We start from the raw sequence: 70,880 nt of genomic DNA on the forward strand, positions 1-70,880 counted from the left end.
GTTATTCAAACCCCCCCTTTCTACCGTTTTTCATACCTTCATCAGGTCCTTTCAGGCTTGTGTTCCCTCGTGTATTTGCTCTAGCAGCGAACAAGAGAGCTACGATCAGGGAGTGTGGGGTGGTTACAGGGTCTCAGTGGGTATGGAATTTAGCTTTTTTGAGGGAATTTTTTGGCTGGGAACGACAACAGTATGAAGAGTTACAGTGTGTCCTGAATCAGTTGGTTCCAAAACAGGGAGCCCGAGCAGAAGCAGACATCATGATATGGAAGCATGACAATATGGGGATGTTTACTGTTAAATCTCTATGCTCTGTAGTTGAGGCACGATGGTTCACAGAGGATGGTTGGTCAATTCCTAAAGTATTAAGGCCTATTTTACCTTCAAAAATTGCTTTATTTTTGTGGCAGGTCCAGAAGAACAGAATTGCTACCAAAGAGAATTTGCAGCGTCGTGGGGTAGTTTTGGAGGGGGGGTGGAGTGTGTTTTTTGCATGATTGCACCTGAGACGGTGCCACATCTTTTTATGCATTGTCCTAAGGTTTGGCCTTTATGGACAGCAGTGTTATTTAAGGAAGGAGTCTGGGGGGTGATGCCAGAATCGATTCCGGATCTGTTGGAAGCTTGGGTATCAATGCGGAGAACAACCTCAAGAGTTTTGTGGGATTTGATTCCCTATGCGCTTTGTTGGGTATTATGGTTGGCTAGAAATAATGTGATTTTTAATGACAAAGTTTTTGATGCAGACGAAGCATGGGAGTCTCATATATTTCTGTTGTTCACCTGGCTAAAAGCATGGTGGAAGGAGTGTCCATATGGGGCAGATCAATTTGCTAGAGGTTTTACAAAAATTAATATTCAAGGGAAGGTTGGGGTTCGTCAAGTGGTACCTTGGAAACCCCCTCACGATATGAATTTAAAGTTTAATGTTGATGGGTCTTTTCAATCTGGTAGTGCTGGAATTGGAGGAATTTTAAGGAATAGTGGGGGAAGTGTGATAGGTAAATTCTCAAGGAAAGTTGAGGTTCAGAGAGCGGATGAGGCTGAGGTGTTGGCCATTTTGTATGCTCTCCTGTTTTGTCAGCAATACATGATACTTTCAGTGGAAGTGGAGAGTGATTCTATTCTTGCAGTTGGTTGGGTGAGAGGGGAAAAGCAGCGACCTTGGAAGCTGACAAATGAGTTGAACATGATTGATTACTTGATGCCACTGGTCAAGTGCATTGGAGTGAATCATATATTACGGGAAGGGAATGCGGAGGCAGATGAGTTGGCCAAGCAGGGTTGCTTTTGTATGGAACCGGTTTGGCTATTCTCAGGGTGCTAGATACATTGGTGCGATTCACTGTTTTAGTTTTCTTTTTGCTGCAGGAAATCTAATAAAAGTTGATGAGCAAGTTGGTGCACTTGGTAGTTGTTGTAGATTCTTGGGTGCTGAAATTGATGTTGAGTTATAGATTGTCGGATGTGTCACAAATGGAATTTTTGTACTTGATGTCGCTGTTGACGTAACCAACGATGTTGCTGTTTTTGCTGATTTGCTGGCTGTTATCACTATTGCTGCTGGCTCTCTTTTACTGTTGCTGTTGAAATTCCTGGTGCTGTTGCTGTTGCTGTTGGCTGTTGCTGTTGCTGTTGGTGCTGGCTGGCGCTGTTGCTGTTGCTGTTGCCTGTTGCTGAAATGCGAAAAGAATACCATTGTTGGTGCTGCTGCTGTTGCTGAAGTCCGAAAATAATAAGCTTGATGGGGCGGTTTTGTTGTTGTTGCTGCTTTGCTGCTGGTTGCTGTTGCTGTCATTTCTGATGCTGTTATGTGTTGCTGTTGTTGTTGTTGGTTTTTCTGTTGTTGTTGTTGCTGAAATAAAACGCTGGTGTTTGCAGTTGCTGTTTTTACTGCCTTTCCTGGAGCTGCTGTTCCTGTACGAAAATACAACGTGTTTGATGTTTCGCAATTTGGATTTGCTGATCGGTTCCTTGGGCTGAGTTTCATTAATTTTTTAACATCTATTTTTTGGGTCAGTTGTAGAATGGCTATCTCAAGATTGTGGTACTCTTTTTCCTTGCTTGGTTTTTATCCCATTGGGTTTTTCCAAGTAAGGTTTTAATGAGGCTCTTTCTTGGGATTTTCTCTATGCCGTTTTGCGGGTTGGTGGTGGGTTCTTTTCAGCTCAGTTTGTATCCGATCTTTATGTCTTTGTGAACCTCAGACTGTATCTGTTTCTTGCCTTGAGTTGGTTTTTCACTCGGGCTATAATAATATTCATATCATCTTTCAAAAAAAAAAATATCTTGATTATCATACCCTAATTTTATCCGACTTTATTTTCTAGTTTATTTTACTTTCTTCTCTATATTATTAAAACTAAAAAACAAATAAAGCAAGAAAAAAAGAGAGGAAAGAAATGACCCAATTCTCTAACCCCAACCTAAGGCTATGTTTGGATTGATGGAACTAAATGGAGCGGAGCGGAATGGAATATAATGGAACGGAATGGAGTGGAGCGGAATGGAATAAAAATTTCATTCCATTGTTTAGATATTTTATGACGGAGCGGAACAAAGTTACCACTGCATTGTTTGGATAATGAACGGAGCGAAATGGGTTATAATTTTTATTATTTCTATATTACCCTTATTTTAAATGGCAATTTTCCACTCAATAATCCATCACAACACTTTTCCACTCAATACTTTTATACTTAAATAGCCAAAGATTCAACGGCAAGTGACATATTTGTGTAATTCATCAATCTCTCTAGCAAACCAGATTCATAATTCGTTTGTACAGGACTCCAAGATTTTTTTATGGTAAGCCAATGTAATATATAAATAAAAGAGAAGCTAGGGACCCCTCGACCCAAAATTACAATATATACAGTACCCAATCTAGTTCTGCAACAATTCTAATTCTGCAATAAAACTAACAGCAAGACTAAATGCAAAAAAACATAACATAGACAAGCCTTGAGACAGAACACGACAAGGTACAGTTCAAGAAGAGGCCGCACCAACACAAGATTAGAAACAGATCCTACTCGCACGAAAATTCAGATGAAGTTTAAGCAATAAATTGGATTGGAATGCCATTCATAAGTAGAGCAAAAAAACTCACCTTGCCAAGGGAAAAGATTGCAGCAGAAAGCAATTGTAGGGCATAGGGGAAAGCCAAGAGAAGGAGCAAACAACGATGGCAGCAACTGAGAACGGGTGAAAAAGTATTATCAAGGTAAAAGGCGGGAAGCTTTTGTCATCTGCCGCCATATTTTGTTATGTGATGGGAGAAAATTAGGGCACCAACTAGGAGAAGTTATGTATGGACTATGGAGGTTACCATGGGTAGAATGGTATTTTCATAATTTAATTAAGTGACCAATTTTCCTTTCCATTCCTTTCCATCCAATTTGGGGGGAGCAAATCTGATGGAATGTAATGGAGCATGATGGATGTTGGACCATTACTTACCACTCCCTTCCATCCTATTTTAAATAAACCAAACAATGGACCTATCCCTCCCTCCCCTCCCTTCCACTCCACTCCCTCCTCCTCCATCAATCCAAACATAGCCTAAGAGTGGAAAAGCCTAGGGGCTTCTAGAAAGTGCAAGGATGAGAGTGTAATTTCAGCAAGGGAGGGGCACAAGGGTAAATATGTGAGCCTGCAAGGAGCAAAGTGAGAAATTGGATTCTAAAAACCCTAATCCTATAAATGCCACCTTATGCCTCGGGATCCACACACACCAACACTTCTCACCAAAAACCTAACCCTAGCAGATCACTATGCATCTTGTCCCAAAGAACCCTAGTCGCCACCGCCCTTCACCCATGGTTGTGCCGCCACCATCACCTTCTTCTCCCTCATAGACTTGCGTGTCCTTCCCTTTATCGACCACACATCACCATTTCCTCCCTCTTCCTCCCATAGGCCGCATCACCATCATACCCTGTGACCGCGCCGCTGTTACAATCACATTCCTCTAACCGCGCCGCCATCACCACCACGACACCAAAGCTCGATATCCCTATTTTTGTCGCCGACATCTTCTCCTTGACCGCTGCCACTCATCCTCGATTTTTAGCATCAGTTTTAGCACCTGGGTATTGTGTCTTCGTCCTCCTTTTTGGATGGTGCTTTTTCACTCGTTTTTCCCCCTCTTCACCTATGGAGTTCTGATTCATAGTCTCTATGTTGATTTTGTTTTCCCTAAATTTATTTTACTGCCGCTTTCTTTCATTTGTTGGTATGTGTTGGTCATATGATGAATTATTTTTCCTGTGTTATTGAGTTTTGCTTCTTCGCTCCCTATTCTGATCTAATCAAGTTTCTTGCTATCACTTTATCATGTTCTGATGTGATGACCAAATGGTTGCTGATATGTTATGGTTAAAATGGAAGATATTCGTATTTAGATCTGAATGGGTTGGCATGTTTTGCATCTTCATGTTGTTAACATTTGGCTTTGATTCATGGACCTGTATTCTGGGTGTTGAGATTGCTATTCGTTCTTTTGACAATACATGATTTCTGCTTCGTATGTTGCTATTCTCTTGATAAAAAAACACATGGATGCTTATGTTATGTTGTGTTAAAAAGTGCGTGGTATAAAGTGGGAGATAATTTTTTTATCTTGTTGGAGATGAATATAGTTTAGATGACTATTTAATGTGTTTAACACAATGCATGATGATTTGTTCATGTTGTTGTCAACATTCCTAAAGATATGATTTGTGACTTTTTTTAACCTATGTATTGCGGTTTGAGACACTTATTTGTTATGCATTGTTATGCCCATGAACAAATGAAGAAACAAACGCTCCTCGCTTCATTGTAAATTATGTTGTACGCGCACCCATTTACCATTCATTCGACTCGATTATCACGCAGTTAACCGATAACACGATTAAAATTTGAACACATCACGCCGTAAGGACTCGAGTCTCTTGGTGGAGGCTTGTGTCCTCACCGGCGTGTTCTGACGTTTTCTTAATTAAAAGAAAAATAATCAAAACATGAACACGTTGTAGAGACTCGGCTCTCCGGATGGAGGTTTGTGGCTTTAAAGGTGTTTCATATTTTCATTTCTCCTAATCAACTAAAAGTTAATAAAAACTAAGTAAATGATAAGAAAATAAAGGTAAAAATACCATATAAATTCCTATCATCATTGTACTTGTTTCCTTGGTCAGCGTGCTTTGTAGAGTATCACGTGATTTCCTGGCACTTGATTTTATCCTCAAGAATGTTAGAGATATTTCCACTTGAAATATGACGCTCTATTCTCTGAACATTGCTTCCTTTGATCCGCCTTGAGATACACGATGAACGTAGACGTTGAGTGCAGTCTTCTCAGGCGATTCAGTAGCTTGGACTGCTCTTGCATAGTTTGTCCTTGGAGCTTTGATTCTTGTTGTGCAGATGAGCCTTCAAGCCTTGCTTGATCTTGCATGCTTAGTTCTGAAGCTTTTCCTTTGTGAAGATGATCTAGATGATTTGACTCTTCTTGCATCTTGATCTTCTTCAACTTGAGTGTGCTAGCAGATTTGATATCTCCTTGCTAGTGTTGTTGCATTATAGCTTTGATTATCCTTAGCTTATCCATGAAGTGCGTTGAAGCTTTGAACATTCTTTTTCTTTTTCTTCTGGTCAGACTATTCAGTAGACACGGTGTTCCTTTGCTTGTATAGCCTGTCTTGATGCTTTGATCTTGCTTGCACAGACGATGAAGCATGTATGACTTTCTTTCACTGTGTCGTCTGCCTTTTGTCCTTAATTGCACTTGACTAGGTTGACTCCTTTAGCTTTGTCTTGTCTTCCTTTGATGCTCTTTGTCTTCTCTCTTCTTTGCCTGATCATCTCTTTGTATAGTCTTGTACTTTGTGTAAGAGACGATAGGGAAAGAGGGCATAAGTGTGATTTCCTGAAATACAATTCACATGTTATATTTAATCACAACACTTACACTATTAAAAATTGTTATCATTCAAAACAAGATTAACCGATGTAGGCATTTGAACTTAACAATTCATTTTCTTAAACACCTAAAAGGTAGAGAGAGATGTTTTAGCGTCTCTCTACCCTTGTTCATCATCATCATCATGTTCATGCACCAAAATCATAGAAACTTCACCAAAACCTCCTAAAACATGTTTCATTGTGACTTATTCATGTTTCTTGGTTGTTTTTTGTGGATTTTGGGCACGGAATCATGAGGAGGAAGACGTTTTAAGAGGTCCTCCGCGGAAACCTAATTTCCAGCGAGCCCCCATCACCTACAAGCTCAAGAAGGTTGAAGCTACGACCACCACCATTCTCTTTCTTGTCACGAGTAGAAGCAGACCCTATTGCCCATTCACCTCCGATAATCATTGTCGTTGTTCACAACCGTCTTCACTAAAAAAATTGTGAACTCTTATCTAGTGAGTTTTAAGCTTTCCAAAGTCCTTTTTTTCACCCATGTCATTTGTCGAATGAATGCATGATTTTTGACAATCACACATTCTTTTAAGATCTTCCAAAGAAACTTGCATGCATGTTGATTTCAATGAGTTTTGAAGCTTTTCCACCAATTAAAATAAATTTATGTGTTATTTTAAACATTTATGAAAGACCTAATAGGAAGAGAGAAACCAAGAGAAGATAAAACTAAGTTCCACTGTTCTTAGCCTCTATTGTGAAGGTCACAATGATGAGCATGCATGTGATGTTTGTTGTTCCGATATGATGCTTGTGATGTTTTTGTTGCTTTGGATGTTGTTTCAGCTTGAGAGAGGGGAGAACATCAGCTCTCAACCCTTGGCAATGGGGTTTAGGGCTTAAGACAAAAAGCCTAACCAATGATGATCAAGTGATGAACATGTTGAACAAATTGAAATTTAGGGGTTAATAGTGATACCCGAATTTGATGGTGATTAGGAATATTGAAAAGAAATTTAAGAAAATTTATGTTGGTAGTTAAAATGAGATACTTGATAAAAGATCACATATTTTGAGTTCAACTATATTAGAAGGGTTCAAATCTTCTTTTGAGAAATCCCTTCTTCTACCTAAGCAGGGCCGGTTCCGACATTTTGGAGGCCCTAGGCAAATAATAAAAATGGACCCCTAATAATTTTAACGTTCGAAATTTCATTAGAACTATTATGTTGGTTCATTTGGCAACTGACCTCTTGCAACCCGCTAGGGGTTGCGTGTTCGAATCCAAGCAACGCGACCTTTTGCTTTAATTTTTGAATTCTTTCAATTCAAATTAATTAACAAATAACATGCCAAAAGGTGGGGTTCGAACTCAGTACATAAAAGTAACATACACACTTACTAACCACTAGACCAGCTCAAGTCATTAATAACATTTTATTTTAGGGGAAAGTTTAATGAGAATTTTTTTTTGGGCCCCTTCTTTTTGGAGGCCCTAGGCTGTGGGTCTGCTTGCACAGGCCCAGGGCCGGCCCTGTACCTAAGAGTGAGGTTCTGGTGACATTCCTAACATGTCACTAGCGCTGTGCCCGGTAATTTGAAGACAATTTCTCTCCTTTCTACCGCTTTTAACTTGTGCTCTCATTGTTATAAGATTTTTTTTTTTGAAACTATTGTTATAAGAATTTAAACTAAAACATGTATATACTATGGTAGTGTTTGACCCAGCTTCTTTTTAACTTTTAAGTTACTTTTAAGCTCAAGTTAGGCCAAACATAATTTTAAAAAAAATCTTAAATAATAAGTAACTTATTTTTTTACAAAGAAATACAAAACAGTAACTTTTAAGGAAAAAGTTAAATGAGGGAACTTTTTTCTAATAAGCTGTTGAGAGTGCTGTTACAAATTGAAGAGGGGGAGCGTGAGTTTTGGATATTCCAGCATTTTGGAACCGTGGGAATCGATAATTGATTGTTAGCTTTAAATTGATGATTATTTGTTTGTAAGATTTTTAGATTGGGGCGCTGCCGTAGGCGAAGCTTTATCGTAGAGCTGCTTCTTTCTTTTTATTTTTTCTTTGAAACATCCTACATGGTTCCTTTTTTTTTTACGGAACATCCTACATGGTCCTGATAAACAAAGTAGAAACCATTGACATGGATTTTTTTTTATGGATTTGTGACCTGTACAGTAATTTATTGGAGATTTTATATGGAACCCATATTTTTTACAAAATATTTTGGCCAAATATTTTATCTTGATGTGATTGTATTTTTTTTTTGTACAGGATTAAGTTGCATTTGAATTTTTATTTAACTTAGATTATATATATTTTTCAATTTATAAGTTTAAAATAAAATTAAAACTTTCAAAACTAGTTTTGCCAAACAATTTTTAACTTAAAAGTAGCTTTTAAGTTATAAAAAATGAAAATTGACAATCAGCTTCTGCACTTTTTTTTGAAGATCTTTTTTTGAGCTTAAACTTAAAAGTAATTTAAAAGCTGCAAAAAAAGTTGGCCAAACGCTACCTATATAATATTCTTTAAGATTTTCCCCCATTTTCAATGAACAATATAATAAGTAATAAGTAATCCATAATATATACATTCAGGGGTTTTTCTAGGTCCAGTCATCGCTTACGTGGCATCTAATGATTGGCTAAATTCAATAAAAATCCTACATGGCATTCATTCCTCCTTTCCTATTAATGTACACCATTCTTCTTAACCTACACTCCCCTCTATTAAAAAGCTTATATAAGACTCTAATTCATCATTCATTTCTCCATAATTTGAATCTCTCTCCATCATCTTATTTTCACAACTCTCAACATTTCTTGGTCTTCGGTCATTGATTCTCGGTATTCATCCTCATTTTTCATTTGATCGACCAGTTAGATCTGAACCTTTTTCGTTAAATATTAACAAGTTGAGCGTTTTTTCAATTGCAGGTGATGATTACCAGATCAAGGTTTGGGACTACAAGTTGTACATGGTGTTTATCAATTTCTTAAAAACCATATATAAGACTCTCCAATTTTTTCTTTCTCTCTCCATCATTTTATCACTGTCATCACAATTCTCTCTTCCTCTGTTTTTTTTTTTGCAGCTTCTCACTATTCTTCATGATTGAAAGGTATTTTTCTAATCATTATTTCCATACATGTTCTCCTTAATCTATTTTCATGTTGTTGTGTTTCATTTCTATTTTTTTTCTGACGATCGATCTCACTTACATTGTGTTACCTTCATTTTTTCTGACGTTTTCACATATTCGTATACATTTTTTCGTTTCCGGTTTATGTGTTTCCATTTTATTTATTTTCAGGTTTTGCAGTTTTCATAACAATGGATCTTGGAGATTTTTTTTTTAATTTCGTTTTTTTTTTTCAGTTCCTCATTCGATCTCTTTGATGTTCTTTTAATTTTGTTTTTTATGTATCTTCCTAGATCTTGATATCGTTTTGGAAGTTGTAATGTGCATAACTCACTAATGGAGGTTTATGTGACTTACAATTTTGCTGATCAATTTGCATTTGCTACCATTACTTTTACTCCACAGGGCAAAGTAAAACTGACGAGATATCACGACAGAAAGGAACAATGCACTCTAATGTTTGAAATTTCGGATTGTGATGTTTATGGCAATATGGGGCTTTTCGAAGCTATAATGTCCAGATCTCACCAATTTCGTTGTAAAAGTATAAATCACATATTTTAGTCTTAATTGCTTTTTAATTCTTGAGTTATTTATAGTAAAATAAAACACAAAATTATTGTTATTTAATCAATTTTAATTGTATTCAATTCATTTCCTTATTTGTAGAAAAATTAATGATGACATTGGTTAGTGATTGAAATATCAAATTTTTGATTTCGTCAAAACAATTAATAATTATTCAAATTTGAAAACATTAATATTAAATTAACTGTTAGTCAAAATTGAGCAATAACACTTCCATTATCAGTTTTCTTATTTAATTAGTCTTAATTTCTTTTTAATTCTTGACTTATTTATAGTAAAATAGAACACGACATTATTGCTATTTAATCAATTTTAAATGTATTCAACTCATTTCCTTATTTATAGCAAAATTAATAACGACATTGGTTAGTGATTCAAATTTTAAATTTTTGATTTCGCAAAACAATTGATAATTATTCAAATTTGAAAACATTGATATTGAATTAATTGTTTGTCAAAATTCAGCAATAACTCTTCCATTATCAGTTTCATTATTTAATTAGTCTTAATTGTTTTTTAATTCTTGACTTATTTATAGTAAAATATAATTAATTACATTTTAATGCATTGACTATTTATTTAAGTAAATTATTATTCTAAATTAATTGATTAATCACGTGAATTTTAATGACGTGAATCACGTTTTCTTTGTTTTAAAATAATTTCCATTTTTAAATGAAAAAAACGTTTTAAATAATTAATTACTTTTTAAATTCATTAGCTATCTATTTAAGTAAACTAATTTTTGAAATTATTTATTTATTTCCTTAAATTTCCTTATATAAACCACTTAATTATATTAATTTGTAGTCAACTCATAAAAGACATTAAATGCTATATTTGTTTTTTTTAAAAACCTCATTTAAAATAATTAATTACAATTTAATGCATTGACTATTTATTTTTGGAAATTATTATTCAAAATTAATTGATTAATTTCTTCTAATTCCTTATATAAAAAAATTAATGACGTGAATCCCGTATTTTTTTGTTTTAAATTAATTACCATTTTTAAAATAAAAAAATGTTTTTAATAATTAATTACTTATAAAATTTATTAGCTATCTATTTAAGAAAATCACTATTCGAAATTAATTATTTATTTCCTTCAATTTCCTTATATAAACCACTTAATTATATTAATTTTTTAATGCTAATTATTAAAATTCAATAGTAAGATGAAGAAACGATGCGCATTAATGTCAACACAGAATTATAATTTTAAATTTCTATTTCTAATTTATTAATAAACTTATTCTTCAAATAATTTGTAAGTACTTATTGCTTTCACGTATTTAATTATAAAAATAAATTAATTAGTCAATTTGTTACAGGTACGTGTATAGTTGAGTTTCAAAAACGAGGGCTACCTCATGCTCATATCTTGATATGGTTGTTAGAGAGTGCAAAATTGAGAACATGGAGCGACATTGACAAAATTATATCAGCAGAGTTATCGGACCCTACATTGTATCCTTCATTATCAAATGTTGTTTTCAAATTTTATGTTGCACGGACCATGCGGTTTAGCAAACAAGTCATCTCCATGTATGAAAGTTGGGTGTTGTGAGAAATTTTTCATAGGCTAGCCTTTCATCTACCTAATGAGTAGTCAATTACCTTTAGGGATTACGAAATAATAGATAGGGTTGTTGAACGAAGTGAGACTCTTGATACCATGTTTTTAGCATGGTTTGAAGCAAACAAAAAATATCCAGCTGGTCGAAATCTAACATACACAAAATTTCCTCAAATGTTCGTTTATGACCATGATGCAAGGTTATGGAAACTCAGGAAACAAGGTTTCGCAATTGGAAGGTTGACTTAAATCCCTCTTGGTTGCGGAGAAATTTTCTACCTGAGACTATTGCTCACTATTCAGAAAGGATGTACGAGTTTCAATGATGTGAAGACATTTCATGGGCAATTATTTGAAACATTCCGAGATGCATATTATGCTTTAGGATTGCTAACTGATGACAAGGAGTTCATAGATGCAATTAAGGAATCAAGCGAGCTAGGTTCTGGTCACCAATTAAGACGGTTATTCGCTACTTTGCTATTCATGTGCACAATGAGTAGACCAGACTTGGTTTGGAATGTTACATGGAGGTTACTTGCTGATGGAATCTTGCATGAAAGAAGAAGAAGACTTCAAATACCAGGTTTTTGAAAAATTATAATTTCATTTGCTTTAATTTTTTTTATAAAATTCAAATTTTAGTAAATGATAAAAACATTAATACACCTAATTAATGGTTTAAAAATTCATTAATTATTATTCAATTAATAATAAAAACATTAACTACAAAAAATCCGTTCCTTAAAAATAAATGAATTTTACACACCTATTTAATGTGTTTAAAATACATTAATGTTGACTTATAAAAAACATTAATATTAGTTAATGATCAAAACTTTAATTTCGAATATTCTGTTACGTTAAAAAAAACGGTTTTAAATATCATTTTTAATGATTTTAATTCAAAATTATAAATACACATTAACTCCTTTATTGATTACGTTTAAAAAAACCGCGTTTATAATTGATTGTCATTTAATGTTAGTAAATACATTAATATGTATATATATATATATATATATTCAACAAAATTACGTATACATTAAATTAATTTGATTTACAACATTCAAATTTTAGTCAATGATAAAAAACATTAATACACCTATTTAATGATCTTAAAAATAATTAATTATTAGTCAAATAATAATAAAAAACTAACAACAAATTTCCGTTCATTAAAAAGAAACGTATTTTCAACACCTATTTATTGTGTTTAAAATACATTAATGTAAGTCAACGATCAAAACTCTAATTTCGAATATTCTTTAACGCTTAAAAAAAAGGATTTTAATACTTAAATTTTAATGATTTTAATTCAAAATTATAAATACATATTAACCGCTATATTTTTCGTTTAAAAAACCGCGTTTATAGTTGATTGTCATTTAATGTTAGTAAAAACATTAATATATATATTAAATGATAAAAACAAAAACAAAAACAAAATAATCAATTTACTTTCAAAAAAAAGGGTAAAAACACTAATAGCTTGGTTTTTAAGAAACTGATCTTACTCAATTAATAAAAACATATTAATTTCCTTATTTATAAATATTACCATATTTAATACACGTTAGGGGACTATATTTTAAATACTTTGATTTTTATTCATTGATTTTTACACAATGCCATAAAGAATAAACACTATATCTCATTCATTAAAAAAAAATTTAAATATACCTAGGTATTAATTTTTTACTACATTACTTTTTACTTAACTAATATTTACACACAGCTACTAATTTTAAAATGGATTAATGATAAATTGTTTCATAGGTAATTAAAAATCAACTTTTACAATTTTTTCAGGACTAAATATTGAAGATGACCAGTTGCAAAATTTATGTTTGGCTCAGATAGAGAAAATACTTCAAAGAAATGACAAATCTCTAAAAGAACATAGTTGTCTGCCCTATCCAATTTTTGATGATGTGGCTACAACAAAGAAGAAATGACAAATAAACATACATCCTATCTAACAATGATGACAACAAAACAGAAGGGTGTATATGACAACATAATGCAATCGGTGTTGTCTGATAGTGTCAAAATTTTCTTTTTGTATGGATATGGAGGAACTGGTAAAACTTTTGTCTGGAATACATTATTTGCAGCCATCCGTTCAATGGGTATGATTGTTCTGAATGTTGCTTCAAGTGGAATTGCTTCTTTGTTGTATCCGGGTTGTAGAACAGCATATTCTAGATTTTGCATTCCATTGCAGACCGATGAAACAACTACTTGCAACATCAAACAAGGTAGCTTAAGGGCAAATTTACTGATCCGTGCCAAATTGATCATTTGGGATGAAGCTCCTATGTTAAATAAGATTTTTTTTGAGGCACTTGATAGGACTTTGCGCGATATCATGAGACAGGAAGATGAAAGCAACATGGACAAACCATTTGGCGCTAAGGTTGTAGTTCTTGATGGTGACTTCAGACAAATTCTTCCAGTCATTCCAAAAGGTGGAAAGCAAGACATTGTATCTGCTACAATAAATTCTTCTGATCTTTGGAAACACTGTAAAGTTTTAAAGCTCACTAGAAACACGAGATTAAGCACATCAGGTTCACCAGAGCTTGCAACAGAAATAAAATAATTTGCTGACTGGATTCTCAAAATCGGAGATGGTGATTTCGAATCAAATGAGCCTGGTGAATCAGATATTGAAATTCCTGAAGATCTTTTGATACAGGATAATGAAAATCCACTTCTTGACCTGGTTGATTTTGCATATCACAATTTGGTGCAGAACATGAAGACTGAATTTTTTTTGGAAGAACGATGCATATTCTGTCCTACATTGGAATGTGTTGAGAATGTTAATTATTTTATTCTTGATTTATTACCAGGTAATACAACGAAGTACTTAAGCTCAGATAACACTTGCAAATCTGACGAGGACACTAAACTACAGTCAGAGTGGTTTACTACAGAATTCTTAAATGATATTACATGCTCAGGAATACCAAATCACAAAATAACATTGAAGGAAGGTGCTCCGATAATGCTATTGAGAAATATAGATCAAGCAGTCGGTTTATGCAATGGGACGCGGCTAATAGTGGCTGATCTTGGAACAAATGTTATAAAGGCCAGTGTAATAATATGAACCAACATTGGAGAAGACATTTTCATTCCAAGAATTGACATGGTTCCATCTGACTCAGGTTCCCGTTTAAGTTTGAAAGACGTCAATTTCCGATCAGTCTATGCTTTGCAATGACTATAAATAAAAGTCAAGGTCACTCATTGTCCCACGTTAGCCTATATCTTTCTCGCCCGGTCTTCACGCATGGCCAACTGTACGTTGCTCTCTCCAGGGTAAGATAAAGAAAATGACTTAAATTATTAGTGTTGGATGAGGAAGAAAAAGTGACAAAAAACTACTAAGAACGTAGTTTACAAAAAAGTGTTTGACAATATATGAAATCTGTATTTTAGCTTTTTAAAAGTATGAATCAAATTTTTTAATTTCAGCAGCATAAGAAATTACAATTTGTTTTTATTCAATATTTTTTCACCATTTGTTCCGTGATATATTCAGTACGAAAATATATACAATTAATGTCATCACTCTATAAAGTCTTCAAATAGTATACGAAATAACCCTAACTGTGAGTCTTTAAATCAGAATACGAAATTAACCAAAAATAAATACTAATAAATTATTCATACAATTAAAGTAGAAATAATTTGAATTTTCAAAAAATGAAATCAATGCATAATGAAATTTTACGTATTCTAATTAAAACTGAGATTTTAATCTATGAATTGACATTACCATTAAAACAGATGTTATGGGTGAAGTAACGCACGTCGGAAATTACAACAGATTTGAGCGGAACTAAGTCCATACGCAGAGCAGAGACATTGAAATTGAATCTCAACGGTAAGTTTGCTCTTATCAATAACAAATTAATATTATTAATTTCTCTAAATTCCTACGAAAGAAAATTATGAACATTTATTTAATTTTTTCCCAGCAAAAAAATTAAATGTTTTTTATACGGCCAATTTGTCGACGAATTGGATGCACTTCTAAATTTAGAAGACAACAAACATGTTGTTATTATCATATTGTTGGGAGTAGTAACAATTCATCAAGGTACATTTAATTATTTTGAGCAACGAACAAACATAAACTTCTATATAATAAATCAACATGTTCAAACTTAAACTTACAATCGATTGCTAATTTTTTTTTCACGGGAATATAAGCTAACTGATGGGTTAAACTGCACTAAAGTAATGTTCAATCTTGACATTCCACAAGCAGTGTCATACAGAAAAAGGTATGTATGTACTGTGGATTTCATATTACTTTGAACAAATTTAGATGACAAATAACAACATAATTTTTGTTTCTTCGCAGATTATTTGAGTGTGACGCAGTTCATACTCAAGTAATGAACGTTGTGATTGAAAGATTAAACGTTACTGAAAAAGATGAGTTTCTAACGCTTTTTCCAAGCACAAGGATTAAATATTTGGTTAAGCAGATCAGTATGTTCTCATCACTTTTAATTTAATTTATTAGACATTGTTTTTTTATAAATAAAAAAAACAGACATTGATTTTCATTCAACTTTTTAATTAAATAAACAATTACCTATTATATTATTAAATTAGTATTAATGAATAAATTAGTAAATTAACACTAACTACAAAATTAATGCGTTTTTAATAAAAAATTCATGGGGTTATAGATTTTTAAACACTAACTACAAAATTAAATACTTATTAAACTAAATTAATAATCACATATTATAGGAAATTAATAACATATTAATAATAGGATAAAATATCAATTAATTAGACCATAAACTATTATACTCTTTCATTGAATTTAATTGCTTTAAATTCATAACGTCATAATAGGAAAAAAATATTTTGATACACGTTTTGAACATTTTTAAAAAAGATTAATTCATAGTCAACACTTAAAACAACAGCTACTATATTCAATTCTTAAAAAAAAAACGTTTTTATTGTTTTGTAAAAAAAATGCTAGAACACTTATTTAATGTTTTTTTAATTTTTTTTTGATAAATTGAAAAAAAAATCTTTGATATTATATATCGTATTTAAAAAGGAAATAAAAAAGTTCAGCAACTTAAAAGTCTTTTAACGAGTATATTAATTATCATTTAATAAATATAAAAACTCTTATATAAATGTATTTAATGCATCTTACATAGTGTGTTTTATATTCAGTTATAAAAACAGTAGACACTATAATCCCTCCTTTTATAAAAATAAAGTTTACACTATACCAATTTAATTACTTTTTCTATATATAAATTATTATCTAAAAAAATAACAACAAAATCAAGTACAATCATTTCTCATTTAAAAAATTAAACATGTTACTGAGTATGTACATTTAAAAGTATTACATTTACTTATGTTATTATCACTATTAATCTAACAATCAGTTGTAACTACAAATTTTTCTTTTTGCATTTTATTCATTTCTACAACGTACAATATTCATTATATATGCCGCGATTAATAAAATTGAGAGCACAAATGATTGGTATTGCAATGACTGTGAATGTCATTCAGCAACATACTCCGACGGAGCACAATATTATTGTGAAAAATGTAACAAGCATATCACTCCTACCATACGGTAATCTCCATATTGCATAAATAGATTAATTTGTATAATATTCAGTTTATTTAATTATTAATGTTTGCATCAGGTACAAACTGTTGCTTAATGTTGCTGATAATAGTGGATATGCAACGTTTACCGTTTCTGATCACGAAGGTTGTTATCTGATGAACATAAAAGGCAACGACATATTGGAAAAAATGTAAAAGGTAAACATAGTCATGTCAAAAAAGGTACATATTCATTGCTCACTTAACTCATAATATACTAATTTTTTTCATTTTTATTTAAATGCAATGTAGACCGACTGCATGGAACACCCCTCAAAAGAAATTGTAGATTTAGTGCATAAGGAATTTCTTTTCAAGGTTGAAGGGAAGGATAGATGCGGAAGGTGGTTTAAATCAGCATATTTAACGTCTTGAAAATTTACAAGGACCCACAAATAATTTCAAAATTCAAAACAAAGGTAAAATTTTAAACTCTTATTGCTAAATAATGATTATTTATATCTACATCATGATTTTTGATATTTCCGATTTAAATGTAAAATCTCTGACTGAGGTATTGGTCATCACTATTGTAAAATAGGTTTGTTTTAGACATTGGTCATCACTATTATAAAATAGGTTTGTTTTGCTGACAATCACTAAAAGTGGTAAACGAAACACACCTCAGTTGAAGACTCCAACACACATATTAAACGTCGTTCAGACGATGGTTCCATAATAGAAATTGTTGGAAGTAAAAATGCAGAAATGTTGAAAAAGATCAAGGTTTCAAAGAATTAATAGCATTTCCTTAAGATTGTTTACAAATAAATAGCCTTTGTGCTAAACTTTCACTTTTATGTGTTTACCCACGTTGACATTTTTTTTTGGTAAATTGACCTCGGTGGTTACTTTCAAACATTTTGACATTTTTTTTCGTATATTGACCATGTTACTAAAATATTCTATAAATCGTTTTATGTTTGTAAATCTTCATGCATAAGCCAATTTAAATGTGTTTTCGACTCTTAAACACATTACTTTGCAAAAAAAACACCTACAACACAAATGTGCAAAAAAAAAAAAAAACCACATACCTATATAGAATAAAAAAAAGATATTAATTGTCCAACAAAAATAAAAAAATCCAAAATTAAATTCCCCGTGCCTTCGGGCACGGGTTAAAAACTAGTAACTATCAAAATAGGAGAGGGAGAGGGAGAGGGAGAGGGAGAGGGGATGATGTGAGTCATTTCCCTGGGTCTAAATTTCTTCCTCTTGTGTCCAACCTGAAGAAGAGACTGGAGACTGAGAAAAGGGGTTTTGTTCCGAAGCGGCGAGCCTAATTACGGCCACTGCCTGAACTCTCAAATAATTTCCCCCCTTTCTCAATCCTTCACTTCCCAGTTTCTCCATCGAAACGCAACGCATCAGCATCATCACAATCCAAATCAATTCAGAAACCCCCATGGATTCGTACCAGCAACCTCACGGTTACATGCGTCCTCCACAACCACCTCCGCCTCCGCCGCCTGATCCCAACCACCACCACCATTTCCCCCAAATACCACCGCCACATCCCCCTCAAGCCCCGTGGTACTCCCCCCAATTTCAGTACCACCACCCATCCCAGACTCCTTCCCCTCCACCGCAGTGGGGGCCACCACCACCGCCGCCTCCTCCTCCGTCGAACCCTTATTCTTACCACCCCAACCAGTTTCCTCCTCCTCCTCCTCCTCCTCGTCCTCCTCACCCGCCTCATCCTCAGTTCCCACCTCACTCCCACATTCCGCAGCCTTATCCTCAGGTGAATTATCTTCCAACCCCTTTTGCTTCTTCTTTTCTTCATTCTCGTTTAACTAGGTTTTGTTTGTTTGGTTTTCACTTTTTTTCTTGACTGAATAATCTCACTCATTGGTTGAATTTCTTTCTAGGAATGGGGCAACAACCCTAGCTGGCCCCCTAACCAAGGCTATCCAGGTTTGTATTTTTCATATGCTTATGTGAAAGAAAAAATTTAGTCTTCTTATTTCATACCAAAGTTAGGGTTTTGGTGTTTATCAATAAGCTAAGGTTTTTAGTAGCTCTCGCGGTTAACTCACTATTCTTGATATTGCTGAAAATTGGGACATATGTGATTGCAATGTGCCTGCAAATACCTTCAAAAACTTGATGTTTACAACTATGTTATTAAGTTGAAGTCGGGGGATTGAACAGTTTTAGGTCTAGAGTGAAGTATTTTCAGAGCAAAAGAAACCTAATGATTGAAAATGCATCCATTATTGTGTGTTTGTTGTTACTTGACTTATGATGATCATATGGTGGCCAAGTACACTGTGCTGCCATTTTGAAATCTGATTGTCTTTGCGAGGGCTTTCATGTTTTTATTTATGATACTTGTGTGGAACTAGGAAGTCATGAGTAAACTAATATGCCACTTCTCAACTATAGTCTATGACATGTATTAATAATAACCGGTTCGGCATGCCAGGAGTGACAAAGTGCAACTTATTGTTTTATTTTTATTGCCTCTTTCATACATCTGCATACTTTTGAAGTTTTATCCCCCTCCCCAAATTTTCTATTTCATTTCTTAACGCAGTGAGTATTGTATTGTATTTTTTTTGACATAATGATGTGATGGCAGCCCATAAGAACGAGGAAGATTGGGCTGCTAAGGCCAGAGCATGGGCTGACTCTAAGGCCGCAGTCGAAAGTCAGCATCCACAATCACATTTTCCACCTGCTGGAAGATTGCCAGAGCAAGCCCATTATCATGATCCATATCAGCAATCTGTGGACTCACGTTATACTGATGTTCAAAACCAGTCCCATCCATCATCAAGCTATCAACAATTTTCCTTCATAGATGCATCTATGCAGCGGCCTTCAGGACATTCTCAGGAGGCTGCATCTGTCAGTTTGGAGATGTCTTATGCTTCAGATGGACATTCATTCGGTGCTAGAGATGGGACCAGCATTGGAGATCCAGCTGCTTCATTCGAACAAGGAAACTTTCCCACCAATCCATCAGTTCATCTGCAGGAGGTACCTTCTAGTTATAGTTCTGTTCCAGGTAAATATTTATTCAGTATATTGAAATTGCAAGTGAAGCTTCTGTGGAAATGGCTCTTAAGTCAATATTATATGATTTCCCTGTACTGTAGTATTCGTGATGTGAACTTGTTAAAGTTTTGTTCGAAGAGAGATTGTGGTAAATTGATTTGCATGAATTGTGATTTGATTCATGCGATTTGATATTAGTCCTCCCTCTATGGGTGCAGACTGCATATAGTTTCATTTTTTTCTTGGGAATCGTATGCTGAATTGCCAGAATTGTGCTGGAATAGTAGGAATCTCGTATATTGCATTTCCAACAATACAGATCTAGGAGGGACAGGGAACCAAACAGCCACATGAGATGATGAACGAGTTAGGGTTGGGTGGATGTGGCTCGAATCTCATTGGCAGAGAGGTCTGCAAAGATGGGTTCTGAAAAAGTGCTTAGTCATGCTGTCACAACTGCAAAGATAGGTAGACACAGCAACCAGCAATTGGGCTTGGGGGTGCATTAATGCTCCAGAGTGATGGTGGGACTCGTGGTAGGATGGCCTGTCACCGACTGTGAGGGAGGCTGGAGGCAGGGTGGTGGGAGGTGAAGCACTGCCTCAGATAGATCTGACTTGGGCAGCGTTTGAGGAGATAGAAACCAAAGGGATGGCTGAGAAAGTTTAGAGTTTCTGCTGCAATGTTCTAGTAATTGCTGTTCAGAGATTTTTTTTTTAACTGAAATTCCCCAATAATTATTGTACAACTAAAGGGAATAAAGAAATTATCCTATTTCTACACATATCTTTACAATTTATATACTTTTCAAAATTGATATTGAATCTTATGATTAATTGTTTGTTTTGATTTAGGATTCACAAAATAGGTCTTTCCAATTTGGGATTTGATACAGGGTTTGATAACCATGAGAGACATGCCTTTTTACCTCTTCACGTTATCCTTGGCATCGTTTTAAAATAGATGCGCTATCAGCCTTTGAAAATTGTCATCTTATAGACAACTAGTACGATTTCATGGTTTCTTTTGGTGGAAAAGAGTTATTATTACTTGGGAAACGGAGAGCATAACTTGCACTCCGAAGAAACTGCAAAGCTGAAGGAAAACAGAAATTAAAAACACTCGCAGAAGACCACAATTAACATAAGCAAAGAAGAAAACTAAAAAGGGAAATTCTCGTAGGAGAGTAAAAACACTCGCAGGAGACCACAACTAACTGGCCCAGAGTTCTCCTAGGAAATTCTCTCCACCAAAAAATCTGCAACAAAATGGTAAAATAAACTTGAAACAACACCCTTCACTTGACGGCATATGTAATTTTGGAACGTTTGGTATTGGAGCCTCTATCAAGTTTTCTAGAGTTTGATCGTTGTGGCTCCATTCTTTCTAATAAAAGGTTGAATTTTAGCTAAAGGTCTAGTTTCTTGTTTACAAATATTGGGCACCAGATGTGCAATTGCTTGATTCTTACCTTGTCAAGAAAATTATATTGTTCCCATCTCAAAGAATACTCATTTTTTGTACCTTTGACGAATATATGCATGCCCTTAGAGAGCATGATTCTTGGTCTTTGGGGGGCTACATTTTTAACTTAATGATTCCTGTCTTCTCTTATTTATTTTCTCATACTTAATCTGACTATTGACTTCCAGGTAGAGAGGCAGCTGATCAGATTCAACAATCATATACAGTATTGCCTTTGTCAAGTTCCTCATCTCAAGAACAAAGCCATGTGCAACCATCAATGCATGCACCACCCTTTGCACCACGGAGCCACTCAGTTGACTCAATCAATCTTGCTGATCAACCTTTGGAGTTTGCTCCTAAGTTTAGTCGTGACAGCGAGCTGCAAATGCAATCAACTTATAATCATCACGATTCCAGTGGTTCAATGAATAACTGGGGTGCTCCAGTGGCACCTGGTATTGGTTATCCATCAATAACTCCAATTCTTCCCTCTGGGCCACAGGTTACAATTTGACACCTTTAGTGTTTTCTAGTTAACTTGTATGTTTCTTTCACACCTGACACTTCGTTAATTTAGCAGCATGACCCTTCTGTCACCAATCCTGGTCATGTCCCATATGGAAGGTTTCCTGGACCTGGTCTCCCTCCAACAATTCCACCAAGTGCTGCACCCTTCACAGGAACTGCAATCCATCATTCTGCAGCTTTCTCTGCTGATGCATATGGCATTTCTGGTGTTCCTGAACGTCCTAAGAAGGTAAGTAAGTACATTAAGAAGGTTAGTGCTTGGATTGATATGTATCATCAAACCTCATTTTGATGTTATTTTTCAGGCTTCAGTACCTAACTGGCTTAGAGATGAAATAAAGAAAACAGTCATCGCTGCTCCTTCTGTAGATCATCCAAAAGAGGAGGCAACATTTGTAGATGATGGCATTGATAAGTCATATGTGAAGGGTGATGAGGCAGATAGTAAAAGCATTGATTCATCCAGATCAGCTGAGGACGAAGAGGATGAAGAGGTTCCATTCTTTACTATTAATGTTTCTTTCCCTAACATAGCTACTGTCTCTCACTCATTCTCTGTGTGTGTGTAATATTGTTATTGAATGTCCTATATCCACTTTAGATTTGAACTGACATATTTGATTTGTAGGATCATGGTGAAGCAGCTAGAACTGCAGCAATCAACCAAGAAATTAAGAAAGTTCTGACAGAAGTTCTTTTGAAAGTAAGTTTTCAACGTGTATTATTGACTATTTAACTCCTGTTTTTGGTCTATATGCTGTTGCAGAAAGGAAGTACTGTAGTTCTAATTACAGCTTCTTCTTAGGTTACTGATGAATTGTTTGATGAAATTGCGACTAGAGTTGTTAGTGAAGATGATCAGATTGCTGAAGGTAATTTGCCTGATGCCCCTTAATTCTCTCTCTCTTTATATATATATATATATATATATATATATATCATAACTTTGGAGGTTCTATTATTTATTTTCTGCAGTGGGTCATAATATTGCCACTTCAAGCCTCAAGGCATCAGCATCTCCACCCTCGGCTCTAGTTCCTAAGGCATCTGCAAAGGTTCTAGTCCCAGTCAAGGCAAAGGAAATAGAGAATGGCGGTGCCAATGAAAAATCTAATTCCAGCTTTCCTGGAGATGTTTTAGGTCTTGGAAATTATGGTTCTGATGCTGATGATGAAGATGATGAAATTAAGAATTCCAGTGTGCCAACTCCTGCAAAAGAGGCTGCCAATATGGTGAATAATCTGGTCAAACCCAGTTCATTACCATCCAGAAATAGCAATGGTGCTGCTATTGATCAAGTACATGATGATAAGGTGATTGAAAAATTTGATAATGCTTCCAAGGTGGTTTCTAAAGATAATAGGGATAATGAGCTTAATGCTATTGAAAGCAGTCACGCTAGATTAAATGGTTTTAGTTCTAAAGATACACCTGGGATGCCAAGATCTGAGTTGTCTGGAAAGAATGTCGGTGCAGAGAAAGCAGTAGATGATCATACAGGTAGGGAAAGCAGAAAAAAAATAGAAAAATATGATCGTCTTGACAGGAATTCTTCCGAGAAGGACTTTATTAAGGAGGAACAAGGTGGTAACACTAGGACAGATGAAAAAGGTAATGATAGTCGCAGAAGAAAAGATGAAAGGCATCAGAAAAAGGATCAAACGGATTACGGCAGCGAGGCAAAAGAAAAATTGAAGGAGCACAATATAAGGCATGGAGAGAAGGCAAAGGAGTCAGAGTCAAGGAAAAGGTCCTCCCATGTTGATACCAAAGATGATAGGAAGGAAACTGAAAAATCCAGTAGAGGTCGAAACACTGAAGATAATAGCAGGAGAAAGGATCATGCTAAGGATAAGGAGGAAAATAAATCAAGGCAGAAGGATGCAAGTAACCCGGACAGGCACAAAAGAAGACGTTCATCTTCAGTAAGCAGCAGAGGTAGAACCACCAAGGATCATTTATCTAATCGTGATGATGGTTCAAGCGGTGAAGGCTCAGATAGCTCAAAAAGGTTTAGACTAGATTCCTTATAACCTTGTCCCTCATGGCTGATTGTCATATACAGTGCCTCATTTCATTTTTGTACTGCAGGAAGCTGCATCATAGAAAACGTGACTTATCACCATCTCCAGTTAGGTCTAAAAGAAGGTATTATTTATTCAGAGATCCCTTACTTTGTTCAGGTTTGCAATATCGATGTTTGGGTATTTCTGAGCTTCTTGCAGATATTGATATGAGCCTGTTTGTGTTTACAGTGTATAGCAATATCGTTCTTCCTGGTTAGATATAAAATGCACTCACAATATCATAGTAATTCTCATTTGGTTGATGTTTCCCACATAGACTCATACTTCGATAATGTAGCAATCAATATTCTTTCCTGATTATTAATAGCATCTGTTGATTTAGAAAATAGCTTTTCATGGCTTAGTGTGCAAGAATTGAATCTTAATGCCATGGACAGAATTAGGATTCATAATCTATTAGTCATAGGCCTATTCTTTACTTTCTTTCTTTGCGTCTTTGTTAGCTTCTATGGCACTACCCTGCTTTTCTTCATTTTCCATTCATGATTTCAGCCTGGGTTTAATTGCTTCCCTTAATTTTGTTACGGACGCACTAGCTTGCTATCTCGAAGACCAGAAAATATATATTGATTTCTCAATTGCTTTTGGACTTCAATTTTGCCCTCGTCAACATCTTTTAGTTATTTAATCATCTCTTACTTGATTGGGTGATTGGGATTTTTAATTTGGATATCAATATGTTTGCTATTTTGTGATAGTTATTTAAATTTGTATGTAAGTAGGCCTCTTTGATACAATTGTGTATGATCAGTTAAACTTTGCTCTGCAAGCTTCCATTTATAAGATTACCGCTACTCATACAGAAGTTTCAATCTTGAAATTTGAAGATAGTATTAGGGGTGGGAATAGGCTGGGCCTAGGTAGGCTTTGCTTAAATAGGCCTAGCCTGTTTAAAAATCTTAAGGCCTGAGCCTGGCCTATGACCTATCAAAGGCTTTTTTTCGAGCCTGGCCTGGGCCTTCCGAAAGCCTGGCTTGGCCTGGTAGCCTGTTTAAAGGCCCGTTTCACAACAAGAGTTTTACTTTTGTTAACAAATTTATCTGTAAAGAAGCTATCAAACTTATAAGCTAACGGGTTAAATTATACTAAAATAATCTTTTCAACAATCAGACTTATAATATTATTAGCTAATAGGTAGTGATGAAACTAAACGAGATTATGTTGGTTTCTTAGAGTTGGAGAGTCAATTTAAAATCACACGTCATATTAAGATATTTAAATACGTCATATATTTATTTTTAAAAAGACTTATAACTTTGAATCGTTATATAAGTCAATTTGCTTAAATATATAAAAATCTCAATAAGTATATAATATCAAGATATTATTATAAATTTCTAATATATAGACATCATCAAGGGTAAAATATATTTATACTTATCATATTTACAATTTACCAAAAAAATACTAATCATATTTACTTAAATAGACTAGCCTGTAAGGCTTACAAGGCTTGTTGAATGGCCTGAGCCTGGCCTTTTTAACTAAATAGGCTTTTCAAAAAGCCTAAGCCTTGCCTATTTACCAATTTGGCCTGGCCTGGCCTGGCCTGGGCCTGTGGTAGGCTAGGCCATAGGCCCCTACGAACGGCCTGGCCTATTCCCACCTATAGATAGTATTACTGATCTCTTAATTTTCCTTTTGGTGTGTAATGGTAGTTTTGACTTATTGTGCCTTGTTTCTCTGAACACATATGGAGCCTATGGTTTTTGGCTGTTTGAGGATTAGGAAGCTGATACCATGCCACAATTTAATCATTTGGGTCTTTCTGTAGTTGAAGCTCTATTATCTTATTACCTGTTAAATGGAATGTTTTTCTTGTTGTACAAGTTGTTACGAAGTACTCCCCCTAATTATAAGACCCTTTAGTAGAGACATACTTAGAGTCCCTTTATATAAGACCCCTTACTAGATTTTAGAAATATTTATTATCCTTTTCCATGTATACCCCTTGTATATTTATACTTTTGTAGTTCCAATTTTTTGATTACCACTAATAATTAATGCTTTTCCACACTATTCAATACATTAATTAAGGGTAAATGTGGAAGATTGTATAATTTTTTAATTAACGTCATTACATGTTTTCTTAATAAGTGTAATTGGTTTAAGAGGGTCTTATAATTAGGGACGGAGGGAGTAATAATTTACATTTACATTCATCTATTAGTCTACTCTCTGCGTGTTATCTGTCATATCAATTTATCGATCTGCCATATGTTGGAAGACATTATAGGAAGGCAAGAAACTTACTATTTTGTGCACTAAGTTATTGCACGTGTAATTGTGTATCCTTGATTGTAAGGATTGCTGTACCCTGAGTCTAACCAGGATAGAGAATAATATCATTTGCAAATTTGTAGTTCTTACTAGGTTTTAACATCTGGTAAAATATTAACTGTATCTTCTTACCATATTCATTAGAAACAGATTAGATCTATGGTAATAGCCTGCTTCCAATGGAGTGTTGACACTATACCGGGTTGAGTTTTATTTTATAAACTTTGTATACTTTTAACTCACGAAGTCAGTACGGTGGTTTCATTTTTAGACAAGTTTCGCGGTCTCCTCATAGCAAGCGTTCTCAGCGCAGGCATTCTCCCTATTCTTCTCTTGATAAATCCAGGTTTGTGGCTATTAAGTTTTTAACGCTTATGATTTTTGTTTTTGAGACAAACTTCCATCATCATATAAGAATAAACTACTCAGGTGAATCTTTACTGCTTCACATTTACCTTACAATTGGTGCCTTGTTTATTTACTGTGTTTCCTTTATATGCAGGGGAAGAAGGTCAAGATCAAGATCACCACCTGTTTGGCGGCACAGATAAAAGACGAAGACAGCAATGGTTGTTGTTGCTTCTATGACCGGGTTCATACAAGAGAACCAAGATTTGATAACGTGGGGCGAAGCTTGTGAGATGTTCGGTCTTCGCAATGGACTCTCAATGAGGATTGATGGGAAACAGTGACTTCTATTTCCCAGTTTTGTAGGTTCAACATGGTGATATAGTTACTTTGCTGATATGCTGGTGTTCTTAAGAGACAAATGGTATAAAACCCGGGTAGAATTGGATATTGTTGTAATATGTTTTGATGTAAAAATTAACCATAACGAAAATCTGAAACTTTAATAGCTTTATCTTCATTAGATTCTGGCATGTGTTTAAATCCCATCAATATCATACTTCCTACTGACAAGTTCAATAGATGGGAATATCATCCAAATTTTGCTGAATCATGTTTCATTATATTTGATATACTGCCCCTTTTTCTTGTGGTTTCTTATCCCTTGTTTTATGCCTTTTTTCTTGTGGTTTGCTGTAAGAGTTCCTGATATCCCATATTCGTATTAGATTAGTCTTTGTCTTCTCTTGGTTAAGATATGTAACTCTTAGTGGCTTGAGTAACCAGATATTAGATCCCTTGTCTTTTTGTCCCGAGAAGACAGAAAAAAGGGGAGACATAAAAAAAGAACTAGTGACTTCTGATTTGTATGGACAGTTGCTGATGTTTTCTTCTTTTATTTATTTTTTCCTTTTATTCAAAGCACAGAATAGAGGAGGCATTTAAACAGTGATTTAGATGTACATATACATCACTAACTGGTGTAAAAGTGGTGTACTGTATTTCCAGTTTTTTTAGTTAAATAATTCAGATATTATATTTAACGCTTCATTATTTTTTCTTTCTCTTGGGGCACATAGTAAATGGGTATGGGTGCACGATTCATAGATACATTATATAATCTTGCTCCAAGATTTTGTGTACGTGGTGCGTGTTGCCGGGAATTCTGAGCTTTTGAGAGAACCTGGTAAGTGCTTACTATGTTTCAGCACCCAAGCAACACGCATATAGATGAGCTGAGTAACATTCCAGTCACCCATCCCAATTTTTTTTGTGAAGAAACACCGTCCACAAAATCAACCAGAGATAGCTTATATTTTACCGATTTTTTACAGGATTACGCATATGCAATTGGGAATGACCACATGCTATTCATGATTTTGTGATGCAGAAATTTAGCAACGGCATTGACCCTCGTTAACTTCGATTTCACTCTTTAAAGTTTTGTATTTTTTAATGTGTTTGCGCTAGTTGTATGTATGAGATGAAGTGCACGGATACATTCAAAGAGAAAAAAAATGAAAAAGAAATCATAAAAGAATAACATGGAGAAAATAATTAACAAGTTTCAATTACTTAATTTTTTTTTCGTGCATAATCTTTCTTAATGCATGCAACAAAACAGAGTCTGGGAGCCAGCTTTGACTTTTGACTAGTAGCATATTATCTCTTCCGACCGAATCCAACATCTAAAGGAGAGAGTAGTATAATTCTTTTCTATGTTCAATTCAAAGTTCTTGGAGGAAGCCAACTTGCTTGTGAAGTCAAACTTCACATGTAGTAGTGGCCTAGTGGGTTTGTTAATGGTGCATTTCTTGCTTCCTTTCAGTTAAAGCATCATAATTCTCTCTTTTAATAACTCATGAAGAGTTGACAAGACAAAGAGGTAACAAAATTTTCTCAGTAACACAAGCCATGAAGGTTTTTGCTCTCTTCATTGAATTGCATTCTTCATACTCCTTCCAATGCCTTGTGTTCATGTAACGTTAATCTTGCATTTTATTGGCAGGTACCTCATTTGGAGCTCTGGTCAATATGGCTATCTGGGTTTTTCTTGATTGTTCTCTCGCTCTTTGCCACTCAGAAATTACCTTCTTTCAAGAATCATAGCAGAACTTCCAACGTCAATAAGAATGCTATCTTGGACTCCAGAAGTCTCAGCATTACCATATTCACAGCTCCGAAACCTTTTACGGGCTCTACGGGGACCAAACAGACTCTTGCTGTTCGGTCATGGCTGGCTCTATCTCCATATGTTACAGTTGTTTTGTTCAGCCAACACCCATCAGTTGCCTCTTTCGCAAGTGCTTTCGATTCCCGGGTTTCGGTTGATACCGATATCGATTTCACGTAAGAAAACTACCTTAAATGTGCTAGAGAACTGTATTCATGAATTATTTTTAGTAGAGAATTTGCAAATCTTGTTGTATTCTAGTTGGGTGGTTGGTTCCTTCATGTGGTATATGCCTGAATACCCTAAACAAAGATCTCGGATTTGAGTCTTGTGAATGGAAAACATTCTGCTAGGAGGTTAGTCCAACCATGATGTGGTGAAAAAAAAAACTAATTGGTATTTTGCAAAAATAAAGGTTATAAGATTTTTTATTAGGCTGAATTGTATTGTTGCTCAAGTTCTATCCGTTACTGATAATGTTAGATTTATATTTGCTTTTTATTTTTTAATTGGGATTGATCAATTTAGATTTTGAATGTACAAAATATTACAAAATGAAAAAAAAAGTATAGATTGATCTTTACTAAATCTCATGTATGAAAGCTAAGTCATTGTTGCCATCAATGTACAAGGAAGGAAGGATTTAAACTACTGCCTTCTAATCTATGTTTTTGTTTTTTCAGCTTCCTTGGTAGTCCTTTTTTCCATTCCATGGTTGCAAAATCTCACACGTTCACATCAGAGATATCTGTTATCATTGATCCTGAAACAGTGATCCTTTCTGGATTTATCTCCACTCTAAGTCATGTGTATGAGCTTGATCGCGATTGGCTGCTTGTTGCTTCAGCTCAAAATGTTTCTCACTTCCCATTCCATTTGGATGAGTTTGGAAAACATTGGCAGACAAATACCGGAAAAAAACGGGTGAAGATCCATAAGGTATGAAAAATATTCCAAGGGTCTTAGAGAAAGTACACACTGCAATTTCTTTTTCTTTTCTAAAGCCCACACTGTACTTTTAGGATTTGGGTTTCTTGTAGTCAGGGATACCGTGCATTCATGCACTGAGCCATCTGATTAAGACCGGTTGATTTAACATATGAGTCAACCGATCGAAGGACTCAAATTGCGTGATTGCGTGGATGTAGGGATTCCCTGACTGCAGGACTCATTTCTATACTTTTCTGCTCAACAAAACTGAATTGTACTGCCACTGTTCTTCAGCTGCAGAAAATGCTACAAGAGAATTGGAATTGGAGTGGGAGTCATTGTTATACTTATACAAGGACACTCATGGCTTGGAACAGCAAGAATATACCTCTACATAATGGAGTTCTTCCACCATTCATCTATGGTAAAGGGATACACAACAGTTGGGTAATTCATGAGGCCATTTCATCTGAGTTCAGATTTGTGTTTGATGCTAGTTTGACCATCACAAGTTTCCATTTGAATTCCAAGGTTGATTCTGATCCTGCATTTGGAAATCGAAATTCTGCAACTTCAGATATTGAAAATAGAAATTGGGAATACATTGGTAATTCCTTAATAGGGGCACACTATGGTTCATTCTTATACAGGGAAGCTAATTACTCTAGCCAGTTCAAACTTTTGAGTTGTAATCACCAATACATTATGGTTGACACAAAGAAAAACACTGTTTATCCAATTGGATACCGAGGTACAATGAAACTGAAGGAAAAGATTTTTTCTCCATGGTTAAAGGAAAATGTAATGCATTGCATTGCTTATATGAAATCATTAACCAGAATGTTAGACTGCTTTCTCAAGGATGAGATGAAAGTTCCAGCATCTCTGGAGCTTCCATTCTCCTTAGAATCAATCCTTTCAATTACTGCAGACAGAAATAAAACAGTTGTACTTACAGTTGCTGGATATAGCTACAAGGATATGCTCATGAGTTGGGTTTGCAGATTACGAAAACTCTCAATTGGAAATTTTATTGTTTCTGCCCTTGATCAGGAAACTTATGATTTCTCCATCTTGCAGGTATGTGCGGTCTTTCTCTGCATAAGTAATATGCATGCAAGTACATTTGTTATTGCTGCCATTATCTAAATGTTCTTAAAGTTCATTTGAACTATTACATTGCAATGTAGTTATCATAATTTTAGTACGTGAATTCAACTTTCCTCTGCCTTCTCAAGTCTCACCCTTTTTGCCATGGCAGGGAATTCCAGTTTTCAAAGATCCAACAGCTCCAAGTGATATAAGTTTTGATGACTGCCACTTTGGAACAAAGTGCTTCCAAAGGGTGACAAAAGTAAAGTCAAGAATTGTTTTGAAGATACTCAAGCTAGGTTACAACGTACTTCTGAGTGATGTAGATATATATTGGTTCAAAAATCCTATTTCCTTGCTTCACTCTTTTGGCCCTGCAGTTCTTGCTGCACAGTCAGATGAATACAAAAAACAAGGTACTTATTCCAGCATCTCACATTTGAAATTCATATTTTTCTCCTCATTAGGATCACAAAGGGAAGACCGGTGTACAAAAGTTCTCTCCATGCACGGGGTTCAGGGAAGGGTCTGACCACTTTGTCTATTTCTTAGATTTCGAGTTAAGTTTAGCTAAACCCCAAAAGCTAGCAAGAATTGCTCTTTCTTCTATATGGACTTATTTGGTCATATCTATAGTCTATGTGAGACCTTAACACACCCATCATACCCCTAGAACTGGACATCTAAAGCTTGGAATTCGCATGAATGAACATCTACGGATGACCCATACACAGGTGGTCTCCAATAAACTGATCTATGATAAACTTTGATACCATATTAATTTTGGGTTAGACATACCAAAAACTAACTCGTGACCTTGGTCACAACTCACATGGTAACTTTTTACGGTAAAGGCTCCCTTCTCCATGGCAAAACTCATTAGGAGCATAAAATACATGTATACTATGAAATGAGTGAAGATGGTGAAAAATATAAAGTTTTACTATATCTGCGTGCTTCACCTGTGATGAAATCGTCATTCTATTTAATTTAGTTTGCATATGTACAGAAAGATTTGACATAATCTGAATATTCTTCTATTCTTTCTATCCCTTTTAAAAAAGATCATTTACTCATTTTCAACTCTTTTTTCATTGTCATTTGTGCAGGACCAATAAACCTACCTAGACGCTTGAACTCTGGCTTCTATTATGCTCATTCTGATAATCCAACAATTGCTGCTATAGAGAAAGTGGTGAGACATGCAGAAACTTCAGGATTATCTGAACAACCAAGCTTCTACGACACACTATGTGGTGAAGGAGGATCCAACCGCGTTGGCGATAATAGATGTGTGGAACCTGAAACAAACATGACAGTACATTTCTTAGATAGAGACCTTTTTCCAAATGGTGCTTACCAAGACCTGTGGCAAGAAAAGAATGTGAAAGAAGCATGTTTGAAGAAGGGATGTTACATTATCCATAACAACTGGATCAGTGGGAGGCTGAAGAAACTTGAACGCCAAGTCTTGTCTGGTTTGTGGGAGTATGATCCTAGCACAAGGATGTGTTTGCGGAGCTGGCACAGTATCAAGCCATGGAGATAACTTTGAGGAGATGATATGGATGCCTTCGGACTTGGGTTACCTGTTGTTAGAGATACTGTACATTGACGTATTCACGATATCTGGACCGTACGATTAAGATCGCTCAGCTCAAAATTTTCATGAAGATCGGACAGTAGACATGTCTTAAAATTTAAGCCGTCCGATCAACGATTAGACGGCCTAGATTCGGTGACTACGAGAATGTAGGATTCACGACTCCATGGAATCCATTTCATACCTTATCCATTCTAGGAAATTTTTTTGTCCTCACTTTCTTGAGACCAAACGAAAGCCATTCTTTTCCCTTTGTCTGCACATGTTCCAAGCCTCGGATTAATCACCACCTCAACGGTTGAAAATATTAAATTAGAGATAGCCGGCCATAGGATACTGAGAGAATATCTTTTGGCTGTGTTTAAATTGGGTTGCATGTCTCACGTTGATCCGCTACCCAACACTATCTTGTGAAAGACGATGGTGAAACACTTAAATTGCTCAATTTTGAGTTGCAGGCTATGCTGAAGAGAGTTGTTCACTCGTTAGGCTTGGCAGAGCAAACTGATAAAAAAGGCTCCAAATCCAGAAACAAAACACCCCCTGATTTCAGCACACAATCAAAGGATTTTGTTGTGAGGATAACTCATGCAGGTGGACAACAGGAGCTGTATAGACATGCAGTTCCTGCAGCTAAGTTGATGACAAAGTATCCAGGGATGTGCGTTGCGACGCCGCAGGTCTTCAAAGTTCCTCACCACTCTGTGCTATGGCGAGAGGATCTCTTGCTACCTGGTCACAAGTACATCCTGATCCCGTTTAAAGATGTCGAGAAGCTGAAACGTAAGCATCCAGAGCGTGGCAATGGCAAAGCACCAAATGGAGTGGTGGTGTCCAGAGAGACACTTGACGCACACTCCAGGTCTCCGAGTGGACACCACACACCCAAACAGAATGGCAAATTCAAAGTGCCTAATGGGGTAGCACTGGGTGGTGCTGAAATCACAGGGTCTCCCAGTGGACACAGTCACAAAGAAAATGGCAAAATGAAAGAGCCAAATGGAGCTGCAAGCCAGGAGATGTTGGAAAAAAGGACAGCTCTGACTCCAAGGGAAGATGTAGTGAACACAAAGATGGATGAATCTCTTGTGGAGGACTCTTTTAATTGTGCAAAGGACTTCTATGTGCCTAAGGAGAAGTCACCTAGACCTCCAAGACGAAAAGGAATAACATCAAAGAAGCCTTTTAGGCCACCACTTCCAAGGACAAGATATTATCGGGGTTTAGGATGGCAACCTAGCCTCCCAACTGTGAAGGAGATCTCTCCTTGATTTTGGTATTGCAACGCCTTTTCTGGTTTGACACTGGGCGTGTCAAAATCAATTCTGGATACAAGCTTCTGTGAATAGATTCGGGATGTCAGAGGTGATTTTAAAGAAAGAAGCTAATTCAAACATGCTATAATTCCTCTTCATGGAGGTCATATATAGCTGTTACATTTGATTAATAAAATCCAAACAATATCCTCCACCTTTTTCTTCTGTAATATTGTTTGCATATATGCATGAGGAGCTTTGGTATATATACATACATATATATCAGATACAAGAGAAAACTGATAAGTGTGCTGTTGGTACGGTAGTATTGATATAATTTTAACCGAGCTAATAACACATAATTTTTTGAGTTATTCTCATTACTTTTAAGAATCCAGAGTTCCACATATCTCCATCACATTCACAGCTCAACAATCCAGAATTCCATCTTTTTCATGTGTGTTTTATGATACAATGTTTTCCATATATGTGGATATGGGTGATGCTGAATAGATTATGTCCCTTTTGAATGAGTGTCTCCTTGATGTCGGTCATCTGCAGAGATGTGAATCCAAATACACTATGACAATATCTAAAGATAATTTTTCGTCTAATTGCCTTCTAATTCAGCTCTATTAAGCATCCTTTGCAATATTGTTCTTGCATATATCTGGTCTACATTAACAAAACTTATTGAATAAACAGGTTTATGACGCTTGAGTCTAACTCCTTCAAGTTTCAACCAATGGATTTAAAGCAGAGATAAATAAAAAAAGATCAAATGAATCTATTAATTACAGACATTGGGTTTTTTTCCCAATATTTTTGTTGAATTTTTTCAATCCTTAAACGTCTGAAGATTGCTATTATTTCTTTTTAAAATTAGCTTAGAGAAATGTAATAGGTCCGAAAAAGAAAAATGCTGAACCTGACAATTTGTTCACTCTCATTTCATAAATTTTGAAGTTCAGTTCTGACAGGAATAGGAACTCACAGTCACAGGCTTGACTTAGGATCCAAACAAGATTCATCCCATGCCAACTGAGTGAAGAGCCTTCTACCCAAGTTACCTGTGCTGCCGCCCACACCAATCCTCTTCTCCAATTTGTACCACAAAATATAATAATGTGAAAGAGTATTAGTAGCTTTGAATTAATCACATACATAAGCTGTTCTTCATATCTTGGAATGCACACTCATAAAACATAGGACAAAAGCTTAGTCAAAATCCAAGTGTAGAACACTGATAGCATGGCACCAACAGGAATAGTTATTGCCCATGAAGTCACAATCTCCCTCACAGTTTCTGATCTAACACTGTTAAGTCCCCTTGCAAATCCCACTCCCATTACTGCACCCACTAGAGTATGAGTTGCTGAGATGGGAAGCCCCAATTTGGAAGCAGACAGAACCACAGAGGCAGCAGCAAACTCAGCTGCAAAGCCTCTGGTTGGTGTAAGTTCTGTTATTTTCTTTCCAATTGTAGCTATCACTCTATAGCCCCACATCATCAGCCCTGCAACAATTCCGAATCCTCCCCAAGCAAGAACATCAGTTGGAATAACAATCTCGGCTGCTCCGGCAGCGCCTTGAAGAATAGCTAGTGCACCTGCCAATGGACCTATGGCGTTGGAGACATCATTTCCGCCATGAGCGAATGACATGAAACATGCTGAGAGTACCTGCATGTACCCAAATACTCCATACACTATTTCCAGCTGGGTACCCTTTGGACCTGCAATATCAGAGAGGAATCCTATATGTTGGTGTGAAGTCTCTTCTTTTGTTTCAGGTTGTGGAGTACTTGACTTGATGAGAAGATGTCCAAGCTGTTTTCTGATAGTTCTGTCAACTAGGAAAGCACCAACAGTTCCACAGGCTAAAGCCTGGGCCACAGACAAAGGAAGGCTCTTGCTGAGAGGTAAGGCAGAAAAAGAAATTCCAGTTACACCAAGAAATACAGCAATCGGTGCTGCCGCAGCTGCTGCTTGCCCCGGGTTAGGTGCACAATACACAAACTGGATGAGATAAAACATCAGTGGTTGTCTGAGCAAGAATTTAACATATTATCCTGCTAACTATTTCAAATTTAGCAAAGAGCAGATTCCATAGTCTTCAAGTAAAAACTGTTTTTAAAAAGTTCCCAACAAACAATGTCATTAATAATTAATGACTTCATATCCAAAGTCTTATATGCCAAGTTATTCCATAACCGTGATGACTTGGTTTCAAAATATGAGCAGGAAATTTGAGTTTAATTCCAATGCAATATAAGTCTAGAGTATTCTCACATCGCATCCCATGATGTATTGCCACGCCAAAATATTTGACGAGTTTGAGACAAGTCGTGTTATAAAACTCATTAAATGATGTGGAAACACAGGTATTTCAACTGAATTCTCCTAAGATTTCAATTCTGATGAACATACCAGTCTTTTCGAAATAGGAATTTTTTTTCTCAAGGAGCAAAGCAATGCCTGCGCCATATGAATATAAAGCAAAAATAGCATGGCACTTCGAGTTTAATATTCAATTTTTTTTCAAAACCAATCAAATATGTATCCTGGGCCATATGAATATCAAACAAAAATAGCACGGCACTTCAAGTTTGATATGCTAAAATTGTTTTCTTTTTCTAAACCATTCAATTATGTTCTTAAAGAGTAGTACGTAAAAGGGGTATTTAGTATTTACAACTTTATCTGATCTATTAGGAGCCATGTGGGTGGAAATTTACACCGAGAGCACAAACAAATTAAATTCAACTTTTTTACTAAAAAGCCTTTCCTTGCATTAGAATTACCTTTAAATCCAAATCAGCAACAGCCACTGTAAGCATGTTGGATTAAAGAGCTTACCCTTCGGATGCATTTGTAGACAAGAAATGACACAGCTGCTCCAATTAGTGGTGAGAAAACCCACGAAGAAATCACTCTGGCAAGCGAACCCCAGAAAACAGCTCCAGTACCTCCATAAACTAGACCAAACCCCACCATTGCTCCCACTATACAATGGGTAGTAGATACAGGCAAACCATAATATGACGCAATCTGCATAGTCAAAATAAGAAATAGCTAATAAATTTCATTGGATTGACTGAATACATAACAAAAACTCAGTTCTTTGTTTTTTCTCTTGAACAGATTTTAGAAGAAAATGACAATTTGTTCCTTAGTGACTCAGAAAACTAATGACCAAATTCCAGTTGTATAATACAAGTTGCTTCAAGGAAACAATGACACCAGTGGCTTCTAAGTTTGATATTTGAAGAAACATGACATACCTAGTCTTTGCTGAAACATATTTTAGTTTAATCAATGTTTCCATTTTCCTCAGTCATTCAAGAAGACAATGTCAGGATTCAAATCTCAAGGAAATTTAGTTTCAAAAAGTAATATTCATCAATTATAATGATGCTTGTACTATATCCTGTTGGATTTTAGTCTCCAATTACATCAAGAAAGGGAAATAATAATTCTACAAATGACACGTTTTCAGTGGCCAGAAAAGACAATCGCCAATTTCCTTGCCTTGAAATTTTAGCCAGGGAATCCTAAGTTCCCAACTTCTCCAAATTCCTACAGAGCAGAGTTTTCTAAATTCTATTTCTCTTGATAATCTAGTAGGAATATTCCAATCTCACAAACAATGCTAAGTTGAACTTTCTTGAAGTGTTAATTGAAATTGGATTTCCTAATATAGATTTTTAACTCTTGTGACCTCATTTGAAAACTATAGCAGAATAACTCAGTGTTCGGTTTCACGTTAGAGGGCTTCAGAATCAATTTTAATTGAGGAGAAATACTTTTAAATGATTATATAGATGTTTGACAATCGACTCAGATTCCTTTCAGTTTCAAGATCAATTCTACGGAGAAGCTAGATAAAGTAGCTTCAGCTGTGGACACAATCAATTCTAGGACTAATCAATTGTACTATTGTATAACTGGATAACACAACATTACCATATAGAATTCACTTTTCCCATAAACGTATCCAAACATATAAATCACTTTACTTAAAACTCACTTTTATTTCAGCTCCAAAATCAATTCTACCGAGAAGCTAACTGGAGTACTGGACACAATCAATTGTAGGATTTCATAACTGGATAACACAATCTTACCATACAGAAACCACTTTACGCATCTAAACATAAATCACTTCACTTTAAACCAGCTTTAATTAACTCACTTTTAACATAATCAATTTTAACAAAATCAATTTTTACAAAATCAATTCTGACATGCTGATACAAACACACAAAGAATAGTTGTCGTCAATTACCTGTAACCAAGTACCAGCAGCAGCAAGAGAAGAGAGCAACCCAGCAAACAACAGAGTATCCTTCCCCTGAAAAACAGAAGCCACAAGAATCCCCTTCTGCATTGTACTAGTCACATGAGTTCCCATCAAGAACGCCCCTGAAAACTCCAACACCGCCGCCGTCAACACCGCCTGCCGCAGCGTCAAAGCACCAGAACCCACCGAAGTTCCCATAGCATTCGCAACATCATTAGCACCAATGTTCCAAGCCATGTAGAATCCAAACAACAACGTCGCATAAGACAAACACTTGGTCTTCAATGGCAAACCATGGCCTAACGACCACATGAAGAAAGGTAAAGTGAGTGCAGCAATCGCCATGCAAATGGAGATTGCAGAAGCTGTTCGTGATGAAATGTTGAAGGCTTTCGCCATTCCTGGTAACTCATCGTCGTTTTGAGCTTTGAGCGTTGCGTTTTGATGGTGGCCGTTGAGGTGAATTATCTCTTCTTTCTGCTGTTCTTCGCCTTCTGCGAAGGATGATAGAGTGGCGAAAGGGTGTGAGAGTTTGCAGTTTCGAAACGTGAGAGAGGGTTTTGGAGGGAAAGGAATTGGCTTCACATGGAGACAGTTTCTGAGGAAGAAAGAAGTAGTAGTGTTTTTGGTTAGAGAATTTCGATGGAAAATAGGAGGGTTTGTGTGTTTGGTTAAAGAAAAGCGGCAAGAGAGATTCATGTTTTATAAAGAGAAAGAAATTGAGAGGAGGGAAAATTTTGTGTGTGTGATGTGTGATTTGGAATTTGAGTTATTCAGGAGGAGTTTTGGCCATGGGGATGAGGAGGAAGAAGGAAGATGAAGAAGAGTAGGAGTGGTGATAGTAGTAGTAGGTAGGGGTGGTAGAGAAAGAAAGGAGAGAATGTGGAAAAGAGGATTTAGATTTTGAAGTGTGCATTTTGATTTTTGTGAGTTGGGAAAGGAGAGGGTGAGGTGAGACTTGCTTTGGTTGAAAGGAATGAGTGGTGGTGATTGAAGCACTTGAGGTTCTGTTTTTCCTCAGTCCTCACCAACCATATATCTGTTAGGAACCAAAATGGTACAGAAATAAGAGATGAAATGGTGACACACCATTATCCAAAACCAAATGGAGTATGACATGTAGTGAGCATCCGAGTTACACGTGTAGATTCTTGTTTTATTTTTATTTTATTGTCGGTTTAGATTCTATGTTCTTTCACACTTTTTCGTAGGTTTTATTTGGGTTAAAATGTTCTTAAAATCGACAATTAAAAATTGATTATGGTTTTTTTTTATGTGAGAAATGAAGATCAAATTAACTTATAAAAATAAGGAATATGACGGTTAACCATTTTATTTTCATTTTGAGAATTTTTTTTAAAGATTTTCAAAAATAACTAGTTGCCAATAAAATATCATTTAAAAATACCTTATGTAATGTGGTTATTTCATTTTTTATTATAAAATATTTCTGTAATTTTTATTCATCAATACCAACGTTTACATAAAATATTTCTTGAGTTTTATTGTTGTGATTCTTTGGTAAAGTATCTCCAGAGTTATGATTAGGGATTGTGATGGTCAGAAGTTGGAGTTGCATTTTTTAAGAGAAAGAGGGAGTAGGGAGGCCAGCAGATCCAATATGGACTGCTTTGCGCACAACCTGTTCCATTGGGCTAGTTGAGAAATCTAAGGATAGACTCGAAGTTGGTTGGTTTTATACGAGTCTTATGGGGGAATGTTTAGAGAGTTTCAGAAGTACTTGAGATATCTCTTTGCAGACTGAAGCAATTAACACACAACCTCGAAATAACCTATTTCCTTCTTCGTTTCCACAACCATCTATCTATTCCATCCATGAAAGGTAACAACTCTAAACTCTTCTAAGATCTCTTTTGCGATCCTCTTTATCATCATGACTTACTCATCGAATCACTTCCAACAACAAAACGCTAAGTATAACACGCTTACAAGCTAATCCTCAATCCAACAATTCATTCTCATTTTTCATTCCTACACACCTATCCTCAATCAACATCTTTGTGAAAACTAATTTTTTGCATAAGTGCTTATTAAATTCCTGTAAATTATATTGTTGTGTGTAAGACCCAAGATTTTAGAATTAAATAAATAATTAATTTCCAACTCACGCATAGGATTATGTGTAAGCGTGAGAGGAACTTGACTCGTGTTTAATGTTTGGATTAGCGTTATGAAGAAGAAGGTTCAGGAAATGGTTAAGAATAGTTATATAGTCGCTATAGGCTATAGCACGAGTTTCATTCACTTCCGCCTTAGGGCGAAAACGTTAGTAAACGACTAATTTGCACTTAAAGACACGATGGAAACTAATTCCAAAAATCTTCAGAGAAATGTTAGAACTTCTCGTAATCCTTCCATGACAAGCGTTTCGATGCGAAACCCTGGAATGCACGAACGTCCGATTCTAGTTCTCGGAGGTTTGCCGAAACTAAAACCCTGATAGCTCAAGAAACCTAGAATAGACAGTTGATGAAGACTTTTTCTATTCGGAGCTTTAAACGAAGATTCCACACGCGTACACCCATTTCTTTCAATGTTTCCAATCTTTCTTCAGAAAGAAGTTTTCTCATCCGACATCAACTGCAAAAAGTAGTTTTTCGGGTAAAATAGATTTACACCGACTTTAGATCGTTGCCTTAATTCCAAGAAACCTATTTTGAGTTCTGGAATTCTGTCGCCAGAACCTATCTTAGAATTCACAGAGGAATGCGCAGGAAAAATCGGAATCGCGAAATTTTCATTTTTCCGCATTTTCCATCACCTATAAATAGCTTGAAAAAAATGAAAAAAAACAAAAACCTCACCAACACACACACCCAAACCCGCGGCCAAGGAGGAGAGGAAGGGAGGAGAGCTTTTCGCCGATTCTTGTCTGATCGTCGCACAGTTCGTTGCTACGCGTAGGCCTCAAGGTACTGATGTTTTTCCTTACCCCTGATCGTAAATTCTGTCACTTTTCTCTATGTCTTTCTGTGCTCTAAGTTTTGAGCTTTTTGTAAAACTATCCAAATAGCTTCATCTTTCTATCTAAACTTATTCCCTGCATGTCCATGAGCATGTTTAGCGGATTACATTTCGCCGATTCTCGCCGAACTGCCGCCGAGTTTCAATTCTGCTTGAAATACCCATTTTTGGCTAAAGTTTCACTCTTTAGGCTTAAAACTCTCGACTGAGCATAGCGTTAGTAGGATTAGTCGTCATAATTGTCGTTGGTGTCGACCCCATCAAGTTTGTTTTTCGAATTTCCAATTTTGAAATTCTGAGCTAAAAATATTGACCAAAATACCCCTGCGACAGTTTTCGATTCGATAATTTTTCTGAGAGTTTCCTTGGCCTATATATCGCCTAAGAATGTCTAGGAATCGATTTAGATCGAAGAAAAAGTTCGGAAACCCTATTTTTGAGAGTGGCCGAAACCTATTGGTTAGGGTACTGTGTCCAAAACTAATTTTTGGGTCTGTATGACCTAAGCCATTGCGTAGCTCTTTCAATTTTCGAAATTTTGGCGTTGGTTTCGTGTCATTCCGAGTTCTGTAGCTCGAGTTATGTGCGTTTTAGTGAAAACATGTCTTATGGTCCATTCGTGCCTAAATGTCAAACTCTAGGGCTTCGAAAGCTTCTTTTCGGGTTTTGATAGTGTTATTAGTTGTTTTGTTTCTTAGCGACTAAGCAATGATACTTTGCTTAAGGTTTGGAACGAGTTGAGCTGAGGAAAGAGACTTTGGAGCGATTGGTGAGGTTTCACAACTGAGGAGGACGCCCGGGGAACTTGCTGGGTTCGAGAGCTTTATTTTGGATTGGATTGGGATGTTGAGCTTGGATGGAGAAATTGGCTAAGGTAAGGGTAACTCAGTTTTAGAGCGTCTTTGAGTCTTGCCTGCTTTTATCGCACTACCTGCGTTTGAGATAAAGATGTTTATATTGATTGGCATTGGATTATGATTATTATGCTTGCAATGTTGTATGTTTGCTTATGTTGACTGATTCTGAGGCTTGTGCCAAATGTTTTCTGAAGGCTTCGGCCGAGTAAACTTATTGAGACGTGTGTCTCCGTTTTCTGAGAGGCTTCGGCCGTTTACTGGTTTCTGTCATTACTGCTTCCTAGTGGATAGAACATGTGGTTACTTTGGATTGGTCCTTGGTTGGGCTTTGTTGTTGTCTGACTTGGCATATAGGGCTTAAGTATAAGTGGCGATGAGGAGGTGTGTCCTATCATTGTCCCGTCTTATGAGACGCTAAGTGGCAATGAGGAGGTATGTCCTATCATTGTCCCGTCTTGTGAGACGCTAAGTGGCGATCAGGAGGTGTGTCCTATGATTGTCCCGTCTTGTGTGGCGTTAAGTGGCGATTAGGAGGTGTGTCCTATGATTGTCCCGTCTTGTGAGACGCTAAGTGGCGATCAGGAGGTGTGTCCTATGATTGTCCCGTCTTGTGTGGCGTTAAGTGGCGATTAGGAGGTGTGTCCTATGATTGTCCCGTCATGTATGACGCTATAAGTGGCGATTAGGAGGTGTGTCCTATGATTGTCCCGTCATGTATGACGCTATAAGTGACGATGAGGAGGTGTGTCCTATCATTGTCCCGTCTTGCGAGACGATATTGATCGATCCATTTTGTTAGCAGCATATAGTTGCATTATAGGGAACTAACACCTGACCCTATGTTGTTGGATTTTAGTTATTGGTTTATTGATATCTGATTTGATGTTACATTGTTGAGGTTATTATTATCTGAGTTAATCTATGTTAAGTTGTTGATATATGAGTTGAGTTATGTTGCTAGTTATTTACCATGCCAGGTTATTAAATTTGAATAGCATGATTTTCTCTTTTATACATGGTAATTGTATGGAGTTAACCCTTTCTATTTGCTATTTGTTGTTTGGGCGCTTAACGCTATTAGGCGATGGAGCTCCTTCCGCCGAGGCTTAGCTGCTCGAGTTGGAGATCGAGTTGTAAGCGGTGGAGTAGAGGTGTGAGAAGCAGCTTTGCTTCTCTTCTTGTGGACTGTGTTTAAGTCTCCTTTTCTATAAGAGAACTCTGCTATTAAAGCCTTGCTTCCGCCACTGTTAAAGTGCGCATGTTTATTCTGAACCTTACTTACGGTATTGTAAACTGTTATTACTGTATATCGGGAAACAGGTTATTTAAATAAAGTTATAATATGTTTCCAACCTTTTAGCTGAAGTGTTTAGTTGTTTTTCAGAAAAAATTTCCCTTGGATTTTAGGGATTGCAAAATAGTCCTTAGACTTTGTTAGGTTACTAATGTGACTCCTCAGTTGAGAAATTGGGGCGTTACATTGTGCATGCTTTGTTTATGCATTTGAGAAGTGGAAAAACTCTCAGCATGGTGAATAATAGAAGCAGGAATTTTCCTCCTGGTTCCAATGTGGTGAACCAAGGAAATCCTAATGGCTAGGGGTGAGTACCAACCCGTCACCAACCTGAACCCGAGCTACCCGGTGAGCTCAAAAGTGAAACGGGTGGATTTGGATGGGTTACCGGGTCCACAAGTGAAAAACACGGTTTGGAACGGCTTAAATTGGGCGGGTGCAAGCTCAGTTTTTTTAGTAGTCGGTACCCGAAGCAACCAGAATGAATACTTAAATTTAATAAAGGTGTGACTGATAGTACATTGCACAAGTCACACCCAGCTTCCCCTTCACGCTACTTCACACACGCCTCAGACTTCACTTTGGACAATGTGTATTTTACTTTTGAATTTCAAAAGCTAGCAACCTTTGTCAGTCAATTTAATCATATTTTTCTGTCCCCTATTCTAGCAGCCTATAACGTATGATGCAGAGCCCTAAGATATATTAGAATATCTTATTCAACAATACTAATTAATACATAATAATATTATAGTTACTTAAATAACCTAGTTAGACAGCATAAGAGTAGCCCCCCTCTTTTCCCTCAAACTCACCCTAGCAGCAAAATAAAAGGACAGGCGGAAGGAAGCAAAGTGTCGTCGTCGTTGCCTCCCCCTTCTTCTCTTCCGTTGCTTTACTCTCCACGAAGTTCTTCATCTTCGATAAAAGTCTTGTCCCTCGTTTAGAGGTTTGGCTGCTCTTCATCTTAGATCAGAGGTCATTCAATTCATCTTCAATCTGAGACTGTCTTGGATCTTCCTCTGTTGCAAGATCTACAAACTTTCCATGCAAGATGAAAGCTTTTTATCTCCAATGGTGACTGAGAGCAAGGATCTTCTTATTTTCTTTCGGATCTTCTTCTCTGTAGTTTTTATCAATAACTATTCTCCTTTGTTGTGTTTTTGTTTCATCTTCACTTGTATTGGATCTTCCTCATGTTCAATAATTATTCTCAATTTGTTCGAAATCTGATGTTGGTGAAGCTACAACCGACCTAAACCGCCCTCAAAACCCGCCACCCGACATGACCCGAATCCGACAAAACCGTTACTAACAATGGTCGGTCGCGGTCCAAGTCATGGGCATCTCGATTTTGGTCGGTTGGGCCAGAATGGGCCCGAAACCGACCGCTGCTCAGTCCTACTAATGGCAGTGAAGTGGGTAATAGCAATAATAGCAATAATTTGGTGGTTACTACAGGTTCTGGTGATGGTGGTACTGGGCCAAGTGCATTCGTATCTGAAATGCCAATTTCTGTTTCAATGCCATCATCGTTATTCCTTTTCCATCATATTGGTAAATTTGTTTCAATTTGATCATATTATGTCCAAATAAAGGAAAATAATTATTATTCTTTTCCATCTTATCTCATTTCGTTCCGTTATGTTCCATTATGTTTTGCTCCATTATATACCATCAATCCAAACATAGTCTAAAGGATCGGTGTGATGAGTCTAGAGTTGGTATGTCTAACAACCAAACAACGTTTGGATTCCCCCCAAACGTACGTTGCGTTCAACCAAACAGCGTTCTGAAGGTTCCAGACACCGTTTGGATTGGCGTTTGCAAAAACGCACCAACGCTAAAAGTGGCTAAAACAGCGTTTTGTTGGAAGCCAGAAATTGGAGCCAGAAATTGGAGCGTTGGACGTTGGCGTTCGCACTCCTGTCCGCTCATGCTGTGCTCAATCCAGATCTGGAACTCGGATCGTTGTGTAGAAGAAGACCTGTTTGGCTACGCGACCCGGTTTCTTATGGCTGCACGACGCTCATACTGTCCTTGCCTTCTTGCGTCGCCGCCGTCTGAGGTGCCTTGCGCTGTTGCTATAAACTCTTCTGTGCTTGCATCCACGGTTGATATTGTGGGATCTATGGTAAAGAAGAAGGATAAACTTTAATCTAGAAGCTACTGTGCACCTAAGCAAATTGAATTATAATTTGAGGTCCAAGTCTTTTTTGTCACTTTCATCATGTTTCATGTTTCATGTTTCAGATTTTATTTCTAACGATAGAAAATATTAATGGGTATTGGGTAATATATATCCCTGTATATATATATATATATATTAATTATAGTTTCAAACGTGAGTTTCATCAATATCATCCAAACAATATTCATTTTTTTATAATCACGTTTTTAATAAATCATCTAAACATAATTCACGTTTATTTAAACACAATTTTACTGAAATCACGTTTTCAAAATCACGTTGATTCAAACACCGCGTTTCAAACGGGAATCCAAACGGGCACTAAGTCAGTTCATGGATGGCGTGCTGCGCAAATTGGAAAATAGTATAATTTTGTTTAAAATTCTTAATTGTGATTAAAGTCAATGAAGTGCTGCGCAAATTGGAAAATAGTATAATTTTGTTTAAAATTCTTAATTGTGATTAAAGTCAATGAAGACCTTGCTATGAATAAATAACTTACAAATATGGGTTGGGTAGAGGAAGGTCAAGGGATCGATTCATAGTGGGGGCAATTTATCTTTCTGATGTAAAAATAAAAAAAAACTTACAAATATGTTAGTGTTGCATTGTGTGTTTATCTTGTCCCAAATGAACAAACATGTAATTTTGGTTATATTATAGTTTATATGTGTTACATATGTATCTTTCATCAGAGACAATGTTCGAGTTCTGAATATTCATATCTGATGGTATTAACTCTCCTGGCATGAGTTTTTTCCATTCATCTAAACCAACTACATGTTGGTCATTGATTCATTGTCACAACTATTAAATTTTATTTTTATTTTGTGTATGAACTATTCCATTAAATTTAATATTATAGTTTATAAGAGATTGTGTAAATAACCTATGCGGAATACTAACCCACATATCAATATACCAATAGATTTATTTATAAATAAATTAATAAATAAAATTAAGAAATTTCAACTTACTTATATTAAATGTAATAGAACGATGAGTTATTTAACCTTAAATTTCTCATGAATCATTTAGACAACTACGATTTATAAAATTGAAATTTACCCCGTGCTTGATTGCCACGAGATTCACATGCAAATGAGCAAAGTTGACGTTACATCTAGTGATTCACACCATATATGTTTGTGTTCATACACTAAACTATATCTGATCTAGTGATTGCCACCATGGTGGCGTGCAAATTGTATGATGTGTCGGAACTTTCTGCCCCTTTTTTAAATGTTATAATACAAGGTAAAATTTGTTATTTAATTAATCAATTGCAAAGTACGCAAACTTTTATTGGGGAGAACGAAATCAATTGCTTACTAAACCAGTTAATGGAAGAAAAAAGATGGTCAAACCTTCATCTAATTAAAGCCCTCAAAACTTGAATCTGTGATTCAGTAATATTGCTATTAGATTAGGTCAATCATCATCAATGGAAGTGAAGAAAATAGTACCATTTCGTTTTGCAAACAACACTGCTTTATGTCTTTCTCCTGAATTCATTCTCCCTGAAGAGAAACGACCATGTCTTTGTGATGTTTCCTCCATGCACTCTGTCCCCATCATTGACCTGAAAGGTTATGATGAATGTGAGCATGGTTTGGTGCAGAAGATTTCAGAAGTATCTCAGCAATGGGGAATGTTTCAGGTCATCAACCATGGAGTCTCTCCAGATCTATGCAGAGGTGTGTTGGCTGCTCTGCTCGAGTTCTTTCAGCTGCCTCCTGAAGAAAGATCCATTTTCTTCACAAAAGATCACTCTGAGCCAGTCAAAATCTTGAACTACTATTTCAATGGTAGTGACCAAAAGAAGGTTGCGATGTGGAGCGAAACTTTCACTCACCCTTGGCATCCTACAGAGGATTTCAAACATTATTTACCAACGAATCCTCCTCAATACAGGTATCAATGCAACTAACATGCCCCCCTCTAGAAACTAATTTTGATTTTAGTAGAACTCAATTGGACATAATAGAACATCAACAATTTTTTTTTGTCAATACATCAACATCAAATCATGTTGGGAAGGTTACGCGGTGGCCCAATATACTGACAGCCAAGAGATTGATCATGGGCTTTTGATGTCTTTGTGGGCTAGTCTAAAATGTCTTTAAGGGAGTTGGACTTCAAACACACTTTTATAAACTATTGTTATGCTCTTGAAGTCGCCATACAGTTTGTCGAGAGCAGGAGCTAGTTTGTTTTGCCATAGGCTTGTAATTAATTTCCTTTAGCAGCCTGTGAGGTCTTTCCTCATCCTTTGAAGGCCTTATGGTCTGCCTGGGATAGAGATTAGGGGTCTGTTTGTTTGCAGTTTTCAAAACAGTTTTCAGTTTTTAAAAACTGAAAACTTGTTTGTTACGACCTATTTTCAAAAATTGTTTTTGAAAACAGTTCTCATTTTCATTTTTTAAAACTAAAATAACCCAAACAGCTAAAAAATGTTTTATGTTTCAGTTTTTAGCTTTCAGATATCAGTTTTTAAAATGTTGGAAAACTTGTCACTCAAACTGTTTACTTATTCTGAAAACTGTTTTTAAAAATTGTTTCTAAAAACTAGTTTAAAAACTGAAAACTAAAATTGCAATCAAACATGTCTTAGATCTGGTTTTCCCCATCTTCTCCTGCGTCTTTTTTATGGCTCTTCTTCCCTGCTTACTTTTGTAGTTTTCCGACAGTTTTGTCGGTTTGCTTTACTAGTCTCACCCACCTTGAGTGGTGTCTGCAGCCAGCAAGGAGCTCTGAAATTGTTTATTTATGCCTTGTAGGATTGGTTGTACTTGGGCTTAGTCTCATCGGGCCTGACCCGTTTTCATCAATGAAGTATCCATCTTTGATTAAAAAAAAGTCCTCTAGGACTTCAATTTTTAACTTTCATGAACTTTGTTCATTTCTATATTTTGCTGCCTTGTAGTTCTATATTTAGTCCGCGTCCACACTGTTTAAGTCTGTAGATTAGCTGACGGATCCAGTAGCCAACAAACTAATTAATAGTAATGAAAAATGAAAATTTAATATAGTAAATGTGCATTAGTTATTCAAATTATAAGATCGGATGAAGAAAAGAAAAGAAAAACCTGAAAAAATAAATTTGGGCTCAGCAAAAAAATATTATCAACAAAAATAAAATAAAAAAGTCATGGTCCTTAAGAGCTAAGACTCAAGTTCAAACAGAATTTAAAGCACAAGCCCGCAAAGAAGGTTTCTGAGGCCTTGCAAGAGTTCAAGTCTAGGTATAGCAAGTAACAAGTCAAGTCCGGTTGGACTTAGGGGGTGATGAAAGTTATAAGAAGTCTCACGAGATCAAGAGGAAAACTATAGTTTATAAGTGTGAATACGTGTTGGAAGTCCAATTGTCTTAAGGTTTTGTTTCGCATTTTCGTTGTGCTAGGGGAAAGTTGAAGCACAATGTTGTCACCCAGCCCCCCTTTGGAGGTTTCCTCCCATGTTGGGGCTTCCTTCTCCTCTAGGGAGACCCTTTCCTCTACTTGGTAGTTGTCTTTTCCCCTATTTGGTGGTTTTCTATCAAATTAGGTGGTTTTGATGCCCAATAATTAAATGGGGTTTTCTCCTTCTTCTTATTGTAGGTTTTCCCCCTTTTTTCCTCCTCCAATATATTGGCCTCCACTGGCACATCTTTCCTCCCAATTTCTGCCTTTGCTATACCACCATTGTTGTCCTTAGCAGAAATTGTAACTCCTCGTCTTTCCCTCTGCGTGTTCCCTGGTACCTAGCAGGCACCAACCACCACATACATGCTTTGGCCACATCCCCTACTAGAGTCACCACTCCTCATCACCACCTCCATCACAAACTTTTGATGCTTCCGTCTCCTTCTTGGGTTCCTTTTCCTACTCACCTCCATCCAATGCATGTTTCGAATCTTCATAAACTTTCCTCTTCTCTCCATGTTCTCACAATTGCTGCTTTAACCCATGTTGGTTTCGCTGAAGCCACCATTTGGACTTCCCTGATAGCCGCACAAGTTGCAACCCTGCTAGAGCCGGGTGAGTTGCTAATATGAGAGTGTTAAAATGACAATTCTTCTCTATTAACTTGGGTCTTTAGGAGTTTTGTATGGCCTTAGAGTTTTTACTTCATGTTTTCTGCTGGATGTGTCAACTTGCTTGAGTCTGCATGCTTGTTCTTAATTTCTTTATATCTGCATTGTAGTAGAATTCTTTATGATTTATTGTCACGTGTTGTAAGTGTCGCTTGACAACCCTTTTGATATATATTTCAAACTTACTTAACTAAAAAAAAATCTACTTATTTGGAAATTAAAGAGTATTAATTTTTTTTTTACTTTTATCAAATTTTTTAATCGATAAAAAAAGTATATATTGGTTCACAGTTTAACCTGCGCGCGCATGGAAAAAGTGACAAGTTTTAACTAAAAATGATTGAATTATATATAAAGAACACAATAGAAAAAGTTATCCATTTTCGTTTATGCCATCTAAGAAAAGCTACACTAAACTGAAGTTTTTTTTTTTTAATTTCCTTTCTTTATTTGAATGGCCTTAGGGATGTCTTCGCTGCATATGCAAAGGAAGTAGGTACCCTGATGAATAGGCTTTTGAGCTTGATGTCCCAAGGACTTGGGCTAGAAGAGGGTTCCTTGGTGAGAAGGTTGGGTGCAAATCCCAATTTTTATTCACATGCCAATTACTATCCACCGTGTCCAGAACCAGAGCTCACAATGGGGTTGAATGAACACAATGACATAACAGCACTCACTATACTGCAGTTGAATGGAGTCCCTGGCTTGCAAGTGGAGTATGATGGTAAATGGGTACCGGTTGACCCTGTCCCTGATGCCTTCGTTATCATTGTTGCTGATCAGATACAGGTATGTATGTATGAATCTCTTGTTATAGTTTACTTTTTCTAATTTTCTTTTTGTATTTGTAAAAATGAAACATATTCAGTTTTGGCCTAAACATATTGTCACTGAAAATATTGCAAATGTTAGTTTTAATTACCGAAAAAATATTTTAGTTTAATATAATCCTTTTTTTTTTGTCATTTTCGTTAAATTTTATTGGCTTAATTGCACTTTTGGTCCCCAACTTTGGCCTTCAATTCCTGCGAAAATCGTCCCCAAACTTCAAAATTAGTAAAAAGTATCCCTAAAGTTTACACCCGACCTTCCCTCAAATTGGATCATATTCTGTCGTTCCCCTTTATATATCTGTTGTGCAGCCACCGTAGCCTCTTTCTCCCTGAATCGCACCACCATCATACCATTAAACCCTCTTCTCCTTCCCTATCGCCCAACCACCACCACCTCTTTCTCCCTAAATCGATTCACCACTGATTTTCCACCAAACCACTGATCTGACCAAAACAACCACCATCACTGAAATTTCCTCTGTCCTTTTCCTTTGAAACCCTAACTTCGCGCCCCAACCATCTCTTCATCTTCGATCTGAAACCAACACCACCACTAGTTCCTGTCATTCTTTCTTGGTTTTTTTTTTCTCTTCTATGTCTAAGATACCAAACAATCTATAAAATCTATTATTTTCATCACATCTTTTTCTCTCCTGACCTTATGTCTTCTCTCTTTCTCACATACATCAAACAAAGCATTAGGGTCTTAAATGAAGTTTTTTCTTTCGAATCAACTAAAAAAATGCACGATTTGGATAGTAACAAACTCACATGACTTATTTTGATTGACATGTCCATATTTTATTGGTAGCTTTTCGGGTTTGAAGGTTTTGATCAATTGTTTTTAACTATATTATACATGCCAAAACTCTCATATTTATTGCATCTTTGTTAACTTCTTGATCTCCGTTAGCTGTTAATTGGTGTTTTTATAACATTATCCTCCACACATTTATTTTATGTATGACATGAGATTAGGTGCTTAGTAATGGAAGGTATAAGAGTCCGGCTCACAGAGCAGTCACTAATAGGTGGCTCTCACGACTGTCACTAGCTATGTTTTATGCTCCAAATGATGAAGTGGTAATTGGCCCCATGGAAGAGCTAACGGATGAGGAGCTTCCTCCCATTTACCGAAATTATAGGCACAAGGAATATATGGAAGAATTTTATCGGCAACAGGGTAAAAGAAGAAGGGTGAAGGAAGCATTTGAGCTGTAGAACAAATATTGTGTTAAAGAATAAAAGAATGTTGCGTTTTATCTTGGTAGTATCCACTAGCAAGAAAAGTGCATGTGATCATAACAAAAATGAGACAATTGAAATAAACAAAAATAAACACAAGAAGGGGTTTGAAGGTTGAATTGTGCATATGAAATTCTTTTAAGAAAATCTAGTTTTGTAATATACAATATTTTACAAATTTTAAGATTCATTGAGACATGTTAATTATGTGTAGATACTAGATAGCACATTTTATGCAGGCTTATCCTATTTTGTGCAAACTTATCTCGTTTTCTGTAGTGTTGACACGTTTTGTACAAATAAGAGACTTTAAAAAAATAATAGTTTTTCATATATATAATGTGTTTTAAAAGATTCTTCAGAATGGTCTGAGAACATAATTATACACAATGCTAATTTCAAAATGAATTCAAATGATCCCCTGAGTTAGATAAGTTTAAAATGTAAATGAGAAAATGATAAGTGAATTACACATAATATTTAAACTGGTTCACTCAACCACTGGGGTTACCCCCTACCCAAAACACTTTTGGGATTTTTCCACTACATACATTGTACATTGATTTACAGCTAAATCACACCATAAAAAGCTCCCAGAAAGAGAAAAATAATTGCATGAGAGAAATTCTTAGGTAAAATATTAAGCATTGTCTCTTGAAAGAAATTTTTTACTTCAATTTTGTTGCATCTCTTAAAATTATAAATCTGTATTTTCATATATAGTTCCCGAATGATAACTCAAGTGATAAAAATTGAGGGACATATGGGTTGAGTAGAAAAGGTTCTGGAATTAATCATTGAGGGTGTATTTTATCTTTCCGATGTACTGAAAAAAGAATTATAACTTCACCGTTTATCACATCTATATTATTGTAGGATCAATGAAAAGATATTTTAAGTTCTTGGAAATTTAAATTTTCTAGCTATATGGTATAAAAATGTTTATAAAGATATATAAAAATAAATATAGATTTTCTCTCTGTGCATCTTACGGGCCACTATACTAGTGTCCACTACAACGCGCAGTCTAGTTGCACAGGAAACATACAAAGGGTAAAAGAAACTACTATATTTGGTAGGCTTAAATACTCTGGAGTCCCTGAAATTGTCTGTCGTACGAAAATAAGTCCCTGAATTTGTTTTTTCCGATTCTGAATTCCTGGAATTTTTTTTTAATCAGAATAAGTCCCTACTCATGTTTCCAGTTTATGTGAGACAATTTTTACTGAGTCATTTATTCCACGTGGCTTTTCTATTTTTTTAAATACACATGGATTAAAAAAATAAAATTAAGGCTTAATTCCATTTTGGGCCCCTGATCTTTCAAAAATGAGCGATCGGGGCCCCCCGTGTTTAAACGTAGCGGTCAGACACCCAACGTTTCAAAAACGTGCGTTCCAAGCCCTTCTGTTAAGTGTCGTTTGTTTGACCAAACGGAGCCAGTGACGTGACATTTCTTTTTCATTCTTAATTCCACTTTGGGCCCCTGATCTTTTAAAAATGAGCGATCAGGCCCTCCCGTGTTTAAACGTAGCGGTCAGGCACCCCAACGTTTCAAAAACGTGCGTTCCAAGTCCTTCTGTTAAGTGTCGTTTGTTTGACCAAACGAAGCCAGTGGCTTTTCCTTTTCATTTAAACATTATCTTTTTTACCCAAACATTCCCCTCCCAATTCACAAACACGATTGCCCCCAATTTTCACCCTAATTTCATCCTAATTTAGCACGAGAAGAGAGATTGAGAGGATAGAATTTGTGCGGCTGAATTTGGATGAAATTAGGGTAAAAATTGGGGCAATTGTGTTTGTGAATTGGAGGGTAATTTTTTGGTAAAAAAGATAATGTTAAAATGAAAAAGAAAAGCCACGTCACTGGCTCCGTTTGGTCAAACAAACGACACTTAACAGAAGGGCTTGGAACGCACATTTTTGAAACGTTGGGGGTGCCTGACCGCTACGTTTAAACACGGGGGGCCCGATCGCTCATTTTTGAAAGATCAGGGGCCCAAAGTGGAATTAAGAATGAAAAAGAAAAGCCATGTCACTGGCTCCGTTTGGTCAAACAAATGACACTTAACAGAAGGGCTTAGAACGCACGTTTTTGAATAGTTGGGGTGCCTGACCGCTACGTTTAAACACGGGGGGCCCCGATCGCTCATTTTTAAAAGATCAGGGGCCCAAAGTGGAATTAAGCCTAAAATTAAACATGTAAATTTAAAATTAAAATCTTTTTAGGGATTTAGGGTTAATTAGATTTAGGGATTTATGGTTAATTAGATTTAGGGTTAATTAGGTTAATAAGATTTTAATTTTAAATTTAAACATTTAAATTTAAAATTAAAATCTTTTTAGGGATTTAGGGTTAATTAGGTTAATAAGATTTTAAATTTTTTTAATCCATGTGTATTTAAAAAAATAGAAAAGTCATGTGGAATAAATGACTCAGCAAAAATTGAGCCACATAGGCTGGAAACACGAGTAGGGACTTATTCTGATTAAAAAAAATTTCCAGGGATTCGGAATCGGAAAATAAAATTTCAGGGACTTATTTTCATACGACAGACAATTTCAGGGACCTCCAAAGTATTTAAACCTATTTTGTAATGTAAAACACAAACAACGCCTACCCGGCCACTGATTAACTCATTTATACCCATTGATTGGTAGTTCCAACATTCTGACTGGAGGAAGGGTACATCCATTCACTAGTAGACGTACCTAAATTTATTTCAAATTATAACTATTGTTTTTCCTTGTGGGGATTTGATGGGGGACTTGCTATATGTATAGCCTTTTTTTCTTTTCCCTCAATGTGCTTCTGCCCTTGTTCTGTTTTGTTTTGTTCTATTTTCTTTTCCTTTTTTCCGTTTTCCAACTTCTGCTTTCTTTTTTTACATACTCTTTGTATTTATGGGTGGAACCCCTTGTGCCTTTATATTAATATCATACTATGGCTTATAAAAAAATGGAGACGTTAGTTCTACGATGGAAAAACACTTAGCAATTTTTTTTACATTTTCTCTTCACAAAGTTACATGTTAAAATGTCAATTAAGTTATGTTGGGATGTCAAGTGTTAGTAAAGAAGTCCCACATTGTTGAGCACTTTATAAGTGAGAGGACCCACCTAATACCTTAAAGTTTTGGGTGAAAGATGTGGCGTCTAATCCACTTGTGATTCGCTCATGTTAGCCCAATATGAAAGATGTGACGTCTAATCAACCAGGGGTACTTCAACCGATTAAAAAAATACAAGAAACAGATATAGAAAAGAGAAGGGAAAAAAGGACTACTAATTACAAAGGGGTAAAAGAAACTGCACCCAATGTTAAAAACAAGCAAAACAGCCCTTCTCCCTAAAGAGGTAAATCGTGATACAAAAACAAATGTCCCACCAAGCTTCCAACGCACACCAACAATAGGCACCCATAAAGATTCAAGAGAAGAACAGGGGATGGCAGAGCACCAACTTCTCACTAAGTTACAACCGCTTGATATATTGTAGAGGACAGATTCTCACTTCAGAAGAGACCCACCTTCGAAGGTGGCTTCCCAGGTTAGAGGCAGAGGAATGGCAATTGAAGTTGTGGAGTTGGGATTGGGACTGGACAAGGGTTACTTCTTGGAGGAAAGATGACTTGTTTCTGTCCTTTTTCCGGAGACAAATAAAGCTTCTGAAGCTGTCTCTGTTGAGCCTCCCTCGACACAGTTCCTGGCTTCTGTTGGGATAGACGAGGATAGAAGAATTGGTGTGGATGTTGGTCTTGGGGGAGTGGGGAATGGCAACGCTCTTGTTCCCTCCCTCATCTCTCAACCTTCTCCACCCATAGATATTGTTTAAATTCCAAGACATAGAGGCAGGCCAAAGAAGGCTATGGCAAAGGATGGTCATCCTTTGACGTGCTTTCGATTGACGACCTTCGATGGAAGTGAGGTGGAGCCAACGAGGAAATAGTTGATGGTCCTTTCTAACGAGCTGTCAAACCCTTATGGAGTTATGACTCGTGCGAGGGGTGCTATACTGATGGGGAAGCGTCTTGGCTTGTCGCTCAACAGCCCATATTTCACAGTTGTCGGTGAGATCGCGACTCAAATCTCGGACAGAAGGCGGCTTTAACTTCTTGTTGTGGGAGTTTTGAGCCTTTTGTTGGTTTTTTTCTTGCTTTCTTTAGCTTTTGCTAGGTGTTTTCTAGGCTTATTTCTTTGTTCTTGCGATTGTGTTAGTGGGCTTTTGTGGTTTTGGGTTTGGGCTTTTTGGTGGTTTTGGGGTTTGGGTTTTTGTGGCTTTGTGGTTTCGCTTTGTTGTCATGGCTTGTTTATCCCTTTGAGGAAGGTATCTTTCGTGCCTTTTCCTCACCTTTTTATCAATTCCATTCTACTTTCGAAAAAAAAGAACAAAAAAAGTCCTTCAATTTTTCTCTCAACCAGCGCCACGATCTAAACAAAATCAGGTCCAAAACCTTGTCCATGTTCATATGCCCTGCTCGGAAGATAATCTCATTTCTGTGAGTCCATATTGACCAAATGACACTAACCCATACAGACCAAAATCTCAGTTTCTGTTTTGGTGACCAATAACGAAACACATGTTGTTGAAAGTGGAACCTCCCGTTTGTTGGGATGATAGTTGAAAAACCGAACCATTTGTAGCATGTCATCCAAATGTTCCAAGAAAAACAGCAAGAGAAGAGGAGATGTGAAGTAGTTCCCGCAGTGCAAGTGCAAAAAGGGCATACCTCTTCTTCCTCTTCCCGGATCACCATCCTCCTCCTATAAGGTTAGTGCGAGTTCGAATTCTATCATGTAACACTCTCCAGGCAAAAGTTAAAGCATTCGACGATGACAGGATCTTCCAAACGTACTTTTTTTTGTCAAAGGTGATTAGATTAACACCAAAGGGTCGCCAAACGACACTGACATCATGTGGAAATAAATCCCAAAGAGTGACATTGCAATGCAAACACATAAGACAATTAAGTACAAAGCAAGCACACTCAGCTGATACATAAGCTAAACCTAGATCATGAAGTAAAAACCCTAAAAACCAAAACCCATAAACCCTGTGCTTTACAGTTCAACCAGCTGACTTTTGACTGAATACATATAATTTCAATTTTAAACAGCACTCCAAACTTTGCACCTCATTCGGCTCTGCCGGGGTAGCAATCTATTGTGCAACATCAAGGGAGGTCAACGTGACTCCAGCAGCAACAAGAATTCTAGGCATCACAAAGAACAAGGATAATGAGAGGCTATGGTACAGAAACCAGATAACAAAAACAAACAGAGGCTGAGACGGTGTGGGGGGATGGAGTCGGCGGTAGTAGCTGAGACAACGGCGGAGGAGGGGAACGACTGATCTGTGGATGGTAGCGGTGATGTTGACAAGGGCGGTGGAGGAGGCGGAGGTAGAGAAGCAGCAGATCTGAAGGCAAAGATAACTATACCAGTGGTTGAAGCAGAGTGGATGTCGGCTGGCTGGTGGGAGTGTCCCAAACCTGTTGACGGTGGAATGACGGTGGTGGCACTAATCTGCTGGCGGCGAAGCGGAGGCGGTGGCCCAAAACTGCTACCGTCGGCGAGATGGTGAAGGAGATGGCAGATCTGAAGGTGAGAGGCGAGTGTGCGGTGGTGGTTGTAGATTTGCTTTGACAGTGGATGGGCTATGGTGGAGAAGGTATCCGGTGGAGGCTGGAGGTGGTGGAAAGACAAGGAGAAAACAAGAAAACCCACTTATTTGGGTAAATAAACCACCTAAAGTGGTACAAAACTCACCTAATGTGAGAGAAACCCAACTAATGTGGGAAGAAAACCTAACAACAGTAGGTAAAGAACCTCCATAAAGGAGGAAGACAATCCCCCAAGGAGGAGGAGCCTCCAAGGGGGCGAAGCTTCAACTCACAAGAACGTTAGTGTCCTATAATGCGACTATATGATGCTAACAATATGGATCGATCAGTATCGTCTCTCAAGACGGGACAACCGCGCGGGATCATAACCACCTCATCGCCACTTACCCTCACTATGGACGGGACAATCGTGCGGGACCATACCCACCTCATTGTCACTTTAGAACATCTCGAAAGATGGGACAATCCTGTGGGACCATACCCACCTTATTGCCACTTTATAACGCCTTGAAAGACGGGACAATCACGCGGGACCATACCCACCTCATTGTCACTTTCCCTATATGCCAAGTCAGTCAACAACAATTCCCAAACCAATACTCAATTCAGAGTAACCACATGTAATTCATAATTTCCGCAAATATAATTCAAATTAAGATATACATAAAAACTCATCAAGTAAATCATTAAGCAAGGAATAATGGCCTAAGCCCCAGAAAACGGAGACGCACGTCTCTATTGTTTAACAATGGTCGAAGCCTCAGAAAACATTTGGCACAAGCCTCATAAACAGTCAACATAAGCAAGCATTCAACATTGCAAGCATACCAATATATCAATCAAACGTCAATCAAATTAAACACCTTCATTTCAAACGCAGGCAGTGCAATTAAAGCATGCAAGACTCAAAGACACTCTATACTAAGTTACCCTTACCTTCGTGAGTAGAATTAGTGCATGGAAGTTGCGAACCTAAAACAAGGAAACACAGTGTCATCAAAACAAACTCCACACGAAGCGAACAATCGTAAAACTAAACCTAGTTCACGCCTAGTCCCTAAGCAAACGCGAGAAAGAAAAGGATCTTCTCCCCCCTTCCACCCCCCTCAAATGGTGCTCGCGGCCACCCTCTAGAAATAGGGCTTCCCGAATTTTTTCTTCGATCTAATTTAATTCCTAGGCAATCTCAGGTGATATCTAGGGCAGGGAAACTCTCAGAAAAATTTAAGGACTTGAAATGTGAAATAGGGGTATTTTGGTCAGGATTTAATGACTAAAGACTCAAAGTCGATATTTTTCGAAACAGATTTTGAATAACGATAAACAAGGCCTTTAGAAACAACTAATCTCAAAGGCACTAAGCAAGATCAAGACTTTTTGAATCAAAAAGCAAAGTTGGAGTAAAAATTGGTTTTGAGTTCAGATTTCAGATCTACGACGATTCGGTGAAAATCCGAGCGCACCGACAGTGAATATAGCATGTTAGGTTAGTAGGGAAGGTATTTGAAAATAAAAATCGAAGCTATCAGACATTTTTGCATAAAGCTCAAAACTTTGAGCACAGAAAGACATGAGAAAACCCAACAGAATGAAGAAAGAGAAGTAAGATCAAGCATCCTTACCTCTGCACCTACGCGTAGCTTCAGAAATCAGGACGATCGGGCAAGGAATGAAGAAAAGCTCTCCTCTCTCTCTCTCTCCCTCTCTCTCTCTCTCTAACTCACTCTCGGGAGAAAATGAGAGAAATCTCATTTTTTTTCCTTTTTATAGGTCAGGGGAAAATTCGAAAAATCGAGATTTCGCGGTTGGAAATTAATTAATTATTTAATTTCTAAAATCATGGGTCTTACAATTGCTCTCTAGGAAACAAGAGTTCCTCAAATCCTACCACCAAACTGAGGCCTTTGATGACAAGCGATGCAAGTATTTTGAATTTAAGAGCTTGCACCATAGCCTATTCCTCTCTCTAAGCATCTGCCACCTTCATCTTCCCCCAAACCCTAAATCCCTAATCCACCTTCTTCCTTAGGGCCACAAATCTTCTCCTAACTAATCCAAGCTATCTTAGTACTCGCCTTTGATCACCCCCATAGGAAGTTTGTAGAAAGATAAGAAGAAGAGTGGAATGGAGGAGATGACGCTTTTTATGAGGCAGATTTGTCCCCCAAAAGAAGGAGACTTATTTTTCCAAGTTTCAAGTCTTTTCCTCACTCGACTTAGAACTGGTTCCCAAAAGGAAATCCGACGAGGATTGCCCCCAACCGGGAGCTCATGATAGGTGAATGGGACTGAAGATAACTAGCAGTGTAAGATAGAGGTGAACCTCCACTGCCACCCCAATGAGTTTACTTTTGAAAAAATTCACCTTCAAGCCAGACGCCAGCTCAAAGCATCTCAGAATGCATTTCAGAGTCACCACATTTTGAGTCGTCACTTCTCCGAAGAAAAGAGTATCATCTGTGAATTGGAGCATCGAGATCTCCACCTCTCCTTCCCTACCAAGAGTGAACCCTATGAACTTGCCAAGTTTTCTCGCCCTTTTCAAGGGCATGTTAAGACCCTCAACCACCACAAGGAAAAGGAAATGTGTTATAGGATCACCTTGCCGGAGACCTTTCCACATTTTGAATTCATGACCTGGGTTCCATTTACTAGGACAGAAACTGAATTGGACTCCAAGCAATCCCTGATCCAGTTTATCCACTTGTTACTGAAATTCATCCTATGAAGCATATAGAAGAGGAAGTCCCATCTGGCTGAATCGTAAGCCTTCTCATAGTCAACCTTAAAGATTATTGTCGACTTCCTCTTATTCTTTGCTTCTAAGATTACTTCATTTGCACACACTGTCCAACATATTCCTTTCTCCAAGAAAAGCAAATTGATTCTCATCAATAAAATTTGGCAATACCTACTTCAATCCCTGTGCTATGATTTTAGACACTATCTTATAGATACATCCCACTAGAGAGATAGGTCTAAAGTAATTTAGACCCAAGGGGTTCGCCACCTTCGGTACCAAGGCAATGAAAGAAGCATTACATCCCTTCGGTAAAGCTCCATTGAGGTGAAAATCATCCAACACCTTCTTGACTTCAAGTTGAAGGAGATGCCAGAAGGATTTAATGAATTTGAAGTTGAAACCATCCGGTCCAGGGCTCTTGTCACCATCACAATCACACACGGCTTCCATGATTTCCTCTATCCCGAACCTAGCTGTGAGAAGACCATTATCCACATCTGAAAGTTCCTTGAAGGGGACCCCAAATTGATCCCTCTCTAATTTCTTCTCAAAGAACTCCTTGACTTTTAGTTTCACATTGGCAGGATCGTCTAGCTATTTGCCTTCCACGTCAAGGCCTACTAGTGCGTTCTTCCTTTTTTTCCAGTTGATGATAGAGTGGAAAAATCTAGTGTTTTAGAATCCCCTTCTTTGATCCACCTACTCCTAGACTTCTGGAAAAGAAGAGACTCGTTCAACCTGGCAAACTTCCAGAAGTCGGATTGGAGGTCTATCCTCATCTTCAGTACTTAACCCCTGATCCTCCACTTTCTTCTCCAACTCTTCCAATTTCATGCCCACCTCTTTCACTTGTCCTGATATATCCTCAAAGACATTTGCATTCCAATATTTCTGCCGGGTCTTCAAAGCTTTGAGCTTCTTCTTGAGGATATAAGCTCCCCATCCATGTACTTGAAGACCAGCCAATTTAGCTTCCACAAACCTCAAAAAACTAGGATCCAAAAGCCAACAATTGAGGACCCTAAAAGGTTTAGGTCCCCAATCCTAAGGAGAGAGCTTTAAGCTATCAAAGGACAATGATCAGAAATATCTCTACTCTGAATATGCTGAATACAATTGGGCCATATATATCTCCAACCTAGAGTGGTTTCTATTGTAATTATATTCACGTATCATTATTGTTACCTCTCCTCCAACGGATTTCATTCCCAACCAAACCCCTCATAATGGATACATAAATAGTTGGCAACCGCTGAGGCATATATGGGAATAAATCTCTGCAATTTGGAATGGGGAACATGACCCGCATGATAAAAATTTCATGAAATATGCATCCATAAATGCTAGCTAGCATATGGTTCTTAATTCTAAACTGAACATGCTCACCCTGGAATTCGTTTTCGATCAAAGAGCTGTAATCACTTTCCCCCAAAAGACTTTCCAACACAAGCATTTTCTAGGGCTTTCTCTACCTAACTCCCCTACTACCAAAAATTAAAATCACGGTCTCCCCAAACAAAATAAAAACAAGAAGAAAACGACAACTGAACCGGGCATTACTTACTCAAGCCAGACACGGATGTTCTCCGAACAAAACGAAGAATTAACAGACAAGCACGCACAAAGCAGAAAAAAGAAAAAAGTGTACGACAACAGACACAATGTTTTCAAGTTTCAAGGTCAACGCAGGGAAAACCATTAGCAATTGGAAACAAGGTTGCAATTCGCCTCACTCTAAGTTACGTCCTTCTCACGAACCCCCTTTCCAATTTCTCAGAGCAGAAACATAATTACAGAACACGACCCAAAAATTATTTAAGGTAAATTATGTGGTACCCTGAATTTTTTTTGGGTGTGGTACCCATATTAGGTAATTTAATAGATTATTATCATATTATTCAGGGTAAATACTACATCTTTAGATTTTGCTTCACTTATCAATTAACTTTATCTCATGGAATTCATTTTTTAATGAAAAATGGACGAGTGGTGGAAACGAATGATGGTGATGGAGATACGCGCAAAATGATCATGATTAATGGATGACCAAAGCTCAGAAAACACAACTTGCATATCTCATGTCCCTAAGAATGGAACACTGCATTACTATGATATAATAAAATCAGAATTTTAATCGATACATGGGTCTTTTTTGTTGAACCATCTCATTTTAGGTACCACACCCTAATTTGACTTAAGGTACCATTATTTAAACTTAAAAGGGCAATTACAACATGCTTAAACAACTTAAGCATTCCCATTTCCCAATAATTTCAGGATTATCACAAAATTTTTAATTGCTAGCTTTTGAAACCACAAAGTGGCCTCAACAGAGTAAACAGTTAGTTTAGATTTATATTTCATAGTTTAATTTATAAACCAAACCTGCGAATAACAAACCCTACATTACAAATAAGATTCTGATTGAAAAACTAAATACACGTTAGCTGAGCATGGACTCAACGACATGCTAGATACTATCATCAAGAAAATTAAGGTCATAGAGATAGCTTGATTAATACATTAAAAGAAGCTTAGACTGGACTTGCTAATTAAGTTAGCTTGCTACCCATAACTAAAATAAAACATAAAATAAAATTAGACATAGGGCTATAAGCTAAGCATTTTGCATCCTGGCTGCAAGTGAATTAAAAAGTTCTGGATGGCGAAGAATATCCTCCATGATAGCGCGATCTGCGTGATTCATCATGTGAAACGGGTCACTCCCCTTAGACGCAGCACCAGCCTGATGCGCGGTGTTACTGTTCAAGTTGAACCCATTCAGACCGTGGGGACCAAAACCAAAACTCTCGGCCACTGGAAGCCTCGTCCTTGTATGATCATAAGATGTTTGTTGAGGAAGTGAATCTTCCGGGACGGACAAATTAGTCTCGGGTTTTGGTTTTGGCTTTCTCATGAACTTATGAACTATCTCTTCCAACAACCCAGAGTCCGAAGCTTCTATCGGGAAGAACTCAGAATCTTCTTCAACACCTTCATCGGTGACTTCTTCCCTACTGGCGCCAACAGCGTTATTCATAACAGTGTTGCCGCCGGGGGAAGAAGTCACAAAGCAGCAACCATGGAGACAAGTAGAAGGGATTGAACAAGTGTTGTTGTTGTGAATAAACTGCTGTTGAGTTGTAGAAGAAGGAACCATAAACGGGTTCGAGGAGCTGGAAGAGTTAAGGTAGTCACGAAATAGAACCATGTTAAGGGGAGCGTTGTGGTGCTGCTGCGGCTGCATGGTTGGTGATGCGGATGCAGGTACGCTATCACCGCCGCTCAGGTGGCGGTTGAGCTTGTTAACGTGGCGGTGCTGCGGAGTTTGCTTTGGGTTCGGGATGCTGAAGGGGTGATAGAGGTGTGGCTCGGTGGTGGTGGTGGCGGCGTCGGGGTAGGCGAAGTTGGTTCGGGCTTTAGCTCCGCGCATGGCTATGGCAGCGCAGTCGTAGGCGCAGGCGGCTTGCTCCGCCGTGTCGAAGGTGCCCAGCCAGCGGCGCTCCTTGGAGTGCGGGTCCCTTATCTCGGCAGCGTAACGGCCCCACGGCCTGCGGCGGACTCCACGGTACCTTATGGTGGTGCCGGCGGAGGTGCCAGTATCTCTCAGGATCCTCTTGGTGGCGCACTTCTTGTGACGGTGGTGGTCGGAGTCGTGGTCGTCGGTGTCTTGGATAGAGGGCATGCCGTTGAGACGGCGCAGTGCTTCTTCCATGATGTGATGATGGTGATGTGATTGGAGGTTTAGAGAAGCAATATTGCGTGTGCTAAGGATTGGAGGATTAGTTGCTTAGGATAGTTATAAATAAGTAGGAGTCAAATCTACCTTTTATAGAGGTCCTGGCATACTAGATTACTAACAATTTTTATTTATTTATTTACTCCAGGTGATGCACAGTAACAAATTGTTTTTTTTTTTTGACATTAACAAATTGTTATTAGTGTATACTTATTTGGTGTATAAAAATAAAGAGATGGGAAGAGAGTAAGATAAATCATAGATAAAAATATGTAATGTAATATGACATGAAGAGAGATAAATTTGGCCGACGTGATATGATAGGCTTGCTTTGTTGAGAACTGGGCGACGAAGTGTTAGGAAAAGTCTCCTAATGCGACGATAGGTCTCGCGCTAGAGATTGGTAAACCAAGTCAAGGCCACCTTTTTCAGAGTTCCCAAAAATCCCATCCAGCAAAGCCTAAACCAAATGTTGACAAAAATCCCATCCAACAAAGCCTAAACTTTGCCTTAACACCCACCCAAAGACCCTATCACCTACACAACTCGAAAAGAACCCAGACAAGATCAAATCCAGCCACGTAGGGCAAAAAACCAACAACAAACTAACCACCGTCAAAGGCTGAGAAACAAACCCTGAAAAGAAAACATAAAAAAGGAACAAACGCATAAAAACAACAAAGGAAACCGCAGATAATTAACCATTTCAACCGGGGACCTGAGAACACGGCTAACCAAAACGGGATCCGACACCCACCATCAGAAAACGAACCTCGAAGTAGGGGCAGCAAGAAACCATGACCAAAAGATCAAGAGCTGGTGAGGCAAGGAGAAGCAGCAATGGACGAAGATCTGCCGAACAAACCCCAAATAAAAACCACCCGATTGGGTCCATAGCCCGCGATCCCTACAAAAACGGAACTCAATTCGGCCAACCTAGAGATGGTGGATATCAAACTCCACCAGAAGACGCTGAACTCGACCTAGAAGCACGTAGCGAGGAAGGAGGCAAGAGCACCTACACAACCAAGACCAGCAACAGAACTGCCCCACCTACTGAAGCAAACCCTATCAACCTTGCAAATTTGAAGAGAGCCTACAGAAGCCCCAACCCCCGATCTCTCATGGGGAAAAGGCAATGCTTCGCCGCCACTAGAGAAAACGCTGCACGAGATGCGAGCCCCTATCAAACCCACAAGTGGGAAGAGGAAAGAAACAGGGGCAAGATGGACAAAGGCAACATAGAAAAGGAAAGGCGAAGAAGGGAGAGGAAGAGGGTTGCTGCTGCGCGCGCAGGCGGTGCGACGGTCACCCCATCAAAACCCTTGGAGGAGGACCAAGATATGGCGAGAGAGAATTGTTAGAGAGAGGAGGATGAGATAGAGTAAAAAAATAAAATAAAAAAACTCAACTATGTTATTAGCTTGAGTTGCCAAATTTGAGATTTGTGAAATTAGCTATCTGTTTCTTTATCCTCCGCGAACTATAGCTAATTTCATTAAATGAGCTTTAGCTTACGGTGGAAAGTGGAAACTATGGAAAGTTTTGTTTATATATGTATCTTCTGATGTATTAAATCGGTATTGAAGTTTGAATTACATGGTTGAAGGTTTTAAAACATGTGGCATCATTTTGTAGCATGCTTTTCAAAATTTATATGGATGTCATGTTTGGTCCTACCCTCGTTTCTTATTAACTGTCTATTTTGATTAATTTTTTTTCCCTTATATATCTGTTCACTTATAATTTTAAAAGAGCATTGATCGATGTTTTTCCAAGCAATGCACTTATGGGAACAATAAATGATGAAAGATGAAACACATTCTAAATGATAAAAAAGGAAAACAAATGATATTCTTTTGAAAAATAACAAAATTAATTGCACTCATTAATATGTGTTTCTTTTCTAATTGGATGGTTAACTAGGAACGGAGGTAATATTAAATAAGACTTTAAGCTGGTCCTTTTAACAATGTTGGTGAGACTTTGGTTTGGACTTCACCGAGGAAGGAGAAAGTTTGAGTGTAGTGGTACATCAAATAAATGATAGGATAAGGGGTGAGAAGAGAAAGAGGAAGAATGGAGAGAAATGGAAAATGATTAAGGTTGTCTAAATGACACATGATAAAGTTTGAGTTAAATAACCCATCATCAATCACATTGGAGATAAGTGAGTTGAAAATAAATTAATAAATAAAATATATTCCAACTCACTTATCTTCAATGTGATTGAATGATGAGTTATTTAACTCAAACTTTATCATGAGTAATTTAGACAACCCTATGTGACCACATACATCATTTATTCAATAAATCTAAAAAGTTTATTTTTGCTTATAATTGTGACCTGAGGGTGTATGTTACTAACTAATTAAAAAATCTTCTAAAAATGTTTTGCAATATTTAAAAGATAATTTTCAATTAAATAAATATTTTCGGAGACTAAAAACTAAGAATTTTTTTATATGAATTGGTGTATAACCTATTTTGAAATTAAAAACTAACAGCTGAAGCTTACAAAAAATGTGACCCCCCTAATGTGCATCACTTTTAGAGTGGTGTAATTTTACATTAGTAATTTTAATCTTTTATAACAGGTCAACAAACATTTTTTTATTTAAATTAAACATATAATAAATTTTAATTATATATTTAAAAAAAAGTGTTAAACTATTATAATCGGTTAAAATAAGTAGTGTAAAATTTCATCACTCTAAAAATGAGTGCATATTAGGGATAATCTAAAAAAAAATAACAACTAAAATACGACAAAACAAACAGAAGAATTAAATTTGATGGATATACTCAGCCGTGTTCAAGGTTTTGTCCCCCAAAAGTTTGAAGCTAATTAAGTGTTGTAGGTAGCTAGGTTTACGCTATAGCTTTAGTTTGATAAGCGACACTGCACACACACCATGCATGCATGCATGTCATGTAATGATTTCATCTCTGTCTGTCTCTCATCCCGGTCGTGTTCCATGAAACTGCCATCAACAAAGCTTTCTAATTAGATCTGATCACACATTTAAAAAGAAAAGAAAATTACATGCCATATTATAAAGCTGGCATGAACTTTTTGCTTCTACTGTTCTACACTACAAAGTACAAAATACAAATAATTCCGTTGACTTCAAAGCCTGCTATAGCCTATATGTCATAGCATGTCTAGCCAACAATAAATCTTCTGCTTCAAATTTGTGATAATTTTGTATATTTCTATGTAGAAAAAGTAGGCTTTAATATATTAAATTTTAATTCTTGGAAATATAGCTAATGTTCATTTTTTTTTAGTTAAAAAAAATTAAATAAAGAAAACAACAAAACTAAAATATATCTATATATCTATATATCTATAGACAACAAAAGAACAACGGAGTCTAGAGGAGTATTAAGATTATTGATCATCACACATCTGGCTAGCTCCTAATTTGACAAGGCAATTTGCAAGGTACGATTAACTTCATGGGGATATGATGTATGTTCGCGGTTCGATTTGGACCGGTTTTAAGTTAAACCAAAAACTGATTCAATCAAAATTCATTGGTTCGGTTTCTATTCATTGTTAGCAAAAAAAAAAATTCTCAAACCGAACCGAACCGAACCAATGATGAACGGTTTGGATCGGTTCGGTTCATCGGTTTCACAACTTCCTTCTTTTTTGGTCAATATTAATACTACAACTTTTAATATATAGTAATCACATATGATTCACAACTTAACAATGTATAAAAACGGAAAATAACTAACTTAATCATAGTTTAATTACAAATCTATAATCCATAATCAACAACTAAAGTACTTAACAATGTAGAAATGCTTAAAATAGTGTTTAGTATGAGTACAATTACAAATTAAACAAAGTTTTCAATCGATAAGAGGGTGCTTTTGTTGTAAACAAAAACATTACCAAATTAATAATAGAAAGCAAAACATAATAAGTCTAACATAAACAATATTTCTTCAAAACATTTCTTTAATATATACATATTTTATAAATAATATATATATATCATCGGTTCGGTTCATCGGTTCATTGGTTTTTAATTTTTCAAACCGTGAACCAAACCAATCTTCATTGATTTTTATCGGTTTGAATCGGTTTTGAACCGAATAACAAAAAAACCGATCCAATTGCTTTGCTTCGGATCGGTTCATCAGTTTCATCGGATCGATCCAATCCGATGAACACCCCTACATGTGCCATAGTTATACGAAAGGAGGAGATGAATATCCATAAACAGACTTGCATGGACATGGAATCGAAAGTGACAGTATATCTACAATATCTAAACAGTAAAACTCACAGTACGCCTTCCTAACATTACATCTCCAAAGCAAAAGACTATCCATTATGGTGGCCTGAAGTTCCACTACTCATTGGATGCCCGCATAGTTTATGTTGGCTTTACTCATTAAAAATTTCTTAATTTTTAATGTTATTATTTGTTTTAGTCATTATCATTAAGTTTTATTTACATAATAAATTTACGGAATGATAACTCTCTCTTCTTACGTGAATTTTTCCCCATCAATTATTTAGTAACGAGGACCCACACATTTGCACAAGTTTGTGCTCTCTAAACTTTGCACATCAAAATTACCTGCAAAGCATGTAAGAAAAAAAACCAAGTAAAAGTGAAGACTTTAGTAAAGTGAAGTAATTAAGTCATTAAAGCTTTTATAGCAACTTTTCAGATTTTCCTTTTTACTCAACTCATTGCATTCTGCATCAGAATTTTTTAAGCGTTTGGAAATTACCAGAAAACTGATAAGACCGATCGCACATTAAATTTATTTTCAGGGTCTGTATCCACGCTTTCTCCACCCAACATGTAATAAAGAAGCAAGATTTTGAAGCAGGAGGAGGGTTATAAAGCTGCTTTTAGCTAGCTGTGTGTTTTTGTTTTCAATTACTCCGATTTATAGGGTTTAAGAGATTTATGATTTTGAATGATTACCCTCCCTGGCGGCGCTCAGAAATTGTTCCTCCCACTTTGGTTTTCTAGGTACTACATTATTTTTCACTTATTTTCCTTTTCAGTTAGTTTGATTGTGACAGTGACAATAACTTTTATGGTTTATCTTGCATGTTGAGACTTGAGAGTGGTAACCAAGGATTGAAGATCACATGGACTTGTCCGATTTATAGGGTTTAAGAGAGTGAAAGATTTGGTCTTGTTTGTAGCTAGAAAGTGACTAATATAGGTTGTTACTAGTTCTGCTAGTACTCTTTGAGTCAGAAGGAGTTGAAAAGAATAAAGGATTAGACAATGCTCGTTGCCTTAATAACATGCTCCGGATGAGAAAAGTGAAAAAAGAGGATGTTCCCCTTAACTATTTTTGCATTACAACTAAATCCCTCAAAGACTACAATCTTTTTCGTCCCATTCCCAGTGATCTCAACAGTGAAATAGAATTGTAGGTTCTGGGAACTAGTACTTGTTTTTACTTTTTAAGAATAATCGATGTACTTTTTTGGGAAAAATGCACGAGTAAATGTTATATGTACGTAGTAATGAGGTTGGTCATCGATTCAACTAAGAACCCACAGTGTAACTATGAGTAATTATATTTGTATAATACTAATTTTTTTTACAAGAAAAAATGTATAATACTAACTTATTTGTATATTTGTAATTATATTTTAACTATGAGTACAATTTATTCATAGACCTTAAAGGGGCGTTTCTTGTTCTATTTTATATGCTTGAAATAATTACGTCTTTTTACTGACTGAAGTTTTATTGTTGTATTAGAAGAAGAATAATAAAAGTTTTAGACCTCGAAATTTCATTTTTCGAGGGTCAACATTATCTTTGGGGTTGTTTTGTTTGGCAGGTCAAGTGCATCAAGCTGGTAACAAAGCCATCAATGACTTTTTTGGCATTCTTCATCGCATCATCGGGCTAATCATAGTCTTTGGGAGATTCAGGATATGAGACTATCGTCTTCTTAATGGTCGAAACTCTAGAATACACCTCAGTCACCTGTTGTCGTGTCGATTTCTTGCATCGCCTATGTTTTTCTTGGTGATCAGATCAAAGTTGTCAAACTGGACCCATCAAAGTTTTATAAAATCGTCGAGCTAGAGTGTCGACGGCCTCAATATCACACTGCTTTATTTTTGACACGTAGGTACCAATTGTCGAAAACATATCGGTTTGCTTCGCTCTAGTGGCTTCTACAACCTTCGGTAGTTCATATTTGCGAGCTAGGGCCACATTGAACCGGGCGAGCCCCATAGGGGCAACGCCCAGGTAAGGACCGCCAAGTGGCGGGGCGCTCGACCTCCGCGGATTGGGCCTGGGGGCAGCCCCTAGGGCCCATTCCAAACAGATCTGTTGCGTGGGGCCCATGACCCACATACTATAAATAGGTAGCGGTTACCTATGGAAGGGGCTTTTAATTCATTTCCTCAATAAACAAGTGAAATTCAGCGATATCCTCTCCTATTTTCTCTCTCTTTAAGGCTTTCACCCCTCACTCTAGGTACTACCCAGCCTAGCAATGTTCGATACCGGAACACACATCATCTTCGACCATTACTTTGATTGTCGAAGAAATCATAGTGGAAATGAGATCAACAACAATTGTGAGAGAAGAGACACAAGATTTGACTTCCAACAGCAGTATGCCCACCTTGCTTAGTTCCCCTCAAGCATTTGATTATCCTGGTGGAGCCATTGGGTGTGGCCGCCAAGTTATTCAAGTTGTCTGAAAGCAAGAACCGAAGTCGATGTGCTAAAGCCTCGACACCCGCTAAAATCCTGGGCATAAAAGGGAAAACTAATGTCACGTAGCCTCTAGGGTTTTTATAGACTGTGACAATGAATTTTGAAAAGCTTTTCACCGTTACACAAAAATAAGAGATTTGATGGGAGGCAAATTTCAGAAAGTGTGTACACATTAAGTTTGAAATGACAAAATATTCGTGAAGGTTAACGCTCCTCCTTCTAGAGGTTGAAGCCTCAAGCTTCAAGCTTCAGGGGGCATTTGTTGGTAGCAAAATCCAATTTTTTACGAATGGAGGATGTCAGATGCAACCACCCTAACTAGAACTAGCACGTTGGTGATGCCACCACCCCAAACATGAGCACATTCTAGAATCCCACGATTTCCAAAGTTTCATGGTAACTTTTCCGTGATGTTGAAATGGCTCGAGCCGAGAAGAGAGCCTCTAGCATGCACACTTAAGCTAAAAACTCCCAAAGTCTTTCAGAATTTACTCATGGATGCTGATGTCTCCTTTGGTATCGACAATGATCCTTTTCGATGCTAACGCTTCAAGACTTAGAGAAATATGGGCATA

At 36.8% G+C, this 70,880-nt stretch overlaps 7 protein-coding genes and 1 long non-coding RNA gene across 9 annotated transcripts; 5 read left to right on the forward strand and 3 right to left on the reverse strand.

Moving 5' to 3' along the window:
- Positions 1–13,219: 13,219 nt before the first annotated feature.
- On the forward strand, positions 13,220–14,353 carry LOC130712576 (uncharacterized). Its single transcript, XM_057562402.1, has 2 exons — positions 13,220–13,808; positions 14,094–14,353. Exons 1-2 carry the CDS (start codon positions 13,220–13,222, stop codon positions 14,351–14,353), a joined length of 849 nt encoding a protein of 282 aa, XP_057418385.1.
- A 3,698-nt stretch (positions 14,354–18,051) lies between these two features.
- LOC130714979 (uncharacterized) lies at positions 18,052–27,237 on the forward strand. Of its 2 annotated transcripts, XM_057564968.1 has the most exons (12): positions 18,053–18,658; positions 18,786–18,831; positions 19,499–19,927; positions 21,570–21,886; positions 21,962–22,141; positions 22,218–22,406; positions 22,541–22,615; positions 22,718–22,784; positions 22,888–23,923; positions 24,004–24,060; positions 26,551–26,625; positions 26,782–27,237. In XM_057564968.1, the coding sequence occupies exons 1-12, from the start codon at positions 18,320–18,322 to the stop codon at positions 26,828–26,830; spliced, it is 2,859 nt and encodes a 952-aa protein (XP_057420951.1). In that variant the 5' UTR covers positions 18,053–18,319; the 3' UTR covers positions 26,831–27,237. The 2 variants fall into 2 exon arrangements, with proteins under 2 accessions (XP_057420950.1, XP_057420951.1); XM_057564967.1 differs by having other exon boundaries at positions 18,052–18,658; positions 26,551–27,237.
- An 854-nt stretch (positions 27,238–28,091) lies between these two features.
- Positions 28,092–32,371, forward strand: LOC130714981 (beta-arabinofuranosyltransferase RAY1). Its single transcript, XM_057564969.1, has 6 exons — positions 28,092–28,547; positions 28,636–28,976; positions 29,484–29,739; positions 30,025–30,810; positions 30,992–31,238; positions 31,932–32,371. The coding sequence occupies exons 1-6, from the start codon at positions 28,542–28,544 to the stop codon at positions 32,369–32,371; spliced, it is 2,076 nt and encodes a 691-aa protein (XP_057420952.1). The 5' UTR covers positions 28,092–28,541.
- On the reverse strand, positions 29,733–32,357 carry LOC130714984 (uncharacterized). The gene is made up of 5 exons (XR_009011535.1): positions 32,240–32,357; positions 31,947–32,123; positions 30,687–30,827; positions 30,119–30,274; positions 29,733–30,036 (listed from the first exon to the last, which is right to left on the reverse strand). It is a non-coding gene; the product is annotated as an uncharacterized LOC130714984 (long non-coding RNA).
- A 13-nt stretch (positions 32,372–32,384) lies between the features above and the next one.
- On the forward strand, positions 32,385–33,895 carry LOC130714983 (uncharacterized). The gene has a single exon (XM_057564971.1). It carries the CDS (start codon positions 32,887–32,889, stop codon positions 33,694–33,696), a length of 810 nt encoding a protein of 269 aa, XP_057420954.1. The 5' UTR covers positions 32,385–32,886; the 3' UTR covers positions 33,697–33,895.
- Positions 33,896–34,417: 522 nt separating this feature from the next.
- Positions 34,418–38,910, reverse strand: LOC130714982 (inorganic phosphate transporter 2-1, chloroplastic). The gene is made up of 3 exons (XM_057564970.1): positions 37,969–38,910; positions 36,540–36,731; positions 34,418–35,699 (listed from the first exon to the last, which is right to left on the reverse strand). Exons 1-3 carry the CDS (start codon positions 38,680–38,682, stop codon positions 34,878–34,880), a joined length of 1,728 nt encoding a protein of 575 aa, XP_057420953.1. The 5' UTR covers positions 38,683–38,910; the 3' UTR covers positions 34,418–34,877.
- A 7,708-nt stretch (positions 38,911–46,618) lies between these two features.
- On the forward strand, positions 46,619–51,661 carry LOC130715363 (flavonol synthase/flavanone 3-hydroxylase-like). Its single transcript, XM_057565449.1, has 3 exons — positions 46,619–47,224; positions 49,850–50,174; positions 51,197–51,661. Exons 1-3 carry the CDS (start codon positions 46,755–46,757, stop codon positions 51,437–51,439), a joined length of 1,038 nt encoding a protein of 345 aa, XP_057421432.1. The 5' UTR covers positions 46,619–46,754; the 3' UTR covers positions 51,440–51,661.
- A 10,654-nt stretch (positions 51,662–62,315) lies between these two features.
- LOC130715212 (ethylene-responsive transcription factor ESR2-like) lies at positions 62,316–63,606 on the reverse strand. The gene has a single exon (XM_057565289.1). The coding sequence runs from the start codon at positions 63,545–63,547 to the stop codon at positions 62,450–62,452; it is 1,098 nt and encodes a 365-aa protein (XP_057421272.1). The 5' UTR covers positions 63,548–63,606; the 3' UTR covers positions 62,316–62,449.
- Between the last annotated feature and the right edge of the window lie 7,274 nt (positions 63,607–70,880).

This window comes from Lotus japonicus, chromosome 4, assembly GCF_012489685.1.
Source record: "Lotus japonicus ecotype B-129 chromosome 4, LjGifu_v1.2".
Taxonomy (NCBI): Eukaryota; Viridiplantae; Streptophyta; class Magnoliopsida; order Fabales; family Fabaceae; genus Lotus; species Lotus japonicus.

Excerpts from the sequence above, each read along its gene's own strand:
- LOC130712576 (XM_057562402.1), top strand. The coding sequence starts at position 13,220 with ATGATGACAACAAAACAGAAGGGTGTATATGACAACATAATGCAATCG. Across the intron at positions 13,809-14,093 it reads CACGAGATTAAGCACATCAG|GTAATACAACGAAGTACTTA; the intron begins GTTCACCAGAGC and ends ATTTATTACCAG.
- LOC130714979 (XM_057564967.1), top strand. The coding sequence starts at position 18,320 with ATGGATTCGTACCAGCAACCTCACGGTTACATGCGTCCTCCACAACCA. Across the intron at positions 22,785-22,887 it reads AGATGATCAGATTGCTGAAG|TGGGTCATAATATTGCCACT; the intron begins GTAATTTGCCTG and ends TATTTTCTGCAG. Across the intron at positions 23,924-24,003 it reads GGCTCAGATAGCTCAAAAAG|GAAGCTGCATCATAGAAAAC; the intron begins GTTTAGACTAGA and ends TTTGTACTGCAG.
- LOC130714981 (XM_057564969.1), top strand. Across the intron at positions 29,740-30,024 it reads AACGGGTGAAGATCCATAAG|CTGCAGAAAATGCTACAAGA; the intron begins GTATGAAAAATA and ends ACTGTTCTTCAG. Across the intron at positions 30,811-30,991 it reads ATGATTTCTCCATCTTGCAG|GGAATTCCAGTTTTCAAAGA; the intron begins GTATGTGCGGTC and ends TTGCCATGGCAG.
- LOC130714983 (XM_057564971.1), top strand. The coding sequence starts at position 32,887 with ATGCTGAAGAGAGTTGTTCACTCGTTAGGCTTGGCAGAGCAAACTGAT.
- LOC130714982 (XM_057564970.1), bottom strand. The coding sequence starts at position 38,682 with ATGAATCTCTCTTGCCGCTTTTCTTTAACCAAACACACAAACCCTCCT. Across the intron at positions 36,732-37,968 it reads CTGCTGGTACTTGGTTACAG|ATTGCGTCATATTATGGTTT; the intron begins GTAATTGACGAC and ends TTGACTATGCAG. Across the intron at positions 35,700-36,539 it reads TCTACAAATGCATCCGAAGG|TTTGTGTATTGTGCACCTAA; the intron begins GTAAGCTCTTTA and ends TATCTCATCCAG.
- LOC130715363 (XM_057565449.1), top strand. The coding sequence starts at position 46,755 with ATGGAAGTGAAGAAAATAGTACCATTTCGTTTTGCAAACAACACTGCT. Across the intron at positions 47,225-49,849 it reads ACGAATCCTCCTCAATACAG|GGATGTCTTCGCTGCATATG; the intron begins GTATCAATGCAA and ends GAATGGCCTTAG. Across the intron at positions 50,175-51,196 it reads TTGTTGCTGATCAGATACAG|GTGCTTAGTAATGGAAGGTA; the intron begins GTATGTATGTAT and ends ACATGAGATTAG.
- LOC130715212 (XM_057565289.1), bottom strand. The coding sequence starts at position 63,547 with ATGGAAGAAGCACTGCGCCGTCTCAACGGCATGCCCTCTATCCAAGAC.